This window comes from Cibotium barometz, chromosome 55, assembly GCF_041138505.1.
Source record: "Cibotium barometz isolate CiBa-2024 chromosome 55, ASM4113850v1, whole genome shotgun sequence".
Taxonomy (NCBI): domain Eukaryota; kingdom Viridiplantae; phylum Streptophyta; class Polypodiopsida; order Cyatheales; family Cibotiaceae; genus Cibotium; species Cibotium barometz.
In genome coordinates this window covers 19513485-19585573 of record NC_141100.1, presented here as the reverse complement: position 1 = coordinate 19585573, position 72089 = coordinate 19513485, and the positions used below count along the sequence as shown (strand labels likewise).

Here is a 72089-nt window from a genome sequence, read left to right as displayed (position 1 = left end):
AGCAAACAAAGCATGTGTTTCCACGTAACAGATATGTGAGCAGAAATGCACTGGATGTTGTGCATTCAGATGTATGGGGTCCTACGAAGACCATATCTATGGGAGGCTGCAGGTATTATGTGACTTTCATTGATGACCACACAAGGAAAGTGTGGGTATATTTCATGAAGGAGAAGAGTGAGGTGTTCACTCACTTTCAGAATTTCAGAGTTTTGGTCGAAAAGCAAACAGGGAAATATGTCAAGTGCCTAAGGTCAGATGGAGGGGGAGAATACTTCTCCAATGAGTTCTCTGAATTTTTGAAATGTGTGTTTATTGGATATTCCCTTGAGCAAAAGGGATACAGGTGTTATAACCCTGCTACACATGAGTTGAGGGTAAGCAGGGATGTTGTCTTTGATGAGATGAGCAGCTGGTATGCTGCTGAGAAAGAAGCTATTGGGGCTGATGTGAGTGGAAGTGTGGTTGCACAGAATGCAGGTCAACAATCACAGTCTTCGAGTGGACCAGGAGAGTCCTTATCTAGTGGATCTATTGATAGACCATGGAGTGGCAGGCTACGTCATAATACCAGCCCTGCAAATGTGATTAGTACATCACGTAAAGGAAAAGAGAAAGTGGTTGAGCCCCTTGGTATGCCTGACATTTTTGCAGGGCATTCTCATGTTGATGGAGAGTCTAGTGGCTCAGATATGAGCCTTGATGAGGAGCTTGGGATCCCAGCTATGAGAACACCTGGTGTAAAGAAGGCTATGGAAGCCATGAATAAAAAGCTGCGAAGATCAGGGAGAGTGAAGAACCCTGTGCAGAGATTTACATATGATGGTTATGTGGCACATCACTATGCATATATGGCAAAGGTTGTGCAGGTTGTAGAGCCCACATGCATTGATGAGGCTATTGGAAATGTGTGTTGGGAGAAAGCTATGGATGAGGAGATGGATGCACTATATGGAAATGAAACTTGGGACTTAGTGCAATTGCCTGAAGGCAAGAAAGCCATTGGATGCAAGTGGGTGTACAAAGTTAAACATAACAGTGATGGAAGCATAAACAGGTACAAGGCTAGATTGGTAGCCAAAGGATATGCGCAGACATATGGGATTGATTATGAGGAAACTTTCAGCCCAGTTGCCAAGATGGCAACGGTGAGAGTTGTGATAGCAGTGGCTGCGTCAAAGCAATGGTCTTTACATCAGATGGATGTAAAGAATGCATTCTTGCATGGGGATTTGCAAGAAGAGGTGTATATGTTGCAGCCACCTGGTTATGAGGATGTGGGTCACCCCGAGCATGTTTGCAGGTTGAAGAAAGCCTTGTATGGCTTAAAGTAAGCACCAAGAGCATGGTCTGACAAGATTTCTGAATATCTTGTCACTATTGGCTTTCATGTAGCCAATGCAGATTTCTCATTGTATGTGAGACATGGTGATAGAGGAGTTGTGCTTGTTGTCATCTATGTAGATGACTTGATCATTACGGGGGACCATGTTGCAGAGATCTTTGATAGACAAAAGTTTGAGATGAAGGATCTGGGGGAGCTCAGATATTTCTTAGGCATTGAGGTGATTAGGTCACCACATGGTATTGGATTACTGCAGAGACAGTATGGCTTGGACATGTTGTCCAAGTATGGTATGATAGGCTGCAAGCCTATTTCTGTGCCATTGGATCAGAATGGCAAGTTGAGTGCAGATTCAGGAGAGATCTTGGAGGATCCTACTATGTACAGGAGCATAGTAGGAAGTTTGATCTACATGACGATCACCAGACCAGATTTGAATGAGTCAGTTTATGCAGGTTCCACGGAAACCGCATTTGGATGCAGTGAGACACATACTGAGGTATGTGAAGTCTACTTTGCATTGTGGACTATTCTATGAGACTGGGACAGAGATATGTGTACATGGGTACACAGATGCTGATTGGGCTGGTAGTATCTCAGATAGAAGATCTACCAGTAGATTCATGTTTTCTTTGGGGAGTGCTGCTGTGACTTGGAGCAGCAAGAAGCAGCCTACGGTTGCTCTATCGAGTACAGAGGCCGAGTACAGAGGAGCTGCTATGGCAGCATGTGAGGTAGCTTGGTTGAGAAAGCTACTTGCAGGTTTGGGTCTATTAGTGGTGGATAGACAAGTTGTCATTTTTTGTGACAACATTAGTAGTATACAGTTGGCCAGGAACCCAGTCTTTCATGCTCGTACGAAGCACATAGAGGTCCACTACCACTTCGTCAGAGAGAAGGTCTTGGCAGGAGACCTTGACCTTGTTTATGTCAGCACAGAGGATCAGGTAGCTGACATCTTCACCAAAGCATTGGGTACAGAGAGGCTCCGCAGATTTAGGGCTTCGCTTGGTGTACATGAGATGGAGTTGAGCTCGAGGGGGAGTGTTGAGATATCGAGCTCGTCTAGTGAGGCGGTGGCCACTGATGACCCGCCTGGGGGATAGGCCCCACACTTACACCACTGGCATGGTTGGTGAGATCATGGGAGATATGTGGCCAGTGGGATGACAGGCTGTGTGACAGCCAACGCCAGCTCATTTAGTCGGGTTCACACTATAGAGAACCCGTGCATGTATTTGTATGCTTTAGTTTTTTAGTAGGCCTGGACTGAGGTAGAGAGTTCTGGAGCTAAGATGGAGCAACACATGATTATGGAGCGGATCGCATAGTATAGGGCAGAGTAGTTGATGCTACATGTTGGGGAGTTCCGTAGATCTTCGGATGTAACAGTGCTTTACTTGGCCTCTATATCCATGGCCTGTTATACAGAGGTTTTTCGACGACCTCTCCCTCAAGATGCACCAACATTCCTCGACAACGCCTGATGCGCTCTATGCCTTGGGGACATTGATAGTACTAGTGGATATGCTCTGGGATGTGGACTTTTTTCCATTTGTCCTACATCACCCAGGAGCTACTACGCTTCTCAGCATGTCCCTCTTGCTGAGCACGCATCGACCTAGCAACATAGAGTTCTCGGCATTGATGATCTTCACCCAGGCTTCACTCAAGTAGGTGCTAGGACTGGCAACCCCCTTGATTTTACCTCAACTACTACTGACGTAGGACTCGACGCTGCGGATGATAGAGATCAGGAGCCTGAGGTGCCTCCAGAGATTGAGTGGAGTGCACACAAGTTTGATGCATACCAGAGAGTCCTTCAGGAGATCCAGCTCACAACACACGACCGTGTGGGTGGTGCTGGTCCTAGTGGCACCTCGAGTGATGGTGCTGGCAGTAGTGCTGCTTCACATGCGCAACGTGTCCTTACAGTAGAGGAGCTTACATGTGTAGAGTGGCAGGCACATACCATTGCCAATTATAGATTTTGGGTTTACAAATAGAGATGTCTTACAGTAGCACGATGTAGAGACAGGGAGAGGACTATAGCAGCCTATGGGACTCATGTGCTCCTGAGTACACCAGCACCAGCTTATGATCCTGTCTTTGAGGCAGACCTCCCCGTAGATATTTGATGACCCCCACAACTAGCACAGCCTCCTCGACGTGCACAGCCTCCTCGACGTACACGTAGACCACGAGTCAAAGATGACAATATTGATTGGGTTCTCGTTGATAGTGACTAAACTCAAACTAGTTGGGTTAGCTTACTTACATTGTACTTAGATTTATTGGCAGTGACTAACCTCAGACTAGCTGGGGTACCTCATTTTCATTATGCCTTGATCTATTAAGTTAGTGGCTAAACTTAGAGAAGCTAGGTTAGCTCACATTTTGATGTACTTAGTTGATTTTTATATCATTATGAGTTTTTTCATTATTGAGGATCATTGCGTTTTAGTTGATGTTCATGGTTTTTGGATTTTTTTAACACTTTGGCTATCATATTGTTTGTTGAAAATCCCCATGCCTTCGTAGGGTGACAAACTTTATCAGCATGTGGGGAGGACCCACCCCCACATGATCACAAATTTTGCTCCCCATTGGACCATCTTGGATTAGCAATTAGTGCCTAGTGTGGATTTTGCAAGTCTCTTGGTGCTTGAGAGGCCATGGAAAATCCCTCTCTTCTCCATGCCATCATACACAAACATGCTTTGATGGTGACCAAAATTTTTGAGCATGTGGGGGGGACTTGCCCTCACATGCTCACAAAGTTTGGTCCCCATCGAAGCATGTTTGGATTAGCAATTAGCGCCCACTGCAGATTTCTCAAGTCTCTGAGTGCTTGAGAGGCCATGGAAAATCTCTATGCCATCGTACCCAAACATGCTTCGATGGTGACCAAACTTTGTGCACGTGTGGGGGGAACCCGCCCCCACATGCTCGCAAAGTTTGGTCCCCATCGGAGCATGTTTGGATTAGCAATTAGTGCCCCCAGTGTAGATTTCTCAAGTCTCTTGGTGCTTGAGAGGCCCGCTGTTCTCCATGGCATCGTACCCAAACATGCTCCGATTGTGGCCAAACTTTGCGAGCATGTGGGGGGGGACCCCACATGCTCGCAATTGGGTGCTAATTGCTAATCCAAACATGCTCGCAATTGGGCGCTAATTGCTAATCCAAACATGCTCCATGACCAAACTTTGCGCTTATGTGGGGGTGGGTCCCCCCCACAAGAGACTTGAAAAATCCGCACTGGACGCTAATTGCTAATCCAAATATGCTCCGTGACCAAACTTTGTGTGCATGTGGGGGCGGGTACCCCGCACATGCTCGCAAAGTTGAGCATGTTTGGGTATGATGGCATGGAGAAGACAATAAATCTAAGTACAATGTAAGTGAGCTAACCCAGCTAGTCTGAGTTTATTCAGTATCAACGAGAACCCAATCAATATTATCATCTCTGGTCGACGTGCATGTCAAGGCTGCTGTGCACGTCGAGGAGGCTATGCCGATTGCGAGGGTCATCAAATATCTGCAATAGGTCTACCTCAAAGGTAGGAGCATAAGCTGGTGCTAGTGTACTCGAGACCTCATGAGTCCCATAAGCTGCTACAGCCATCTCCCTCTCTCTACATTGTGCTACTGCAAGACGTCTCTATGTGTAAACCCAAACTCTATAGTTAGCAATGGTACGTGCCTGCCACTCTACACATGTAAGCTCCTCTATTGTAAGGACATGTCGCGCATGTGAAGCAGCACTTTTGCTGCCACTAGGACTAGCACCACCCACACGCTCGTGTGCTGTGAGCTGGATCTCCTAAAGGACTCTCTGGTATGCATCAAACTCACATGCACTCCACTCAATCTTTGGAAGCACCTCAAGCTCTTGATCTCTATCATCCACGCCATCGAGTCCTAGGTTAGTAGTAGCTGAGGTAAAATCAAGGGGCCTATCAGTCCCAGCATCTACTCGAGTGAAGCCTAGGTGAAGATCGTCAATGCGAAGAACTCTATATATTACTAGGTCGATGTAAGATCCCCATCCCCACCGCACAACGGATTCTGGGTGCTAGCAGCGGAAGTAGCACTCTTGCACGGGGCAGGGTCCTACACTCGGGGCCTCGCCCCACGGATATCCGAACAGGTGACTAATTCCTCGGTTCTTCCAAAACCGAACTTAGAAAAACTTCCCTTGCCTGGAAAGCACAGGCGATTCCTCCAGAATAAAATTTTACTCTAACGTAGTCAGGGTCATTTACTAACCAAACTGATCCAACCGAACCTAAAGTCACTTGGTCAGATCAAGGAAGAAACTTGCACTTGGATCATAGAGATCAACGCTTTTTTCCCCATCAAGAGGCACAGCCGTTGATTCCTTTTTTCATAGAACAATTACTATCCGGGATTGACTTCATCTAGTGTACTACAATAGAATTTGAGTCTCATTTTACGGATCCATCAGTCCAGCCTAACCCCATCCAGTCCCATGGTTTAGCCAACCGCCTAACCACTGTGGTGATGGGATGTCCAATTTAGAATTTGGTTAGGTTTTGTCCCGGGTACCAGGGAAAAGAGTTCCCAGGCCCCCTAGCCGAATTTTCAAGCAAATTTAACTCCAGTCACACCACTTACACACCCAATATGAAATTGCCTTTTTCCCAGATTCAACTGTATTTAAATCAGTCATTTAATGAAATCATAGTGTTATTGATCATAAACTTCCAAGTATCTAGTTGAATCTTAATTTCCAATCATTCCTTCATCGGAGTATCTATGGCATCATTGGCAACTAGAACGCTCACCACCTGTTCACTCAGGGGCCTTTTCGATAGTTCCTAGCTCATAGCACCCGGCAAATATTCACTTATGAAAATCAAGATGGAATCCTCGTTGAAGATCAGCAAGATCAACCAACAGATCCATATAAGAGAGCTATGGACTCATCAGTTGAGGACCAGCAAGGTCAATCAACCAGATCCATACTCGGTTTTAGAAAACAACTCTTACTCCTTGTTCCAATATCTTTCACGACACACGTGTGGGTATCTTTGGCGACCCAGAGCCTGAGCACCGTATGGTCAGCACCCTCTAGGATCCTTCGCAGGTCACCTAGCGCTTCACTCATAGGCCGCTTCCTTGGTCCCTCATCCACCATACCGGAAGCTCACCATTTAAATCAAACCAAGGCTGGTCAAGACCTCGGCCGACCTTGCTACGCGAGACGTCCTCCGTTGACTCTCCGTCAGCTGTTGCAACTTTATCAGGTAGGTCTCCACGACCATATTCTCAAAACAGTCAAAATGCTTCCCCAGCATTCTTGACATAAAACAATCATTTACAAACAGTTCACAATTACAGTTTCTATAATGAACTCTCGTCTTTCTACATTGTTCCACATCAATCCATATTACTTAACCCAATTACAAATCATATGCGTATCCATTCTTAACCAGATACAACAATTTCCATCCCATCACATCAGATTCACTCACTTCACATAACATCCATTCTTATCTTTCTTAAATTACCTTACATCTCATCACATCCATTTCTCATTACATCTCATTCATTCACATCTTATATTATTCATTCACATTCTGATTCACATGACATCTCATCTCATCCATTCGCTCATATCGACGTCATATCTATTCACATACATATTCACATTCATTAATCCACATACACATCCACATTGATATCCACATCCATACATCCACACCCACATCCGCATCCATACATCCACATCCATACATCTTTATTATACATTCACATCCGCGTTCACATTCATACATCCACATCCATACATCCATATCCACATCCATATTCACATTCACACATCCACATCCACATTCACATTCAAATACATCCACATTCACATTCACATACATCCACATTCCATTTCTATATCCACATCCACATCCACATCTACATCCATATCCACATCCATATCCTTATCCACATTCCACATTCATACATCCACATCCACATTCCATATCTACATCCATACATCCAGTTCCACATCCACATTCATACATCCACATATCCACATTCACATTCAAACATCCATATCCACATCCACATCCATACATCCATATCCACATTCATACATCGATTTCCACATCCACATCCACACCCATACATCCATCTACATCCATCTACATCCATCTACATCAATCTACATCATTCACACATCAAACCACATCATCCATTCATCCATCTTCATTAATCCACATCATTCACACATCAAACCACATCATCCTTACATCCACATTCACATTCATACATCCATATCCACATCCACATCCATACATCCATATCCACATTCCACATTCATACATCCATATCGCATACACATACATCTTTCCTTTCACATACATCCTTTACATACATACATCTACATCCATTCTTTAACATACATACATCTACATCCATTCTTTAACATACATATATCTACATCCATTCTTTCACATACATACATCTCCATCCATTCTTTGTTCATTTTCATCTATCTGATTCATTTCACATCCTCATATCTATTTATAGAATACAAGAGAATTCTTATTTTTGATATAAGATTTCTTTACGCATCTATTTATGCATAAATTCCATTTTAAGGAGAATAACACTTTCGAAATAAAAATCAATCTTTTATGCATCTTCCTATGCATAAATTCCATTTTAAGGAGAATAACACTTTCGAAATAAAAATCAATCTACCTCAGTCCATGTTCCTATTAATACGAAAATTCTTGTTGTCTCTTTATTTATGATTCAATCCGAATTTTGATTCAATTGATTCCGGGGTTCTCTAAATAGGTCGGCTCCCCACAGAATCAAGGGATAAAGATACTCATATAGAACGCATTATCAGTTGACAATTCATTCAGAATATCTCATTCATATCTTTAACACAATAATGGTCCATCAGGCTGATTTTTTCTATCTAAACAATCCTCCATGGGGATTTCAATTTTTTAGATTTTTAATTTATCAACCCTTAACTTGATCCACTGATCAAAAGTTAACTATAGTAATCTGCCAACACAATCCACTAATCTCATAGTGATTTGCTGAAGTTATTAACGTCTTTCTAGTTATGAACATCATCATAGGGACTCGCCCCATTCATCCTCATTGCGGTTTCGCTCAGCTTATTACATTTCAACCAAATTTCAGGGATCATCATTTTTCAATCAGAATCCAAATCAACTCATCAGTTCTCAACCAGAATTTAAAAATCATATCAATCACATTCGAATTCATCAACTGGATAGCATTAATGCTTATAACTTCAAGTCTTTGATTTACTCGTATATACTGCCAGTAAAGAGCTACAGTTATACCCTCAGTATATACGGGTAGTCAAGGTTCTTGGAACTATAAGGTAAATACCATCATGTCTAGGCGTCAAGCAAGTCAGGGATTCCATACAATTGCGGTACTTCCATCTGAAGACCCAATTACCAATTTACTAATTTTAGTTTGAATATCAAACAAATTGTGTGAATTTTATCACACAATTACAACCTTTTAGTGCTTCTTGATAAATTTTTGACATATTTGGTTTCTCAGTTGATCCTCATCATTAACCAAATTGCTCTGATACCAACTGTAAGATCCCCGTCCCCACCGCGCAACGAATTCTGGGTGCTAGCAGCGGAAGTAGCACATCTTGCACGGGGCAGGGTCCTACACTCGGGGCCTCGCCCACCCACGGATATCCAAACACGTGACTAATTCCTCGGTTCTTCCAAAACCGAACATAGAAAAACTTCCCTTGCCCGGAAAGCACAGGCGATTCCTCCAGGATAAAATTTTACTCTAACGTAGTCAGGGTCATTACTGACCAAACTGATCCAACCGAATCTAAAGTCACTTGGTCAGATCAAGGAAGAAACTTGCACTTGGATCATAGAGATCAACGCTTTTTCCCCATCGAGAGGCACAGCCGTTGATTCCTTTTTCCAAACAACTATTACTATCCAGGATTTATTTCATCTAGTGTACTACAATAGAATTTGAGTCTCATTTTACGGATCCATCAGTCCAGCCTAACCCCATCCAGTCATCCCATGGGTTAGCCAACCGCCCAACCACTGTGGTGATGGGATCCAATTTAGAATTTGGTTAGGTTTTGTCCCGGGTACCAGGGAAAAGAGTTCCCAGGCCCCCTAGCCGAATTTTCAAAAGCAAATTTAACTCCAGTCACACCACTTACACACCCAATATGAAATTGCCTTTTTCCCAGATTCAACTGTATTTAAATCAGTCATTTAATGAAATCATAGTGTTATTGATCATAAACTTCCAAGTATCCGGTTGAATCTTAATTTCCAATCATTCCTTCATCGGAGTATCTATGGCATCATTGGCAACTAGAACGCTCACCACCTGTTCACTCAGGGGCCTTTTCGATAGTTCCTAGCTCATAGTACCCGGCAAATATTCACTTATGAAAATCAAGATGGAATCCTCGTTGAAGATCAGCAAGATCAACCAACAGATCCATATAAGAGAGCTATGGACTCATCAGTTGAGGACCAGCAAGGTCAATCAACCAGATCCATACTCGGTTTCAGAAAACAACTCTTACTCCTTGTTCCAATATCTTTCACGACGCACGTGTGGGTATCTTTGGCGACCCAGAGCCCGAGCACCGTATGGTCAGCACCCTCTAGGATCCTTTGTAGGTCACCTAGCGCTTCACTCATAGGCTGCTTCCTTGGTCCCTCATAGGCCGCTTCCTTGGTCCCTCATCCACTGTACCGGAAGCTCACCATTTAAATCAAACCAAGGCTGGTCAAGACCTCGGCGCAACTTTATCAGGTAGGTCTCCACGACCATATTCTCAAAACAGTCAAAATGCTTCCCCAGCATTCTTGACATAAAACAATCATTTACAAACAGTTCACAATTACAGTTTCTATAATGAACTCTCGTCTTTCTACATTGTTCCACATCAATCCATATTACTTAACCCAATTACAAATCATATGCGTATCCATTCTTAACCAGATACAACAATTTCCATCCCATCACATCAGATTCACTCACTTCACATAACATCCATTCTTATCTTTCTTAAATTACCTTACATCTCATCACATCCATTTCTCATTACATCTCATTCATTCACATCTTATATTATTCATTCACATTCTGATTCACATGACATCTCATCTCATCTATTCGCTCATATCGACGTCATATCTATTCACATACATATTCGCATTCATTAATCCACATACACATCCACATCGATATCCACACCCACATCCACATCCATACATCCACATCCATACATCTATATCATACATTCACATCCGCACATTCATACATCCACATCCATACATCCATATCCACATCCATATTCACATTCACACATCCACATCCACATTCACATTCAAATACATCCACATTCACATTCACATATATCCACATTCCATTTCTATATCCACATCCACATCCACATCTACATCCACATCCATATCCACATCCATATCCTTATCCACATTCCACATTCATACATCCACATCCACATTCCATATCTACATCTATACATCCATTTCCACATCCACATTCATACATCCACACATCCACATTCACATTCAAACATCCATATCCACATCCACATCCATACATCCACACATCCACATTCACATTCAAACATCCATATCCACATCCACATCCATACATCCATATCCACATTCATACATCCATTTCCACATCCACATCCACACCCATACATCCATCTACATTAATCTACATCATTCACATATCAAACCACATCATCCATTCATCCATCTTCATTAATCCACATCATTCACACATCAAACCACATCATCCATACATCCACATTCACATTCATACATCCATATCCACATCCATACATCCATATCCACATTCACATTCATACATCCACATCCACATCCATACATCCATATCCACATTCATACATCCATATCCATACTTATCACATACACATACATCTTTCCTTTCACATACATACATCTACATCCATTCTTTCACATACATATATCTACATCCATTCTTTCACATACATACATCTCCATCCATTCTTCGTTCATTTTCATCTATCTGATTCATTTCACATCCTCATATCTATTTATAGAATACAAGAGAATTCTTATTTTTGATATAAGATTTCTTTACGCATCTATTTATGCATAAATTCCATTTTAAGGAGAATAACACTTTTGAAATAAAAATCAATCTTTTATGCATCTTCCTATGCATAAATTTATTTTAAATTAGAATGGCACTTTTGAATTAAAATTCAATCTTTTTTGCATCTTCTCATGCATAAAATCAAAATTGATGAAAATAACTCTTTTGAACTAAAAATAGATTTCTTTATGCATCTTTCTATGCATAAAATCAAAATTGAGGAGAATAACACTTTTGGGTTAAAAAAAATTCTTTATGCATCTTTCCATTCATAAATCCAATTTAGTAGGAATTACACTTTTAGAATAAAAGAATTTCTCTTATGCATCTAATTTAAGCATAAAATCATTTATGATAAAAATCACACTTTTAATATTAAAAAATATCTTTTATGCATATGTTTATGCATACAAATCATTTATGATGAAAATCACTCTTTTAATATGAAGAATTTCTTTTATGCATCTAATTTATGCATAAAATCATTTATGATAAAAATCACACTTTTAATATTAAAAAAATTATCTTTTATGCATATGTTTATGCATACAAATCATTTATGATGAAAATCACTCTTTTAATATAAAAGAATTTCTTTTATACATCTAATTTATGCATAAAATCATTTATGATGAAAATCACACTTTTAATATTAAAAAATTTATCTTTATGCATACAAATTATTTATGATGAAAATCACTCTTTTAATATAAAAGAATTTCTTTTATGCATCTAATTTATGCATAAAATCATTTATGATGAAAAAAATAGTTTTAATATAAAAAATTTATCTTTTATGCATATGTTTATGCATAAAATCATTTATGACACTTTTATAATCAGAATAAAAATTTCAATATACTTCCTTCTATGCATAGAACTTAATTCTAAAGAAAGTAACACTTTTTTAATAAAATATTTTTAGTATGTATTTTCTTATACCTAGGATGAAATACATGCTGAGAGGCTGGGGAAGGAATCTTATAGTCGATGTGTGCTCGGCAAGAGGGACATGCCAAGAAGCGTACTAGCTCCTGGGTGCTCTTGGTAATGTAGGACAGATGGAAAAAATGTCCACATCCTAGAGTATATCCACCAATACTGTCAATGTCTTCAAGGCATAGAGTGCAACAAGCATTGCTGCGAAGGAATGGTGGTGCATCCTGAGGGAGAGGTCATCGAAAAACCTATGTAACAAGCCGTGGATATAGAGGCAAGTAAGGCACTGTCACGTCTGAAGATCTACGGAACTCTCGAACCTGCAGCATCAACTACTCTGTCCTATGATGTGCAATCCGCTCCATAATCAAGCCGTGGATATAGAGGCAAGTAAGGCACTGTCACATCTGAAGATCTATGGAACTCTCAAACATGCAGTATCAAATGCTCTGCCCTATGATGTGTAATCCACTCCATAATCATGTGCTGCTTTGCCTCAACTCTAGAACTCTCTACCTCAATCCAAGCCTACTCAAAAAGTAAAGCATACAAATAATTGATTAGTCTCTCTCATTAAGTATTACTTAAAGAAATTTATAACTTTAGACCTTACTTATAACTCTTTTACGTACAAGAGAAACCTACCTGCTGGATGTCAGACTTTCTCGCATGGTGTGCCTCCGTAGTGGCTGCCTCTACCATCTGCACTACTACTCTAAGGTGGTTGATCTCCGCTCTCTCCTCTATCAACTCCTGAGTGAGTCTCTCACTAGTAGGTGTGGGACCCTACGTGACACAATCAACCATGCCGCTCATTTTAAAAATATATAAAAGTACATATAAACATGTAAACAAATGACTATGAAAAACCTTAAGAAGTAATAAATATGTGTAAATACCTCGACATTTGTCGGTATCGATCGTGAAAACAAGCACACCATGTGCTGGGATGCTCTCCGTGGTACTTTGTATGCCAATACCCACCTGGGTGCAAAGTGCCTCGACCTCGATAAAGGCACAAACGTAGGATCTGTAACAACTACACGAAGGGCTGCTAGAGGCCACCTACCCTAGTCCTAAAAATGACCTCGACCAGCAGCACCACCGGGCCGATGGCTAGTATAATCAACCTACTCCCCTAAGACAAACTCCGCATATGCAACATACTCATCTTCACAGTTTGGCTCCCTTTTTCATCCAGTTTGCACACCAGGAGAGAGGAGAGATGAAATATCTTAATTTTTTTGAATTAAAAATATCAAGAAATGATGATACTCTCTCCTTACTGAGGTGTCAAAAATTCATCATTTTACTAAAATATCCTATTTTTTACTAATAAACCTTAATTTTTAACTAATAAACCCTGTACTTAGTCAACTCTTCATCTTATGTGAGCATTTACTCATTTTTGGGGTATTTTCTTTTATTCTTTGCATTTTTCTCATCCCAACACTTGGATTAATCCTATTGGTCCTTTGGAACCTTATTTGGACCTTAATCATCCAAAAATTTCTGAAAATGTGGACTCTTAGGCTAAAATGGGGACTCTTAGGCTAAAGTCTCTTATACACATATTTAATTAATTACTAATGCACATTGGAAAATTCATTTTGAAATTTTGTTTCAGGGAAATTCATCTTAGATATTAGGGAAATTTTTGTATCCAAAGATATCTCAATTTTGAATTACCTCTCTGTAGACATTTTCTTTCTCTAGGCCAAAACAAGGTAAAACAAGATCTTTTTCCATTTCTGAGGGGGGGGTGATTACACTGAGGGGGGGACGATTACAAGAGACTAAAGGGAAGGTTCTTACACCTTTACATCACAAAAGCTGGAGGGAGGAATCAGTGGAAACTCACAACTATGAGTAGATAATCTCAAGTTTTTCACATTGAAAAAATGTATTCCAAAAGAAATGAAAATCATACCCAGCCTTCCCAAAACAAATCATTTGAACCACAAGATAACATCAAAAGAAGAAAACTCAAAATTTTAGTTAACATGAAAAACCAGTTAAAGTTCACGATGACTATGAGTATCTGGGGTTTTCACATCCAAACAAAGTGGCTCAAAGGTATTGTAAATCATATAAAGTCCTCATAATGATCAATTACTTTAGAAAATCAACTCAAAGTCATGCAGTTCAATGTTTTTTTGACATGAAAAGATGGTATATGTTCACGACCATGAATATCTCAAGTTTTTCACACTTAAAAAAGTGCTTTAATTTTATCAGCAACTAAGGTGAAGCTTCCATAGGGCTTGAAAAAAGCCTACATCTGGGTTTTTTATTAATAAGAAAACTATTTGAGAGGACTCCTATTAGCCATGTTTCACTCATATCTCCAAGTGTCACATTGAAAAGAATTTCACAAGTTACATGGCTACAATACTTGGATGCAAGGTCAAGTATTGTTATCAATAGCCAATCATATCAATAATGGGTAAACTCATTAGCTTACCATTCTTCTTTCCATTGGCTAACTATTAGAGTAGTTACTCAATGAGTAAAAAATGAATACTCACCCATTGGTGGGAATGCAAACTTATAAGTGTCACATTGAAGATAAATTCACAAGTTACATGGCTGCAATACTTGGATACAAGGTCAAGTATTGTAATCTCAATAACCAATCATATCAATAATGGGTAAGCTCGTCAGCTTACCATTCTTCTTTCATTTAACTAAATATTAGAGTAGTTACTCAATGAGTAAAAAAGAATACTCACCCATCTATGGAAAATACTCACCCATCTATGGAAAATACTCACCCATCTATTAGAGTAGTTACTCATCAATGAGTAAAAAAGAATACTCACCCATCTATGGAAAATACAAATTTGTATGTACCATAGCCTCATCTCATCGACATTCTTCCAAGTACATCTCTAGATGGGGGGGCCATGGTGTGTGAAAGCCTCGTCAATGGTATGACCCATTGCTTGGATTTCCCTTAGGTTGTCCTCAGTGATACCCATTCAAAACCATACCAACAATGAACCGCTTAATCAATAATCTCTTCACCATATAATTCCACTTCTTTTAAGAAGGTGAAATAATAAATCTTTGAGAACCTTCTTTAGAGGACATTGAAGCTACACACCTTGAGGAGTAAAAGAAGAAGCAAGAGAAGATTAGTGCCTCCATTGGTGTGTCTATGACGGAGTGGATTTTGTGGCAAAGATAATCACATTGAGGGGAGAAGTGTTTCTTTAAGAAAAAAAGCTCAAAAGTCGTACCTTGCAACTCAAGAAGGCATTAAGAAGAGGTCTCTAAGGAGGCTAACTATATTGAAGCTGATTGGGGTTTCTGAGTAGCCTAAGGTTTTATGCCCCTACCATGTTAAAAACTCACCTTTCTAAACATAACTATCTAACTCTAAAGCTTTGTAAACATCAAGATTATTCACATGACTTTTTGGCTTTGTCATCATAACTAGTAAGACCTACGGGCATGGCATTGTGTAAACATAACTAGCAAATCTAATGAGTCCTATAAGTGTCATCATAGCTAGGAATGTAGCATTGTCACAAATAATTAGTTGGGGGGGATTTGTTGGAATATGCACCCTATATTCATGCCCATATTTGGCGCACACAATACCTTGTCTTTAGTCTTGTAAAAAGGGCCTCATTTCTAGCTAGAAGAAGGTGCCTATTTCCCATGCATCTAGGAGACCACTAATGTTGACTTTGGTGAGAGATTCTGGGAGAGCATCTAGAGAGAATGTAGGAGATGATTGAGAAGGGCCTTCATATCATCCATGACTCATTCTCCATGCCTTGTACTCAAGCTATTTAAGAGACACGTCTTCATGAATGATGCATGCCTGATTACCCCTCCCTTGATGTTGTGATTATTCTAATCATTATGCTAAATATGTGTTTAGCATAGTGCTCTCATAATCTCCCTTAATTATGTTCAACCATGAGCTTTCTTGTGGTTTATGAGCCTCCATGATTAATCAACACCATAGAGTGATAATCACCCCGATGATGGCAAGAGCATCAACCGCTCTTCTTCGAAACGATAGCTCGAAAGTTGCCTCCCTCATGAAGACAACAAGTGATCTCCTATTCAAACCAGCTCTTCCTAGAGGAAGAAACCCATTGACTATAAAAACCTTCCAAAGAAACTAAAGTATCCAAGCCTGGTGTTGGAGAAAGAGTGAATGAAACAAGCCCAAGATCTTGTAAGGAAGGTGCATACTAAACTACAGCCAGTACATAAGCAAGTGGTTAAGGACAAATAACTGACCATACTAAACTAGAGCCAGTACTTGAGCAAGTGCTTGAGTATAAAAACCACTGACCCTACTTAAGTAAATCCCTGTCCCCTTTCCAAAACCAATCATAGAGCCAATGAGGGAACCTCAATGCCTGGCACCTGCCAAAAAAGAGCTAGTTCCAAAGCCTCTATGTTTGCAGCAATGAATCCAACCAGATTTTTCATTGCTAGATGTAGTAAAGGAGGACTCAAGTGGGAGGTGAAAGTTGGCCTTCCATGGGTCATCATAGTCACCATAATATTTTCTCCGATGTGATAGGTGACGACTTCATTTCAATCCCATCAATGAGGCACCACCTCCTAGGGGAGGATCAAATAAGTGCACATCCCCTACACATTGGCAGGCCTAAGCCCAAAAGCTAAGTGAGCATAAATTCTACAAGAGAGACATAGTAGGTCTCATAGCCTTCTTATCCTCGGAAATTGTCCCAATAAGTTCTCTTTTACAAGGAAATTCTCTAACTTTAGAGAGACATATTCGATACTCAATGAATAAGAATATAAGTGCCCACATAACAAAACCTAACCCTGAAAAGGAGGAGGATGAGTCCTGCCCCATAAGGAGCATCCTCCTTCCATATCCAAGATAAAAGGATAACGAAAAGTGCCCATGAACAAGTTGGGAAACCACTTTGAAAGTGATGAAATGAATGATTTACATATCATTTATAAAAGAAGAACGACAGTCTCCACAATCTTGGATGGTGGTGCTGGTGTTATCATAAGCACCAAGGATTGTTGGGAGGCCTAGGGACACCCAACAATCATAGGCACATGCCCAATGGTCAAGCTTGCTAACAAAAACATAGCTACAACCCTTAGGCATCTTGTAAGACCTTTGGGCTAAGCTTCCATCACACATTCATGGTGATGGATTTTCAAAGAAGGGGGTCATACACCATGATCCTCGGAAGGCCTTACATGAGAGACGCAAGGATGTTTCATGATTAGGAAAGCAATCACATTTATATACATAAAGGTAACCAATCCTTGACAATAAACTTAAAAACTGGGAAGAATCATCCCATGGGCCGACATTTTAGCCAATGATGAGTCTGACACACGACTACTTAGACCGCCTGAGTCGATATTTACAAAGCATGCAACAATGGAGAAGCTCACACCACATCGTTCGATATCTCTAGAGCTTGCAAACAAGATGTTAGATGGTGAAGGTGAGGGCCAACAATATGAGCCCCTCCCAGAGCCTGCTAACTCCGAGGCTTGGATTCATGTTTTGGCACTCTTTCACAAAAGCTTGCGACAAGTTTGCACGATTGGATGCTGTAGAAATCACATTCGCCTATTTGTGCTCGATGTATTTGAAACAAAACCAAGGGTGGAACCCGCTCGCCCCCCCTAGAAAGACCACCTAGCTGTGTGGCCGGCCTAGTTGACATTAGAGCTAGCCACAATGTTTTGTCTTGGTAGATGTGGACCTCATTAGGCCACCCACCCCTTAGATCATCCACAGTAACCATTATCGCAGTAGTAAATAGTTCCCAATCTATGACTTTAAAGCGGAGTTCCTTATTGGATGTAAACTTGGATTGTGTAAGTTTAATGTGACCCCTGTAGGTACAATAAGAAAGAGCATCATCCTCGGAAGGGGATGGATCATGGTGAAGGATTCCATTGTCAACTCTAGTGAAGAAGAATCGCATCACTCGAGCTCCCCTTCAAAATCGTCAATGTATCCTTGGTGTGGATGAGAGCACCCTTAACTTTTCAACATCTCAAGCCTGGTCATCCTCTTATGAGCCACTACCTCACATAATCTCTAACACAACACAACACTCACCTTCCCATGTCGATGACTATCCCCTCAAACAAGGAGAACCAAAACCTCACGGGTAGCAACACAAAGACAAAGACCACCCCCCAAACATCAACCTCAATAGGCTCTAAGGGAGGTTAGCAAAGAAGAAGTGGGTGCCCAAGAGTACCCTAGCTAGCCAAAGAAATTACAATGCCCATTCAAGGACCTATTAGCAGCCACCATTTAGCCCAAAACCTAATCGTGAGCAAAGAGATATGCTGAGCGGGAGCCCCATGCAATAGTATTTCATCCAAACCTCGAGTCTTGTTGGATCCCTATCAAACTACTAGAAGCCCATGGCTTCTATTAAGAGAACCTATCCATATGGGTCCTTAAAAACCTCACCACCACACAACCTCAGAAGCTAAAAAGATCTAGACGATGGCCTCAGTACCTAGTATCACTTCAGAAGTTGACACTTCATTGGATCCTAATAAAATTGCTAGAAATACAAGGATTCTACAAAAGGAACCCTCACATCTAGGTGCCGAGATCAAAGAAACCCATGCCTCAGACCCCACAAATGCACCCTTGAACATCGATCCAACTGGGTGTGGAGACCCAATTCCATGCCTTTGTTGATGCTGACTCTAAAGCTTAATCACCCCATAAATGGAGGGAAGTGGCTTCCACCTCGACTCATGTGTGCCGACACCACCTTCAAAAAATTCAGAAGAGCATGTGGACTCCAAGTAACAAGAGGAAACACCTTGCCCATGTGCAGTGGCCCTACCCATCCCTATTCCAATCAAAGAAGAGCCACCCATGGTGCTAAACCCAAAGAGAACTATGTATACACTTATGTGGCACCATCAACAAGAAAATGTGGGCTTAAAAAGATCACCATGACTCCATTGTATGTGCCATGCTGCAACAATAACTCGAAAGCTGGAACTGGAAAGAAATGGCTCGATTAAGCGCAATAGCAAAGTTGGTGCAATGGCATCCAAGTTTTTTTGTGGATGGGCAAATGATGCTTCGCCCTCGCTCATTGAGCGCACGCAAAGCGTGTGCATAGTAAGCCCAGTCCATGTGTACTTCTATAATGGATCCCTCCCAACAGTCACTATCTTCACCACGCGCCGAGAATGCAAAGAAAAACACTCATATACAAAAAAAAAACCAAAAATGTATCAAGAATCATCAAAAACAACTAAAAACACGCATGCACACTCCCACTGCACAAGCACATGTGCACACATATTCACACATTTGCAACACTTGCATCCCCATGTGCACCCACCCTTCGTACCTTGTGCGCACATGCACATGCACATGCACATACACACACCTTGCAATTACATGTGCACCACACCCTGCACGTGCATGCTCATTCCCTCATGCACACACACATGCACCCTCCACACATTCCCATTTGCACACATTTTCACAATGCTATTCACACATCTGCACCTTTGCACCTACACAACATGCACGCCACACATTCCCTTGCACATGCATACATAGTAGTGTGAATGCACATGTGCACATACCAATGCACCACACATATTTACACCCACATGAGTACCCAACCATGCAACCTACACACACAGATTCACCCACTCGTACACACACCCACAGTCACTCACACGTGTATACGCATGCATGTACACATATCTTTGCCTATTTACACCTCAGCAAATCAGGTAACACCTGATTTCAATATGTACATGCATGTGCATATGCGCACCTATGCAAACACACCTCGCTCAATCACATATATACTTCTTACACTCATGCACATGCATTCATTCATCCATGTGCATGCACACACCTTGCACCCGCACATGCGAGTACACTTGTATCACACATGTTCCCACCTTTGCACACACTCATATTCTCACTTGCACATGCACACACCCCACACACTCGCACGTGCACCCCACACAAATCTCCTTGTGCACCTTGCACTCGTGTGTACAACCACCCCCAAGCACATTTTATTTTTATTTCTTCTTTTTATTGTTTTATGCTTCTTTTTATCTTTCTTCTCTTGTACTTTTTTATCTTTATTTTTATTTTATTTTATTTTCTTATTTTTTGAATTTTTTTTTCTTATTTTTATTTAACTTTTCTTCTTTTTTCTTTTCTTTCTTCTTTTTTATGCTTCTTTTCTTTCACCCTTTTTTTTCTTTAATCCTCCCTCCTTTCTTTTTATTATTATTGTATTTTTTTAGTTTTTATTCTCCTTCCCCAATTCTCTTCCTTACACACACACACACACACACACACACATACATGAACGCAATGCCTACATCCACGTCTTACTGAAATGATAAACTAGTAAGTACAAAGGTAACCACTTCACCCTCCTTTTACTGCTTATTTTGGCTCCCCCACTAGAATGCCCCACCACGAAGGGTAAAGGTGGTTCAACTGGGTTTATTTGTCGGGTACCCTCCGGAAAGTCCAAAAGCCTCTTCCCAGACAGTCTAAAACCCATTTTGACCACACACACCTTAGGTCACTACACATACGCATGGCACTAACAAGGCACTTCCCACATAATAATCATACACTAAGGACTTAATCCATTACGTTCAAGGAATCTTTGTACACACGTCATGAACGGATGAGCGCCACATCCCTTTGCTACTTGCACTTAGGCCCAAACAGTCCTTTTTGCCTTTTGCATCCAAAACCCATCCACGTAGCCATGTCTTCCACCAATCACACCCAATGCTCTCACCTCGCACCTTATTAATGCATGCTGGCATCGGATCCCATTCTTGCATGCAGCATCCATGCCCTATGCCAGCACTTTGCATGCTTGCTTCCAATCCCATTGGCTCATCATGTCTTCTTCATTGAGTGCCATTCTTGCTCGATCCAGCCCCCTTCCCATTCATGACTCATAACTCCGATGTCTATACACTCACAGGGGCTACTAGCCTTCCATCCACTTCCATATGCTTGGACTTCATGAAGATTCCCACCATCTTGCCCAATCAAATGGGGGCCCCAATCATGGTCCATGTAGCCGTCGGATCCATGCACCCAATTGGAGCTCTTCACACACACCGATGATTCAATCAACCATGCTTGGCATCTCCCTCCAAAAGGCACAAAACTAGCCTACATATATGCTAATCAAGTAAGGTGAAGATGCCCAAATAATTAAATCAAGTAAGATCAGGATGCCCAAGGTCAACAGTATACAAGATTCCAACATTTCACCCTCAACCCGAACACTCATTAATGCTTTTCTTCTTTTTGCCTACATTGTCATACTTCAACCAAACAAGCCAAATAGCCATTGAAGTTTCAAAAAGCGGCTCAACAAGCACCCAAATCCCTTCAGCCAGGTCTACTGATAAGCCACCCATAGTTCATGGTTTATTACCAATGTGCTCATCGTTAGACTAGCTATCTTAAATTCTTCCATTCTCATGGACAATCTAACCTCATTTACACCCATCTTATCGGCTAGCCTTGTTACACATCCACCACCGATTTCCTATCTCAAACCATGTGCAAGAGTCAAAGAAAGCAAACAAATACGTGTCAAAAAAAGCAGAGTGTTGAGTTTCTACACGAGAACACATTTTGCCCAATGCCCATGCACATCTCGTGAGCTGCTGCAGTATATGGGCTCTGGGTGTAATAGACACATATGCACAATTCTTTCATGAACCTGTATTCAACCTCTTCATTGACAACCGACCAGGTATATTTTTGCATGGGAAACTACAGGTATATTTTTGGATGGGAAACTATCCAAAAATCACAGTCACAAGTCTAGCCCATGATACGACCGATCGCATGGACCTTTCTCAAATCAACAAAACTCTTCCATGGCCTCGTCCCCCTCGACCACACCACCCAGTGATCTATACTGCCTCTATCTCTATCCCAAGTCGACAACGACAAGTCTCTCGAGCCACAAAAACCACCCAACTCCATTTGCAGCTATAGGCACAACCATGCACAAAGTCCACAACCATGCCTCAAACAAAGTAAAAATCTTAACTCCCTTTGAAAAGGCATATCAAAGTAAATGGCGAAGAAAGCAACAAAGAGAGTCAAAGAAAGCAATTGATTGGAGAATTCTTCGTGTTAAAGAAGCGCACACATACGGGCACACCTTCCACCCATTACCCATGCACATCACTTGCATGTTTCACTATGGGCAAACCTTCCACCCATTACCCATGCACATCACCTACATGTTTCACTATGGACATCACAATGTTTTTCTTCTCACATCTCACGACACACATAAACACATGGTGTTGCTACAAGTAATCTCGTCCATGCCAGCCCTCCAAATATATGTTTGGATGGGGGGACCACAGTAGACGTAAGCTTGGTCCATGGTAAGACCCATCGCCGAGAGAATCCTCAACCTTGTAGGTACCTCCCAACAAACTTCAATGCATGCAACTGATTCAACACCAATAACATCCTACCCTAGCCAATGTACTCACCCACGACGAAGCCCAATCTCTAAGCATCCCACTGTGAGATTCATGCATAATATTGTGTCATGCCAAGGTATCACAGACCATCATTACCCATGCAAATCATTCCATGGTGGTCCTTTTACTCATTTCACCTATTACAAGGTGGAGACCTCTTCTACCACAACAACCACCTCATGTTGAAGGGTCCACACCACTTCTACAACCAACGAAGTCCTAGCATGAAGAACCTCTACATCTCACCTATCACTTTCCATGCTATCTCGACAAGCTATGTGCCATCGAGGCTAGCCAAAGCTTCCTGTAAATTTTCCCTACATTCGACTGGGATTGGTCCTAAACTTTACAAGTTAACCTTGGCCTCCAACTTCATGGCATATCCAAGATGATCCACACCTTCCATCCTCATTGCAACTGCACCACCAACTTACACCACTTCCATCCTCATTGCAACTGCACCACCAACTTACACCACTTCCACAATCAACAGAGGCCTAGCATAAAGAACCTCTACATCTCATCTATTACTTTCCATGTTGCCTCGGCAAGCTATCTGTCATGTTGCCTCGGCAAGCTATCTGTCATTAAGACTAGCCAAATCTTCCTACCGATTTGCCTTGCATTCGGTTGCGAATCGATTCCAAATTATACAACTTAACCTCAACCGCCAACTTCATAACATATCCTGGACTATCCACATCTTCCACCCCAATAGCAACTACACCACCAACTTGGGTGAATAGAGGATGAGGTCACCATTAAGAATGGGGATATGTTAACCACTCCATTGCTTAACGTGATATCACACCCACTCGACCTAGCGTAAGGTGCTTCACCATCTTATCCACGTGAACGAACACTTAACTTTTATAAGACGATATTGGAACGTATAAAGCAGCCTTACCATGCACTTAATGTTAAATAGGGAAAGTCTATGGACTCTGTATATAGTTGCTTAAGACTAGCAATAGAGACTGGACCATTTTTTAGTTTGGCACCACCTAGTGTAAGAACTAGTCATTTGTATATGAGTCATTCTTGACAATAAGAAAATTACAATCTTTACAGTTTTCTTGTGAGCTCTCCTTCTTCCCTCTTCTTGCTTGTTTGTATACTATTGAATCTTGCTTGCTTGATGCATACTAGATAGGTTTGATTGTAAGTTTTCTTCTTGCATTAGAGCTTCCCCTTCACTCCCCACCTATTGTGAGAGAGAATCACCACGAAGACGGATCTCTTCTTGCCTCTACCTAGGCATTGAGAGATCTCCCTTCACCCCTTTGGCAAAGAGCATTCCAGTGTGACAACTGAATGAGGACTTGACGGATGAGCTAGCACACGCACAATGGGAAGTTGCATTTATGGCTCAAAGGCGAGATCCAAAACGACACATGTTTGGCAAAGCTAAGGTAATCTCTTGAATTGAACAATAATGCCTCTCCATCTTCTTTAGGGCATGCCACTATAGAAAACCTTATCACCCACACATTCAGTGTGCAGGAGAGTGATGACATTTGTCTATCTCCAAATAAGCTTGTATAATAGATTTCAAATCTAGATTTAGTCTTTGTTTACATGCTAATTTCATTGGTATGTCTTGTGCTTAGACATAACAATTATAGACCAACCAGACACAGATCTTATAGCAATGTGAACTCATTATCAAGATGTATAGTTGGGATTGTGGTTCATTAGTGGAAGAGTTCATGTGTGGAACTTTACCTTGGAAGAAAGACCTCCCAAGGGACCCAACCTGTGGTTAGTCCACTGGTCAGCCATACCAATGATAGACATGAGGACCAAGGAGGTGTTGTATGGAACGCACATGACTTGAGGGTGTGGGCTTACCAGGTTGTGTTGGTCTTTAGCTCGAGGGTGACTTACCATTACATATGGTTTGGAGGCTTACTGTTAGGTGGTGAGTGCTAGATGAACCCTTCTATGTTCTGGCACACACATGTAAGTGGATTCTTACTATGCGGTGCTTCATCCATCCATTGGAAGGTGGCCGTTATATCCTTCTTGGCAACTTCTAATCATTTAGAAGAAGTCTCAAATCCTTTTTGAGATTTGCATTTTTAGCCTTTACAAAGTCGCCCTACAGCCTTGCATTAGCCTCTTTCAAGAACTCCGATTCCAAAGTCAAGGCCTCACATGTTGAAGAAATTTCACATCTTCCTTTGCACTCTACAAAACTCTTGAAGCCCCCCAAACTTAGAGCTACGCGGGATTCCAATGCCGATGTGACTTTACGTGATGCTGCAATATCTTTTACTTCCTTTTGAAATGCATTTTCAAGACATTCTCTTCCTTCCTCAGAAGATATTCCTAATCGTCACTTCATTCTCCCACATCAATGGGGCCAATACATGTTTCAGAGCTGAACTCTTTTAGTTTTCCATATTGACCATGGCTCATGTTACCGTGTGGGTTGAAGGAGAGATCGCTATATGCATCACTTTGCATAGTGAGCACAGTTTTACAATCGAATGATGGGCTTGGGCAAAGAGCACGCTAGGTGGCTTTGAACGCACATTAGTAAGGCGAAGACATCAATGGTAAGGCAAGAGCAACACATTGCAATGCGAACTTGGTGGGCTGGAGCACACCACGTTAATTGGGCAAGCCAATGCAACCAGCTCGGGGGGGGAACTCTGGGTAGCTATGGGTGTACCACGAGGACCATGCATAGCTATATATGGTCACCAACATGAAGCGCAATAAGGAAGTGCACAGAACAAGACATTCAAGCAAAACAAAACGAGAGAGAGAGAGAGAGAGAGAGAGAGAGAGAGAAAAGAAGGGCCTTGTGGTTATAAACTATGCGCACGACCCTGTTTTAACTTCATGCAACCCTTGTAGTGTTATGAACTATACACAACCCTCTTTCATTTTTTTTTTCATGAGACCCTTAGCTTGATACATTAATACATTGGCAATTAAATCATCCATAGTAACGATGCACTCGATTGGTCAACAGCCCTCAGAATACACACCTTGACTTTCTCAAGCAAACACATCATAATCCATCCGTGGGACGCTAGATATAAAAGCTGTACACGCAGAACGCGATATATATATATATATATATATGTGTGTGTGTGTGTGTGTATGTGTGTGTGTGTGTGTGTGTGTGTGTGTATACATATATATGTATATATATACATATATATGTATACATGCGTATATATACATATATATATACACATATATATGTATATATATATATATATGTATATATGTACATATGTATATATATACATTATATGTGTATACATATGTATACACATACATATGTATATATATACATATATATGTGTACACACACACACACACACACACACACACACACACACATATATATATATATATATATATATATATATAGAGAGAGAGAGAGAGAGAGAGAGAGGTGGGGGGTTTTAGGTTTGCAGTAGTTGTTGTTGTTGTTGTCGCAATCTTGCTTATGTCCACACATCCTTACGGTTGCTTTCAGATTTCTGCACCTCATAGTTGTCTAATCCCTACATTAGCTCTTTTAGTTTTTTCCATATTGACCTTGTCACATGTTATTGTGGATTGAAGGGGGGTATCTTTATGTATCACTTGCCATAGACAGACCTATGTGGAGCATAGTGTTACAAACGTAGTGGTACAATGGTACCGTCCAGGGGATTTGGTACAATCAAATGGTAAAATCAAGGGGCCTTCATACTGGTGGGCATAGAGCTGAGACACACAGCATTGCACACTAGGTGGCTTTGAACGCACAGCACAAGGGGGCAACTCTGGGTAGTTATGGGTGTAGGGAGGCCTTACAGAGGTGAGCATGGTCACCAACAATAAGTGAGTGCAAGGGGAGAGAACAAGACATTCGAGCAAAAAAAAAGAGAGAGAGAGAGAGAGAGAGAGAGAGTGACAAAAAGGGTCTTCTTGTGGTTATAAGCGCACACAACCCTCTAAACTTTTTTTCCCATGAGACCCTTACCTTGATACATTAATACGTTCGCAATTAAGCCATCCATAGTAACAATGCACTCGATTGGTCAAGGGCACAGTGCCCCCAGAATACACACCTTTACCTTCTCAAGCACACACATCATAATCCTTGGGATGCTATATCTAAGATCTGTACATGCAGAACGAGAGAGTTGCCAAGGCAAATATAGGGGGGAAAGGGGTTCAGGTTTACAGCTTTTTCTGTTGTTGCATTCCTGTTCACACATCCTTACGTTCGCTTTCACCATCCTCTCTCCATGTGACTTATATCAATACCGTTTATCCACCTTACTCATATCAATACCGTTTGTTCACCTCACCTCTCCTGCTTAGCATCATGTAGCTTTCTTGTTGTATTGCGAGGAGGTTTATAAACCCCACCATTCACGAGTTTGGTGTGACATCATAGCCACTAACATCAAGAACTGTATTCCATGGTATTAACATAACTGCAGCTGAAGTGAAACTAAAATCATGTGTTATTTCAATATCATGGAAGGCTAAGAAAGGGAATCGTTGTGCAAGGATTCAGACATTGATATATCAAGCGTGGGGTTTATAGTATGGCACAATTGTCTTACTTCTGACTGTATAAAGTGTGTAGACTGTATAGCAATGGGACAATTGTGTTACTTCTGATTGTATGAAGTGTGTAGAACGTATAGCAATGGGACAATTGTATGGCACGATTGTCTTACTTCTGATTGTATAAAGTGTGTAGACTGTATAGCGATGGGACAATTGTGTTACTTATGATTGTATAAAGTGTGTAGAATGTATAGCAATGGGACAATTGTCTTCCTCCACGATCCCATCCACAAGTCCTAGGAGACGGCCATACTTGTGCATTGGACAGCCCCCCTCTTGAATGCTTCCTAAGACTTACATGCATTCTTTTGATAATTAAATTTTGAAGCTAACTGCCATCTATACACACCTATAAGTCATTTTAAAAACCTCCAGAAGTCAAAAATGCATAAACCCTACAGTTTAAAAAATGCCTTCTTACAGTCCATAAAGCTCTCTACACCAGCTCCAAGGGATTAAAAAATAGCAATGTCATATACATTTAGAGTAATCTTTAGTGTGCGTGTCTGTGTGTGTGTGTCTGTGTGTGTGTGTGTGTGTGTGTGTGTGTGAGAGAGAGAGAGAGAGAGAGAGAGAGAGAGAGAGAGAGAGAACCTACTGATTTTCAAAGAAAAGTACAACTGAGTCTAAAAAATAAAGAATTAATAAAACGCTTTCTCCCCAGAAACAGACCATACAATATTATCACACCATCCACGAGGCTCTTAATGAAAAATAAATAAAAATAAAAAAACTAACTCAACAATATCAACAAATTTATAGCACAGAGCTACCTCAAGAGGGTTTCCATGTGGATTTACCCAAAGGCTATGCTCAAGTATGGATATGGACAACAAGCCAAGCTTACATGCCCATCAGAAAAACCAACCCAAAGCATATCACCTGGGATGTACTGTTTGCTGCTGGAAAAGACCAAGACGAGAAGGTGATGAAATACTGCCAGGTGGTGATGGCTCAGGCGTCTCTGACACCTCGTATTGAGTTGGTAGCAAGTTTAGAAAGCTTCCTTGAACTGGGTGGTTTCCGCCCGGGGTTGTATCTGCAAAGAGCCAATGCGATTATTGACAAAGATTGAAAGCCTCCTGTCTTGGCCAACCACCCTCCAAGAAGGTAATAAATGCTAGGATATTAGGCTCTTACGAAATAGTGTCTTGATAGAGGGCCGTTTTGGCTTTTCTTTCTTCCGTAGCTCAGCTTGTGAATTCAAAAGCAAACACAAATTAGCTTAAAAGCTTCATCTCATTACAGCAGGTGCACTAACACACAACAAAACAGCCTGCTATTACAAACACCACTTACCAAAACCAGGAACTTGGGCATCCTGGACAATCTCAAGGTTCTTATAGGTGTAGCCAACAAAGTTCACATCCTTGGATGAAAGCATCTTTTAAGAAAACAAAAATTGGACTTAAGAAACCCACAGACAAAATAGAAAAGCAAAGCTAAATGATACATAAAGGAAACAGGTTCCACATACACAACCACCACTGAGAGCTATGGATATACAAACGCCACAACCTTGAGGAAGAGGCAACATGCGATAGGATATACACAGTGAGTGCAAAACGTCACAACCTTGAGGAAGAGACATGTCATAATATCCAAGGCATTGCACATGTAGCCAGAACTGTCGTGTTTAATTGTGCTTTTGAGTATCTCTCTGGTCGTGTCAACATGTATCTATTTCAGAATACCACAACTAATACAAAATTGTTGACGGCCAATGTAGATACACACTCACTCTCAGTTCATTTGACAGCCTACATGCAGCATCTTTACTTTCTATGCACATCAACATCAGATGCATACTGAAATCCAAGTTTACAACCCCAAAACAAGACAGCCAAAGTACCTTCCTCCAAGGACCAGCTTTTGAAGGTGGCTGTAATTGGGTTCCAGCCTGCATTGAAACCAAAAGTCAGAAGACATGTATCAGAAACACATTCTACAGCAACAACAACGTGATTAATATTTCAATAACAACGAGATCAGCACTGCTTTCTATTGAAATATACAATTGGACTATGTCAACCAGTAGTGCCCAGATTTACTGACTATCCTTCTTGCCATAAGAAAGACCCACTGTCACTCATGCTATGGTTGATCTACCATCCCAACTCCTCCAAAGAGTACAGATTATATCCCCACTGACGCTGATTATATCCCCATGTGTAGTTGCTCTCTCATGACCCTTTTCCCATAGGTTATCTGCTTCCCTTTTGGCCGCCGCCTCAGATGAGCTTCCACTGCTCATTTCTCTCTGGGTTTTGATGTGTATTTTGTGAGTATGATCTAATGGGACACTACAAGGTAACAAGTGAAAAGATGATCTAATGGAACTGAAAGGCAAAAAGTGTGTAGAATACCTCTTCAAACTTCTCGAAATTCTGAGTGTCTAACTCATCAGTCACCTCAGGCTTAAAGGCTGCCTCTATTTCATAAAGCTGCTCCCAAGAAACACTTTTGAACCAAGGGTGTGCCTGCACAGGGTGGAAGCACATACATGTTAAGAACCTGACTTCTTGCATCTGCTATGGCCATATACCCATCAAGAATATGGGCTTCACCTTGATTTCATCTGCACCTTTGGTACCCAACCTATGCTCAACATCGCAGAGAAGCCTGCTTATCATATCTTTAGCTTCCGCAGATAGCTTAACCTCCTCTGGAAACTTCAAGTGACTCCTCCAATTGACAATCTGCGCACAACTCCCGACACAACAAACAGATGAAAACTGGATTGCTGGTGGGTGAAGGAGACCCTAACAATTGTCTGCAAAAGATTTCACCTTTCTACATGTAGACATTGGTTCGTCAGAATAGAAAGGCGGATAACCTATAAGCATTTCATACATAATAGCTCCAAGGGACCACCTAAGAACATGTCAAAGATCTGTGTCAAAACATCTGGAACGACGCCAGAGTACGCACATGATAAAATTGCGCTTCGATTAAAAGGCAATTCTGTGTTTGAGCATAGCTGTTAAGGGTTTACCAGTCACATTCCATACCATAGCCTTTCTTAAGTAAAACCTCGGGAGCAATATAATCCGGTGTGCCAACTGTTGAATAGGCCTGCAAAACCAATATAAATTATCCTCTCGGTGCAAGAAAATTATTTAATACACAAGCACATGGTTGCGCACGCATGCATGTACCAACCTGAACCAAAATTAGGTGATTCTGCATTCAAACTTCATTTTAGCACCTCCATTCTCCTTCCCATAGTGCATACACCCGACAGACCTCACCTCTACTAGCAAACTACGAGTAGAGAATTAATTTCCGTCATGCGAACAATAAGAGCATTGGGCACCTCAAAAGGTGGTGGAAATGAAAGCCAAATGAACGTGGGTAGCTAGCCTGATTATGCTGACACCGCCCAAATTGAGTTGCAAGACCAGTTCTTTCTTCTCCCTTTCACCCAATCTACTCTTTCTAGAAGGCTGTACATACAGTTGCAGGTCATGAGGACTTTCATGCCAAGTTCACCAAAAACTAAGCCAGATTACAGCTACAGCTCCTTACAGATGCATTAGAGCCAACCTAGCTCCAAGGGCGAGAATCCTCCACTATCATGATTTCTAGCAATCTACAGCCACTTCCTGGGCTTGAAGAATGGCAGTATTGTAGGATTATATATATGCGGTAGTGACCGTATGCAAGGGCTTACCACACTTTTTCCCTCTACACATTATAGAGGTTTTTCCCCTGGCGATTTGGTGTGTCCGGACACCTATACTTTTACATTTCAGGCCTGTACTTGCGGTACTAGTGGTTCTACACATCTTATCACTTCATTCTAGTATATCCACAGTCCCAAGCTCTCTATTGCTCCCTACTCTATACTCTTGCTGTTTTTTGTGTATCTTTGCTGAACATTAGGGTTTGCCAAATCCCAACAGTGGTATCAAAGCTCTAGGTCGATTCTTCCTCGAGTGTTAGCACCCCATACCCGACCATACATCCTTGTGCCACCTTGTACCTATCCGTACACCTACACGAGCCGGCACCCGACAGAACATCATCACGTTGTCGCAAACCTATTCGTATATCCTCGCACAACGCCCGTAGTTGCCATACTTGCAGTCCATACTACTCATACCGTCAGTACTTTCTTGCATCTGTACCTGAAACACTGCAAATCTCAAAATTTGGGGCTTTCTGCAATTACAGCACAAATTGGGGCATTCAACCTTCGAGGTAACATAATTTCTCGTCAATTCTGCTTTCAGCTATCAATTTCTCTCCCTACAGGACTTTTCTGCATATGATTGCTACAAGGCAGTTTTCAGTGTGTTGCATTTCCCAAAAAAAGCATTTCAAAAATTGTGTGCATTGCTACCCGTGCATTTATAGTTAGAAATGGCACAAAATGCTAGATATGTATTTTGGTGTATTCGCATAGGAAGACAAGCTTGACGGGAGTAATTTCTCCCTATGGAGCTTTATGATCAAAAACTTTCTTGTGGCAAGGGCCTATGGGGTTTTGTGAGCGGGGATGATACCCGTCCTGCGGACATTGTGCCTGGCACGCCTCAAAGAGGTGATGGGCGAGGTGGTCAGCAGACCCAAGCCCAACCTGCAGCACCTGTCGTGCCCTCACCAGTGTTTGCTGAAAATTTAAATCAGCCTATGGTTGAATTTGGTAGATAGTTGTACGGGGGTCAACAAGACATGTTTGAAGGACTACTTCCATTTGCAATTGATGGTACAGCAATACAACCCGTAGTAGTGAACATGTGTTGCAGCCATATAGACATTATGTGGATGCTGAAGTTCAGCAAGATGAACAGCCTGTTATGCATGATGATACAGAAGAGGTTGTGAGGGGAGCAGACAGCTCTACAAGAGGCCAGATCAGTCCCTAGCTGGCTGGTCCGAACTTTGCAAGTTGGCAAACCTTCATCTCCTCTTAGTAGGAGGACACGAGCTGGTTCTAGGAATGAACCACATCATGCGGGTGTTGCTTGGTTGAGTAGCTTGTGTGATGTTGATGAGCCAGGCTCATTTGAAGAAGCTCAAGAACATGAGCATTGGATGGAAGCTATGCAGGATGAGATGAATGCCATACATAAAAATGGCACTTGGGATTTGGTGGATTTACCTCCTGGCAAGAAGGCAATTGGCACTAAGTAGGTGTACAAAGTGAAGAGGAAAGCTGATGGTATTGTTGAAAGGTACAAGGCAAGGCTTGTGGCCAAAGGATATGCACAACAAAAGGGCATAGAATATGATGAAACTCTTGCACCTACTTATGCAACCATTAGATGTGTGATTGCATTGGCTGCCCATCATGGTTGGAAAGTACATCAGTTGGATATTGAGATGGCCTTCCTTAATGGGGATTTGCAAGAAGAAGTGTACGTATCTCAGCCAATCGGATTTGAGGCGAAAGGTCAAGAAAGAAAAGTACGTAGCTTGAAAAAGGCATTGTATGGCCTTAAACAAGCTCCCCGAGCTTGGTATGAGAAGATAATGCTTATTTGACCAGCCAAGGCTATCAAAACAGTTGGACTGAAAGTACTCTCTAAATCAAGGTAGACGAAGAGGATTTGGTTGTGGTCATCCTATGTGGATAACATGATAGTCATTGGGACAAATGAGGATAAAAAAGCAACATTCAAGGTTGATTTGGAGACCTCATTTGAGACGTCAAATCCCAATCTATTGCACTTTTATTTGGGCATACAGTTTATGCAGAGACAGATGAGAGCATTGTGCTACTACAATCCTAGTACATAGAGGGGCTGTTGGAAAGGTTTAAATTTCAGGATTGCAAGCCTATTTCTACTCTGGGAGAACCCAGACTTCCGATGAGCATGTACGGCAATAACTCCGTAAAGTCATCCAGTAATACGATGTAGAGTCGGTCCGCGATGATGACTTTGAGCAAGTGGAGCCACCAGGATGGCTAGGATTTTACCCACCACCAGTAGTAAGGCTAGAAGATAAACCGGAGCGCATTATCCAGGATCCTTAGAGGGAGAATAGTGTCCAGCCCAAGCTTGATGGGTGCTTCGTGCCTTGGCCAACTAATGACCGTGGGGTTGTCAAGTGGTGTTAGGAGGCTTTGGCTAAGTGGGATTCAAGTTTGAATTTGCACACACATTGGTGGGTCCAAGAGTGGCTCAATAGTCTGGACTTCAGAGACCCCAAGTCATGACGCTTGTTTTCAAGTACTTTTTTGTAAAATCCCTAATTAGTAATTTTTAAATTTATCGAGATCTTTGCCAAACCGTGATGGAATATGATTTGCTCAATGCTCTTACTTTTCCACAGGAGTGAATAGTTCTTTTTTAAAATGGTGAAAAGATCATACCAAGCTTTACCATGAACCGGCGAGGGAATAGTTCTTTTTTGAAACGGTGAAGAGATCATACCAAGCTTTACCATGAACCCTTAGTGTTAACTGAGTGGCAAGTGACAGGCAATCTTGTTAGGTTTGACTTAACCCAAGACAAGATGCCAAATTAGGCAGTCTTGTGGTGATAATCATAATCTAGGATGCCTAAGCCAAGGTTTTTTGGATGGCTTATAAACAGACAATGGAGCTAACTACAAGAGCCACGAACAGATTGGGAGGTGAACATGGTGGTATCTTTCATACTTGACTTTGCATGGATTCGATTCACCCTCAAATTGACCTAAGGTTTGACCTTGGTGTTCAAAGGGGAATTCAATTGCTTCAAGGCTAGGTAACGTGACCATTCCACCTATGATCATGCTTAACGAAGCTTTTATGTGGGATGTGCTCTAGTGGTGTCAAATCCCCACCGGATCTCCTCGTGGAACGCTTCTGGTACGAGACTCAAATCCTGCAAACAAACAAACAACAATGGAGTGCACGCCTGACTCACCTCCCAACCATGACAGCCGTGGGCAAGCCCACAATCTTAGCTGTCCCCACTGAGCCACGAGCTGAGCTAACTAGGTTGACGTACCAACAAATCTGCTCCTCGCGACGTCCCATACCGCCACGAAGCTACCCTCGCGGGCCTCGAGATTGCTGCCGGCCTCGGCTACGTAAAGCAAGCGCACGTCTGCACTAGATCCAGGCTCCAGACCATAGAGCTCTCACAAATCTCGCGAGACTCTATATGACTAATGACTAACCTTGGCCACCCTTTTATAGGCTCTTGGCCGGTCATCGGAGGTCCACACTTGGGCGCCCGCCCATCCATACTTGGGTGCCCGCCCGTTAGTCTATCCCTAACTTAGCTCGCCAATCAGCCTGCCTAGCTCCAAGCTTCCCCAAACCTCGAAGCTAGTCTTGTGTGCGTGTAGCACACGGTAGATACACACTATGCACATGACATACTCCCCTTCCTCTCAGAGCTCACTCTTGAGCTCACTAAAAAGCCAGGGTAATCTCTCTGAAGAGTAGTCAATGTCTCCCATGTAGCGTCCTCCTCAACACGATCCTTCCACTTGATCTTGTATTCCGTGATAAGCGTATTACGCAATCTTCTTTCACAAAATCCAAGAATCTTTTCAGGTTCGTGCGGAACAAATGTCATGTCCTCGACATCTATAATTTCTTGAGGAGTAACTAACTGGTCTGTTCCACCCAATACTTCCTTAAGTCTACTGACATGAAATACAGGATGAACTTTCACATGAGAAGGCAAATCCAATTCATATGCAACTGAACCAATCCTTCGTGTAATACAAAATGGTCCACAATATCTAGGGAATAATTTAAGAGCTCAACCTGTCCGTAGTAAAGTCTCGGAATCTTTCGGAACTCGCAAATACACCATCGTTCCTTCAAAGAACTCTTTGGGTGAACAATGTCTATTAGAATAAAATCTATCTCGGTCTTGAGCACTTCTAAAAAATTCTTTCGCAACTTGTAACATTTCTTGCATATCTTGCAAAAAGGGGTCAGCCAAGACTGTGGGCTTGCCCACGGCTGTCATGGTTGGGAGGTGAGTCAGGCTTGCACCCCCTTGTTGTTTGTTTGTTCGTTTGTTTGCAGGATTCGAGTCTCGAACCAAGATCGATCACGAGGGTATCCGTGGGGATTTGACAATAATCCATATACCTCCTTGTGGGTACTTCCCCAAAAACCATGGGTCTTCATGCAATAGAGCTGGTACAGCCGGTACAACTCTCCATTCAGCCAGCTTAGCAAGTACATGGGCTGGTACAGCAGATATAGCTCTCCATTCAGCTGGTACAGCCCTCCATTCAGCCAGTACAACAAGTACATGGACTGGTACAGTAGGTACAAGGCTGGTTCAGCAGATATAGCTCTCCATTCGGCTGGTACAGCCCTCCATTCAGCCAGTACAGCAAGTACATGGACTGGTACAGTAGGTACAAGGCTGGCACATCATGTACAAGGATTGATACAAGTACAATGGCTGGTACAACAGGTACACTGGTTGGTACAACAAGGGCTGATACAACAGGTACATTGGTTGGTGCAACAAGTGGCAGCCGGTACATTGGCTGGTACAATAGGTACAACGATTGGTACAGCCCGTACAAGGACTGGTGCAGCCGGTACAATTGGTATAGGGACTGGTACAACAAGTACAATGGCTTTTGTAGAGGGGAATGAAATAGAGAAGACTCTCCATAGAGAGCAACCATCATACTAGAGGCTGGTCTGCAACAAGAGAGAGCCTCCTCCAAATGAAGAGAGAGGGCTCGAATTTATAGATTTAGGCCTCCCATGCAAAAGAAGGCTATAATGACAAGTAGAGAGCCACACAATAGCTGAAGTGACATGTAAGGCCACTTGTCTCGCTTTGATCCCCTTTGTTGCCACATGTCCCAATCTAAGAGATGGGTCCTCCCATAATCTTTACCTTTAAAAATATCCCAACTAGTAGCCCATTTGTCATAGATAATTTGGCAACTCTTCAAATTTGCTTGACTCCAAACGTAATGACGCGAACAAAATTTCCATCCACTCTACCACTTGCACTCCGTGTTGGTACTTTGACCACACACCTTGGAGGAGAGGTGGGCTCAAGTGTGTAACATAAGATATTAGATAAGAATCACTCACACGCATAGATATCATGGTGCTCCATAAACGTTTCTGCTACAAATAGTTTTTAGGCATTTCGACCATCAATAGTTTTACAAGTATTATGGCCACTGATAGAAAACCTCAATCCATGAGATAACCATGAGTTCCATAAGTCTAATGCATCCAAATAAAGTAAGCTAAAAACATAATCCATCCCAATGAAGAGAGCCATAAACAATGTTTCCCTGAAACCATCTCAAGGCAAACAAATAAACAATGTTTCCCTAAAACCATCTCAAGGCAAACAACAACACCCTATTCTCCTTGTATAAGGATACAAGGAGAATAGTGAACATCAAAAGCACTTCACAATAAGTAGCAAAAACACCAATTTTGCAAACTCAAAGTATACTTAGCTTTTCTTTTCCAAGTTTGATCCTATGACGTGAGGATTATGCACCCACCCTGCCAACCAAAGATATTTCCCCATATCCGTTGCCTTTCTACCTCCAGAAGTTTAGGGACTTGCGGATTAACAAATGCAAAACTTTGGACGAGGCCATTCATTCAGCTCGTATCTATGATGATACAATGGTCTCTTCCAAGTCTAAACCCGTTACCGAGCAGGAGAACAAGCATAAAAGAAAGTTCTCCGCACCAATGGCTAACACGACTGAAGGAAAGTATTCAGACTAACCTTCGAAGAATTCAAGTTCGATACCAGCGAAGAAGAAACGACTCCTTAAGGCTTTGAAGCTCAAGAAGGAGAGACGTTGTTTCATCTGCGAAGAAAAAGGACACATGCGTAACGAGTGCCCAAAGCAAAAGGGTGCAAAGACCAACGCAGGACCCAAACCAAAGGCAGCTAACTAGTTGTCTTTGACAGATACGTTAGTTACTGTACTTTCTCGCCCTAGTACATGTTCTGATTGTCTGTTCAACTCTAAAGTTTTTGGCTTGCATGCTCTTCTCCGAGTTTATGCAGAAGTAAATGGCCATAGAATCCACATTTTTCTAGACCCTGACAGCTCACACAACTTTGTTAACTACAAACTTGTGCAGAAATTGAGTCTTGATACGTCACCCAGCGATCATACCTATGAGATATGCCTACGGCAAGTATGGGATCGAAAGGTAGAGATGCTACCAATCCGGATTCAGGACTACAAAGATACTCTGGAATGCTATATTATGCACCTAGAACATGTAGACTTGTTGTTAGGGATTGAGTGGTTTAAGACTCTTCAAGTCCAGATAGATTGGTCTTGTCATATTTTTTCTTTTCAACATAGGAACACCCAGTATAGTATTTTAGGTGACTGTATACATCCCTCTCAAGGACCTCTTGTAAATACAGTTGATTTTGGAAATATAATGGAACAGCAAGTACAATGGCTGGTACAGCAGATACAAATGCAGGTACAGCATGTGCAATGGCTCGTACAACAGGTACAGTGGCTGATACAGCAAGTATAGTGGCTGGAACAGCAGGTACAGCAAGTACAAATGCTAGTACAGCAAGTACAATGGCTGGTACAGCATGTACAGCAAGTACAAGGACTGGTACAACAAGTATAGTGGCTAGAAATCATAATAAAATGACTAAATACCCTTGCCTTCAGTATTTCTTCGCAATGGAAGCCTCCAAAACAGTCCCCAACAGCCGGTATTCTGCATGGACAGCCTTGAAGAGAGAAAGAAAGAAAGAAAGAAAAGAAAACTATATTAACGTCCTTTAGAGGCCACATCTGACCTATAGGACTAATCATTAGGGTAGCCTGTAAAGGTGGTAGAGGCTAGTGTGCGAAAAGAGAGAGAAAGAGAGTGGCCATCATTAGGGTAGCCTGTAAAGGTGGTAGAGGGTAGTGTGTGGAAAGAGAGCCTCCATTAATGAAGAGAGGGCTCCAATTTATAGATTTGGGGCTCCCATGAGTGAAAAAGGAAAGAGAAGACTATGATGACAAGTGGAGAGCCATACAAAAGCTGAAGTGACAAGTGTGAGGCCACTGTCTCACTTTGATCCACTTTCTAACAAGTGTCAAGCCACTTGTCTCACTTTGGTCCTCTTTCTTGCCACATGTCCCAATCTAAGAGATGGATCCTGATTCCTTCCATAAACTTTATCTCTAAAAATATCCCAACTGGTAGACATTCTGCCATAGGCACTTTGCCAACTCTTGGTATTTGCTCAATTCTAGATGTAATGATGCGAACAGAATTTCCATCGGAGTCGGGCCAAAAATAGCAACTCTCCTAAATTTTAGGAGTGTGGTCCTTTGTATTCCAGGCTAATCCCCCATTCCCAAAGCTTGTACTTCCCAAATATTTAGACATCCTGGAATCTACCAGACCCCTTTCATACTAGGAAATCTCCAGGTTGGTGACGCATAGATCTAGCACCGGCCAAGGTGGCCAGGGAGAGATTTTGGCGGTTATGGATTTGGGAGTGCCAGCCTCTCACGCGGTTGCAGTGGGACCCTGGAGAGTGGACTTGGCATGATCCCACAGATTGGGTGGAGACTCTGGATGGCCCCTTTCTTTGCATATACAGCACGGCTCGACCGCAGGATCTAGATGCCAGAGATAGATGGCACACTGGCAGCAACCCCACACTGGCAATCTCAAGGCCTATCATAGCGTTTCCATTCAGATTTTTGGTAGAGGCTTTGGGACAGCTTTCGGCCGAGGAAGATCGCTCTCTTCCTTTGGAAGACGGCACACGGGAGTCTGGCGGTTGGTACTTGGCTGGCAGTCGGAGGTCAATCAACAACTTGCCCGAAGCGCGGCCACCCCCATGAGTCTCAGCAACATTGCCTTTGGGATTGCCCGAAGGCTCAGCAAATTTGGCAGCGGATTCTCCGCATCTTCGCTATGGGCAGGGCATCAACCCGGATCATCACTTGGGGTACTGTCGCTTGGGCCACCGAGACTAGAGTGGTCAAGACTTACAAGGAGGATGGGGAAGGCCTTGCCCTTCAGGTCTCCCACTATCACAGCCCCACCTGCAGATGTCTGGCGACCAGGCTCATGCCAGTGATGGGAGATTTGAAGTAGCATAGCAGCCTGGCACATCTGGCGTGCTAAATGTAGCGAGGCCATCAAGGGTACCCACACTCCGCCGGCTAAGACCATCAGGAGCATATGGCTTGACAACATTCACACCCTCCGCGATCAGTGGGGGAAGCTGCACGGAGGTTCTAACCGCATGCGGAAGCAGCAGGAAGCCTTCTTGAGACTTTGGAGGCCTGGCCCTTTTCTCACAGCAGATAGGGGCAATGACCCCCATCTGGCATTACAGACCACCTGTGTGGTTGTCCCCCCCGCCCTCCCCCCCCCCCCCCGCCCCTCGCCCCCCGCCCCTCCGCGTATGAGATAACCTTCTCTTTATAGAGCGGCTAGCCGGAGGAGAAGCATCTCTTCCCCTTATAATCACTTGTTTCCTGCCCTTATATAAGGCGAGTTTGTATTTAGCCCTTCGAGGCTGTTTTTTCTTTAACTAATTGAAGGATCTCTTTCCCGGGGAAAAAAAAAAAGGAATGCGAGCAACCATCATAGTAGAGATTCGTCTAAGCAAGAGAGCCTCCTCCAAATGAAGAGAGGGCTCAATTTATAGATTTGGGCCTCCCATGAGCTAAAATAGCAAGAGAAGGCTATAATGACAAGTGGAGAGCCACACAATAGCTGAAGTGACAAGTGTGAGGCCACTTGTCTCGCTTTGATCCACTTTCTTGCCACATGTCCCAATCTAAGTGTAACGCGCGGAAGCTCTGGGTAGTCTTCTTTCAGCCCTAAACACTCTTGAAGACCTCCTGATGCAAAAACGCACCATGATGCAAAAACGCAGGTAGAGAGAGAGTAGAGAGAGAGAATGAGAAGTGCTGGAATTTCAGTATATACTATGTACAAAAAGGTACAGATCTTTGCAGCCATGGGCTGCCTTCATAAAAAGGTTCCTAACCCTAAATTCTGTCCCCTATGGGACCTCTAAGTGACCCACACCCCTAGTGGGTGGAATGATCAATGCTATGAGCACTTGATGCCTTTTATAGGCTTCTTGGACAAGGTAGGAGCTGGCCGACTGCTGGTCGGCCAGTTCTAAAAGCATTAAATGCTTATTAAATCAGCCGACTTCATGCGCCTTCATGCGCCTTGCTTCCTGGTTCAGCCGACAGCTTCTGTCCTCAGCCGACAGCTTCTGTCCTCAGCCGACTGCTCCCTGGTGCTTCTCCAAGTCCAACCTGTCCACTACTGCATCTTGTGCTCCACAGTCTGACTCTATCTGGTTCCTAGTCTTTATCTGCTTGCCTCTTCTGGATCTAGCCCTAAAAATGTCCATGGCATCTGTGATGCACATGACACTAAGAGATGGTTCTTCTCATAATCTTTACCTTCAAAAATATCCCAAATAGTAGCCCATTTGTCATAGGTAATTTGGCAATTCTTGATATTCCAAACAGAATGACACAAACAAAATTTCCATCGGAGTTGTCCAAAAATACTAACCCTCCTAGATTTTAGGAGTCGAATCCTTTGTATTCCAAGATAATCCCCTATTCTCAAAGCTTGTAATATCCAAATATTTAGACATCCTGGATGTTGGAAACATGGATCCTCCCACTTCCCGGGAGGTCACCCATCCCAATTGTGTTCCTGCGCAAGCGCGCTTAACTAAGGTGGTCTAGCCATCCAGACCCCAAAACCTTAAGGTGTTAGGTGACCTCCGGTAATCCAATTTGTAGAAAGCTCAACTTGCCAAGATTCAAACCCAGTCTCACCACGTGAGCTAGTTCTCTCTAGAAGTGTGAATTGTATCTCCAACACTAGAGTCCACCAAACCCCTTCCATACCGGGAAATGTCCAGGCTAGTGACAGTAATTGTGAGTAGTGGTGCTGGTCTATGAGGTACAACAAGATAAGGAACTTTCTTAGTTGTCTAAACATGGCTTGTTACCCGAAAGGTGATTCCTCACATGCTCTCTCGATGGCCAAATAAAATTGATACATCAAAATTATACATGAGAGAAATGAGAAGTTTGGCTTCTCAATCTTAGACTAAATGTCTAGACTAGTTGACCGTTGGACCATTTGATACTCCAAGGTGGACGCAATTCCAAGGGATTATTTTGATTCCAAGACTTTGGAGTCATATGGATTTTCCACTTGTTTGAAGACATGTAACCCATGTTAAGAGGTGGCATATGTTGTAACCATTGTCCTTCGAGATCTCTGTTAATGGGATTGCGTGGACCTTTGGTTCACCCCAATTTGGTGGGGTAAAAGTGGATGTTAGCCATATGTTGTCTTCATGTTATTCGAGGACATGGGACGTACACAAAAGTTGATTGGGAGTTTTATGCTTGGCCTAAAGTAGACGTGAGTATCTACTAGTTATGTGTGAAAACACAATCTCCGTTCAATCTTAGATGAGGATTGGACAGGGGAGATTTTGTAGTGGAAGTACATGGCAAAAGGACTAGGTTGTGCATTGAGTGGACTAGTGTTTGCCGACAACTAATGCAAGATGCCATTTGGTATGACATTTGAGTTGTGCTATGGGTCTATGCTAGGGTTATTATGGTAGAGCTTGTTGCACTTTGTGACTAGGTGTCCTATTAAGATTTAGCTCTCGAACAAGAGTTAGATTGACGATACACAATCAGATCTTTGTAGCACGATCTACAAGAGGAGTCTTACATAGGTAATCTAGCAACTCTTGGTATTTGCTCAATTTGAGACGTAATGACGCAAACAAATTTTCCATCGGAGTTGTCCAAAAATACTAACCCTCCTAGATTTTACAAGTCGGATCCTTTGTATTCCAGGATAATCCCCTATTCTCAAAGCTCGCTCTCTCGATGGCCAAATAAAATTGATGCATTGAAATTGTACATGAGAGAGATGAGAAGTTTCGCTTCTCGATCTTAGACTAAATGTCTAGACTAGTTGACCGTTGGACTGTTTGATACTCCAAGATCTAATAGCCTATGGCTAATACTAGCTAAAAGCTTATAAATAAAATATAAATTTGGTATGTCAGTTGAGTTGTGCTATGGGTCTGTGTTAGGGTTGTTATGGTAGAGCTTGTTGCACTTTGTGGCTAGATGTCCTATTAAGATTAGCTCTCGACGAGAGTTAGATCGATAGTAAGCAATTGGATCTTTGTAGCACGATCTACAAGAGGAGTCTTACACTGGCCTAAGTAGAGGGTAGTAGACTTGAATAGATGCTATGGATGGATGCCCGGATCCGAGCATTGGTGCTAGCAAAAAGAGGTCTACACTAGCTAAGAGTTTATAGCTAATAGCCTAGGGCTAGTACTAGCTAAAAACTTATAAATAAAGTAGGAAAGCTTATAAATAAAGCAAGAGCCAATAATAGTTGGGTTATTACTATGTAAATGACCTTGGGGTAACTTATTAGACAAGAGGTCAAGTAATCACGCAGTAGCCTCGGGCTACCAAGGAAGTATGCAGATCTCATGGCCATGGAGTTGCAAGGTGGGTGGTTCGGCCTAGGTGTCGCTAGGTTGGGGCCATCGGTGCCAAGTAGGCTAGCAGCGACAATTTGACCTCAATCTCAGGGGTGGTTCGAGGCACTGAACTTGGGTGGTGAGTTGCTAGCCACAATCCATCGCGGTCAAGGTTTTGGTTCTACGTCAAGCATGTTTTATGGAGACCTTACACCATCCAATTCACATCATTCAGACATGTAGAAGATTTATTCTTGCTAAAAACATTAAGAGTAATGGACAGGGTAAACACAAATGGTGGAGATGAAAACAGGGCAGCAAGTTTGCAGGCCTTAAGGCAACCACCAGCATGTTCGGCCATGCAGGCAGGGAGCCATTCAACAAGTGGGTTGCACCGTTGCACCCTACCCACCAACAAACAAACAGGCCAACCACTGATTGACCTATGAAAAGGACCGTTTTCTCCTCACTCTCCACCTTCTGTGCACCTAGTTAAGGGAGCCTTCTGATAAGCATCAAAGTTCAAACCAATGAAACTACAACAGAACGAGACAAATTGAGGCCAGAAGCTTGCAATACAAAAGGTTGACAAACAAAAAGCATGCAACTGGTAGAAAGAGAAACGAATGAAGGAAGCACTAAAAGGATAGAAGAATGGCAAGCAGTAATACACATGCATGTGAAACTGTTGCAGGTATGGGGTAAGAGGAAGGAAGCAAAATGTATACCAGCATGCGCCTATTCCTTTGCCAATGTAGTAGTTGTTCTTGCTGTGTGCGCTTTGGTGCAGACAAAATTTTCTTCCCATCTGCATTCGAGGTGTCCCTGGCCCTCTCTTCAATGACTGGATCATTCTCTTGCAACATGGGCAGCTTACTGCAGTCCAATGGCTTGCACAGCCCGAAGTCTGAAAGCTTCGTATGTCCATGCTTATCGAGCAACAAATTATCAGGTTTAATATCCCTGTGCAAAAATTATAGCTCTTTAGAATGCGAATATGAATATATCTAAATCAAAAACAAAACTTTCTTGTTCGTGACCAAGCCCACCTCTTCTCTTCATGTTTGAGCTGTAAGATGTGGGTAGGATGCACTATCCACTTGGGTTTTATTTGAAATCATGAAGTGTTAGCAAGACTTTATACCAAAACAAAGACAAGGTATGGCATGTGAAGCAAAATCCCTACCTGTGAATGTAGTTGTGCTTGTGTATAGATTCTATCGCAAGAACTGCCTGTCCAACATAAAATCGAGCCTCATCTTCAGTGAGAGTATCTTTACGCATCAGCAAGGTCATCATGTCTCCTCCTGGCAGGTATTCCATGATAAGATACAAGTACTCCTCGTCTTGAAATGAACAGTACAGCTTAACAATGCAGTTGCTGTCCACCTCAGCCAGTAAATTTCTTTCTGCCTTGACATGCTCCACCTGCCCACAACCCAAATACACCATGTTCAAGTTGCATAGCCCTGTCATGGCAATATAACATCTTAAATTGGTGGAGAGGTCAACATGAAAAGGTAAAAAGAGAGGTCCCAATCTATAAGCCTTCTATCACTTGATTTATCTGGTCAATAATACCTGCCCTCTTCTGAGCATTTCAGATTTCTTGAGTTTCTTCATTGCATAAATATGCCCCGTTGCCTTCTCTCTGCATAGCCTTACCTGCGTACCACCACTACAAATGTTAATAAAGCTGTAAAGGAGAGTCATAAATAAATTATCTCATGCCCAAGTTGAACACTAGTTGCTTGAGAGTGATAGTGTAAGAAAACAGCAATAATGATGACATGATTGTTAGAAATCATGGTGGATTAAAGACTAAACAAAACTCCATAATGTGAGTGTGGAAAACAGTGCAATAGACTCAAGTTCAGTTAGGTTACAAGATGGAAACTTGTACTCATAAAAAGACTTGAGATGTTGTGCTTGTATTTCATTCCATTGAAGTGACCCTTTATATAGGTCCAAGTACCATATGGGCTTTGCCTTTGCATGTGGGATAACTCCTAGCCTTCACCACATTCATCCACATCCCTTTGACCTTGTCTATGATATGACATAGATCACTTTTTCTAACACCCTTCCTTGATCATGGCATATCATAATGCCCTTCCTTGCTTCTAACATTACATGAAAGAAAAAGCTTAACTCATAAGGAGTATAGCTCTACAGTACATAAAAGAAATTAGCATCGCTCATAGGGAGCATAGCTTCTACATTGCGAAAAGAAAATGACATGACATGAAAAACATTCCTACATGAAAACATTCCTCTCCCATACCCCATCATCATCATAGCATCATCATCATCATATCCATGAACATTGTGCCTCATGTGCACCATCATGTGTCTCTCCAATACTCCATATCCATGAACATTGTGCCTCATGTGCACCATCATGTGTTGAGCATGGAAACCCAACTCCCATCAATCCCCCCCTTGTGGGCTACATGGCCAACGTAGGAGAACTGTGAGCATACATCATATCACATGACCTACATCATCGGTGGTCAGAGGTGAACATACATCTTGAGTAAAGGAGTGCATCATCATGGCTTTAGAAAGCCCATTCATCATCAGGTACCTCTTCATCATTATAAGAGGTGGATATATGATTACATTGTTCGGTGGTAGTAGTGTCCATACATAAACATTTGGGTAAGAGAGGGCATAATTCATTCGTCATTATGACATGTGAGCCATGACATAATAATCAACATAGACAGCATCTTGTTCATCTTCATTGACATCTTCGTCTTTGTCTTCATCCATTTTTGCGTCTTCATCTGCATCTTTATTTTTGCATAGCATCTTCTTCGTCCTGACATTGCACATAGATTGGTCGTGCGTGCATTCCCATCCTTGAGGCAAGAAACCCAAAACACAATCTTTGATGATGCCTGAGTTGATGTTGGTGATAATCCAAATGTTGATGAAGCCCGTGTTGATGTCCATGCTAAAGAAACCCAAAGTGAAAATATCCACCACAATGGACACATCAAATAACTTTTATCATCCCCCATGTGAACAGACTCTTATGGAGGTCGATTTTACATCATGGCAAAGGATTTTGCAATATTTTAACCAAATCAGAAAAATAGTGCACCGTTTGCACGTCGCCCTTGTCTGCCAGTTCTCAGCGCACCGAACGGATCTCCACCTTCGTCGCGCCGAGCTGCTTTTCTACTCGTCTCGTCACCGAGCCATCTCGCCAAGCTTCACGATCGCCCACAGTTGCCTGCTCAATTCCTACTGCTGTAGGTTGCTACTACTGACATCTTAATCGAGCTGTTTTGTTGGAGCGCGCTACAAACCATCGTTCACTGCCGCACCGACTATTGTGGTTGATCTACGCTGCTTCTGCTCATAGTCGACTGATACGCCTTAAGAGTCGCAAGCTACTGTGTGTGCCGGCTCGAGACTTCTACTGCTCTGCTGGACTTGGAGATGTTGCTGCACGGGGTCTTGATGCAATTGCTGCTTACTTTGTTTATCGCCTTTGTGCTACCATGTGTGCTGCCTATGAGCCACCCTTCTATTTCTCTCTCTCCATTTTGACAAGACTACTGATCAGAATCCTTCTTCTCTCTTTGTTTTGCTTTTGGAAGTCCTATTACCCTTGGGATGTTGGAGCATTGAGCTAGTGAATGAGAGAAAATAATCTAAGCCGCCCTTGAAAAAATCTCACAAACCCACCATTACCTAATGCCTAACTTGGCTATCTCACTAATACAAGAGGGAAAAAAATGGAAACCCTAAAAGGAGACTAATGCAATCTTGTTCTCAAGCAAACTAAAGAAGTTAAGAGATGCCCTAATCACTTGGTAAGTCTAACACTAATCACACCTCCTAATGACTAAGAACCTCCTAATCCTAGATCCACCACTAATCTAAACACTAAACCTAAGCTCTGATACCATGTTAGAAATCATGGTGGATTAAAGACTAAACAAAACTCCATAATGTGAGTGTGGAAAACAGTGCAATAGACTCAAGTTCAGTTAGGTTACAAGATGGAAACTTGTACTCATAAAAAGACTTGAGATGTTGTGCTTGTATTTCATTCCATTGAAGTGACCCTTTATATAGGTCCAAGTACCATATGGGCTTTGCCTTTGCATGTGGGATAACTCCTAGCCTTCACCACATTCATCCACATCCCTTTGACCTTGTCTATGATATGACATAGATCACTTTTTCTAACAATGATGCAAGTCCAAAAAGCCAAGTAGAAACTTTTGGTCACTCCTGTCCGAGAAGTTGTGTAACAGTCAATAGTTTGCAGCCGACAATAACAGTTGGTATCAGAGTTATATATACCTAGATGAATCCAGGAACATGCCCAAATTCACCTTATAAGAAAGTGCTTATAACCTCATGTTAGTCATCCACAAGACAATAAACCATCAACAGTCAATAGTTTGCAGCCGACAATAATAGTTGGTATCAGAGTTATATATACCTAGATGAATCCAGGAACATGCCCAAATTCACCTTATAAAAAAGTGCAATTTATAACCTCAGGTTGGTCATCCACAAGACAATAAACCATCAACTCCATCATGCATAGTATGGACTAGATACTACGACATCCCCACTAACGTCATCGCTTCCCAATAGTGGGTGTAGAACTTGGTATCAATATATGCTCCCACACACACACACACACATAAGAGCATACATTCATACAAAGGTCTGTGTACTGTCAGAGCTCGGGAGATACAAGGCAGACTCAGCCATAATGAAGCCTAGCACTAAGGATCGTAACAAATAGAAAGAATTGGCATATGCACCACTAAAGATAGAAAGAATAAACACAATATCAACTAGCTGCAACTTGGACCAAAACTTCACAATGTGCAACGAAGGCAAAAGCAAGATTTGTGCGGCTTAATTGTGGTTTCAATTATGTCGCCCAAATCATGTATTTTTCTCAGCGCCATTGTAAGATCCACCAAAATCTCCCTAAATACAAACAACAAGGTTAGTACCAAATAGAAGGGGTGCATGCTCGCTCACCTCCCAACCATAGTTGCTATGAAACGCGTTTCAAACTTTAGCAGACCCGTTTGGAACGTTTCAAACGTCTGGGAGTTTGAAACGCGTTTCAAACTTGGCTTTTTATTTTTTAATGTTATTTAAGACGGGTCATATCAGTCGATTCAGTCGCTTTCCAGAGAGCCAAAAAAACACGCCGTGCATAGTACAGAGGAGAAAGTTGATTGTCCTTCCCCACGCTTGCCTTCGTTCGTGTGATTTCTCCGCCACCCGCCCCCTCGGGGCCTGTGCACCGTGCTAGCAAGGTTGGTACTTGTCTGTTTTCATATTTTTGCTTGATTTTTGCACCAATTTCAAAACTTGAAATTTGGGCAACATCCTTCCAGGCTTCCAAAATGCCTCGTGCTAGAGATTCAATGTGGACTCATGTCATTCCCATGGGCAAGTATGGGGGTTCAGGCACTGAAAAATGGAAGTGCAAGTATTGTGATAAGGTCTCAGGTGGATCTGCAAACAGGATAAAGGCTCATTTTTCAGGTCTAAAAGGCAAAGGCATTGGTGCTTGTGATAAAGTGCCCCAGGATATCAAAGCCTCTCTTCTACAATGGAGGAGGGAGCAAGAAGCAGCCATGAAAGGATTTGGAAGCAGCCATGATGACATGCAGGAAGAGGAGAAGGATGTCACCAAAAGAGCTAGAGTGGGTGATGAACAAGAGATGCAGAGTCGCTGTAGGTTCTACCTCTGCTCCTTGTGCCCACAAGTCTTCCTTGCCCATTAGGCCTTCTTTGAAGAGTGCAAGCATTAAAGCTCGTTTTCAGAAAGCAGCAGTTGCTGAGGCCACCCGTGAATTGACAAGGTTGTTTATTCAGTGTGCTTTGTCATTTCACATTGTGTGCACCCCAAGACGGAAGAAGACCATGAGAGCCATTAGCCGCATTGGGTATGAGTGGGAGGGTCCCAAATATGACTCCTTACGCAAGAAGCACTTGAGAGATGAGAAAGATCTTGTACAGCTTGAGATGGAGCCTTTGAAGGCAACATGGCATAAATATGGATGCACCATATTATGTGATGGTTGGACAGATATGCGGAAAAGGAATGTTTATAACATTTTGGTGTCCTCCTGCAAGGGCGTAATGTTTATGCATGCCATTGATGCTTCAGTTCCAGGGACGGTGGTGACAGGAGCCTTTATATGGCAACACATACGCCAGACAACGTTAGAGATTGGTGCTCAGCATGTGGTGCAGGTGATTACTGACAATGGCTCTAATTGTGTGTCCATGGGCAGAATGTTAGGGATGAGTTCCCAGAGATAGTGTGGACTCCTTGTGCAGCACATAGTCTTGACCTCATGATAGAGGATGTTGCTAAAATCCCTTGGATTTCTGAGATCTTTGCTATAGCTCGGAGCATGGTGAGGTTTGTTACCAAGAGGCTAAAAGTCCTCTACATGTACCGTGCCCATAGTGATCTAGAGTTGCTCAAGCCCTCAAAGACCAGGTTTGCGTACATGTTCATTGTGATTGAGAGGCTAGTGAGAGTCCAGCAAGGGCTACTCCGCACAGTTGTGTCACGAGAGTGGATGGCATGGGAGGATCGAGAGCAGCCCAAGGCAGTGGCATTTGTGCGTGCTGTGATGCAAGAGAGTTGGTGGGATGATGTCAAAGCACTTGTGAAGGCCACTCAGCCTCTTTACAGTGTCCTTCGCATCACAGACATGGAGGGCAGCACTCTTGGTCTCCTTTACGAGTTCATGGACCGTATTGGAGAAGCCCTGAATCGGTGCACCGTTCTATCGGCAGAGAGGTATGTGATATGCAATATGCATGTCTTTCCAGTTTTGTACTTGTCGGGTTTATTTGGCTTTGGTTGTTGGTGAATCGTTATTCGTGACTTGGTCTATGAATAGGGTCCAGGACATCAGGGAGGTTTGGAACCGTAGATGGAATTGGTTTCATAGACCAATCCATTCGGTTGCCCATATACTGCATCCTCTATGGCGTAATGAGGAGCAGTTCAACAACGAGGAGTTGGAAGAAGGGTGGCAACAGTACATCCAGAGGTGGACAGGAGGTGATATTAATCTCTTGAGAAAATTGGAGGATGAGCTCTTGGTATATCGCAATGGGAGCCGTGTGTTTGGAAGACCCACCGCACTACTAAGAGAGACACAGCTACAGCCAGTCTCATGGTGGGAGAAATATGGGATTCGTACTCCATTACTGGTAAGTGTTTAGTATTCAAATGTTACATCAATAATAGCCATGAATCATGATGCAATGGGAGGTTAGTGCTTTATCATGACTACTTACAAAGTTTTATGTCCTTTCTATGACAGAAACGCCTTGCATTGCGAGTCCTCTCACAAGATTGCAGCTCTGGGCCTTGTGAGAGGAACTGGAGCACATGGGCTCTCTTCCACACAAAGAAGAGGAACAAATTGAGCAATGCTCAATTAGAACAGTTGGTTTATTGTCATTGCAACCTCTGTCTAATTGAGCAACAAGGCAATCCAATCGAGCCGCACCAAGTGAATGTCGACAAGATTGACATAGAGTTGGTGAAGGATGTACCGGATATTCCTCAGGAGGAGCGTGACATCTATGCTATGCTTTACGAGGAGTTGATGGCACCAGCTCGTATCACACGAGTGCATGCATCTAGAGATGGAGCTTCTACGAGTGCTACGGCTACAGAACCTGAGATTTATGGAGCTGAGGCAGAGTCTTCTTCCGGCACAGAGTCAGAGACATCAGAGGATGGAGATGACCATGAGGAGGAGGAGTCATCTCCGTCTGAGGAGGATGACTCCTGAGTCCTGACTCCTGATTCTATTTTCTACTTTATTTTGTACTATGTATTGTGTGTCACATGTGACACGGATTGTGTTTGACTATTTACCATTGACTCTTGAGCTTACTTATGAATCATGATGAGCATTTACCATTGAGACTCTGTGTCATGTGATTTGTCTATTTAGTATTATCTATGATTGTTGATTCATGAATCATGATTGAAACCTGCAGGCTGCAGCCTGCAACCTTTGAAGTTAAAGTTTGGCATTTGAACTTTGTAGTTTGCACATATTCAGCATACACCATGGCTCATTTCTTTCTTGCATTGTTTTTATCTAGGATTGAAGTTTGAAACTTTGAGTTTGAAGTTTGAACATGGATGACTGCCTTGGCATATTTGGCATTTGCTATCCCATGGGCCATGGGCCCATTATGCATAGATGATAGTACATACTTATTACTAAATCCTGATACATCATACAAGCATGCATATATTCAACATGTTATCATTTTATCAATGCTATCAATGATCCCATATATTCTGGCATATAAATATCATATATGGTATTGATTTTTCACATGCCAAGATGGGAAAGTTTGAAACGCGTTTCAAACTTCTGCGAAAGGTTTGAAACGTTTCAAACGCGTTTTTGAAACGCGTTTTTTGAAACGTGTCGCTACTATGCTCCCAACAATAGATTCCATCCGAATCACCCCCAAGCCGGAGCTAAGGTTCCGCTCTTCACACGCCAAGCCACTCACCATGGCAAGACCACCTATGAATCACCAAGTCCATGGCAGGAGCACAACTACTCTGATCTAGGCTCAGACCAATAGTCAAGACACATAATAATAAACCCATATAGCCAATAACCATAGATTTACTAATCATCCACCTTAGCCACCCATACCAACCCGCTTTCCCTAATCCAAGGGCTCCCCTAACCCTACCAAATTAGGCCACTAATCTCGATATGGGTGCCATGTGTCATCAATTGAGTGTGCGCGTGTGCATGTGATTTCTATGGGTCAAAAGATAAGGCTTGAAGCCTACAAAAGCATGTACTTGGTGAAGGTTTTACATATCGATCAAATCATTTTGAGTCACTCACACTTCTCTCTCACTAGCCATTTCCAGGATCATTGACTTCTCGGACAACCAATGCTACCCAGGGCTCTTCTTGCTCGAGCTCCGCAAACACAACCACCCCAACCCCTCCCTCGCCAACCAACCATAGCCAACTTCTTCCGGATGCAAGAGGAGAAGGACACCTATACAATGGATCTTGTGGACCCACCTCGCCCTAGAGGAGTTTTCTCCGAACAGGCCTCCACATTTCAGCATGCCCGGAGTCTTCGGTCCCCTAGACGTCGGCCACAATCCCCTCATCAACTCCAGATGCAAGACATGCTCCATCGCCATCGAGCTACGTTTCCACGTGACGTAGCTCAGGGAGACCTCTCAGCCATACTCATCAGCCCCATGCTTGATATTTTGGAGAGTGGTATAACCTAGGAGGTTGTTGATTCCTAGTTGAACCATTGGGTTCACTTTAAGTTCCATCCTTCAACGCATACCCAAAAGATTTAGATGGTACAAGGTCTCCTCGAATGGAAAGCCTTCACTAGTGGAGAGAACTGAAGAACAAGCCCACTACTTGGGCAGATTTCAAGAAACATTTCAAAATGAGTTTCTCCACGCGGAGGATGAGTTTGATGTGATGTCCAAGTTTGCAGACTTGGATATGACAAACATGTATTTTGGCATGTACACAGATTTAGAGAGTTGCAATCTCGAGCGGGGAACATGGATAAGGAAATTTTTATATAGCGTGTTATCTTAGTAGCATAGGACACTAGGATCTACAGCATGTAGAGTTTCTAGGTGTATCTATATTTTCTAACCTTGCTATATCCTATCCTTATGCAGGATAGTTACCCTACGGTAGACAAAGTTTACCATGACTTCACAAGAAAATCGGAAGGGTGATCTAGATGGGGTTGCTAGGATTGGAGGGGTGAATCTTTCACCCGGTTTAGTGCTCACTTCTATGATTCCTTGAGAGAGCTATGTAAAAACTCTGTTGATTTAAACCGAGACTAAGGGATCTTCCACCTATTAGGGTGGAAGGTAGTCAGTGCTTCTACAAGAAGTCATCGGAAGTTTCAAAGGACTTGTTCTTTTTTCTAATCGTCCTTGGTCTCATGGGCAGTCGGAGAGGGTGAAATCAAGTTTTGGGATTATCCTTTGGGAATATGGCTCCAGGTGATCGTTTTATTAGGAAAGGTACATTCCTATGGTCGAGTTTGCCTATGATAAGTTGTTATCCCCTAGCAAATGTTGTAGCTAGCAAACAGCTGTCTCAACGATTTCAAGTGTCCAATTCCATGAGGAGTTGGAGGATTGAAGAATGGTTTATGTTCTTCAAGGACCTCAACGATTTCAAGTGTCCAATTCCATGAGGAGTTGGAGGAGTTGGAGGATTGAAGAATGGTTTATGTTCTTCAAGGACCTCAGAAAGTTCTGTTTTTATGTCTTGTTCCCACAGTCATATGCTAGAGGACATCTTCAATGCTCGTTCTAATGCATGGCTATGTCGATTTGATAGACACATATAAACCTAATTTCGGAGACAGTTGATGTAGGTATAGCTAGATTCTCCTTCATTTATTTCCAAGAGTGGAAATGTCCTAAGTAGGGAGGAATGTTATGTACCTAGCACTAACCCTTGGGGTTAGGGACTAATCCAACAAGGTTAGGGGAGCCCTTGAATTAGGAAAAGCAAGGTGGATTCACATGGCTAAGGTCCAAATTTAATAAATTCAAGGTTATTGGCTATTTATGACTAGACTGTTATTTATAGCAACAATAAGCACTATATAAGTGAGTCTTGGGTTATTATTGTGTCATGTGCAAGACATGTGCATGCTCATTTCCAGGGCTATTTCCTTCAAGGGCAACAAATAAAGAACCAGTTTTAGAACCAGATTCAAGACCTTGTGCTGCTAGTGTGGGCAGGAAAGACTTGTGGATGGACCAAGTGGCTGTCGGCCACCACATAAGGGGAACATGTTTTTGTCAGCTGCAGCAAAGAATGAGAGTAAAAGAGAATTGACCGGTTGCTTGTGGCTACACTAGAGTATGTACTCTAGAGCAGTGCAGGTCACTTACCACATTATCCTACATACGAGAATGACTACTTAGATGCTTCAATGGTTACATAACATGAAGTAGAACTCGAAACAGTAGATTCAAGATTGTATTCATATTTAAGACAAAGTACAGAACATAAGTAGACAACACAGTTGCTCCGTAAATTACGGATAGAACTGACTGTATTGAATGACACAATGTACTCAAGCTACCCTACGACGACAGGACACCCCCTATTTATAGTCTTTACAGATGTCATCTGTCACTGAACTTCCATAATTTTTTGGGTTCTAGACCCTTCTACCCTAGAGAGCTGTGTTTACACTTGGAAGCCTGGGTTATCTTATTGGCTGCTTCTTTCCCTGATGGCATCGAATGGCGGTAATGCGATCATTGCTTCCACCATTTCCATGCAGTACTTCGGAGTGTCTACCCACCCCGTTGGTGGAGTAACTTCGAACTCTTCTTAGCATAGTTGTAACTTTGACATTCCCCCACTAAAACTGTCCATACGCACTATAGCCTTATCAGCTCCTTCATCGGTTTTATCCTTGCCCTTCTTAAGTTGGTGTTACATCCTTGACTTGGGACTATCCCAAGTCTACCTTTACTTTTACAGCCCTACCCGGAACTTCTGCCAAAAGGCCGCTATCTGGTTGTCAAGCCAAGCTATAACAGCATATCAGCCAAGGCTACCATCTACTCATCCATGAGCATAGCTGAAAACAGAAACAGGTAAAGGGAACCCAAAAGATAACTTTTTACAAACCTGAATGTGCTTCCCGGACTGTACCAGCTTACCGCTATACAAATGGAATGCAAAAAAAAGTATAAATTTGTACAACCCTGGGCTTTGATACCAAATGTTAGCCTAGTCTTTGAGTGCAGGTGTTAACAAAGATGATTAACAGAACAGTAGACTTAACAAAACATAAGCACACACCAAGAACGGACAACTACTACTATATTTCTATTACAAAACATAGCAAACGCTCTGTATACAAAGCCTATCAAATGACTCGAGACTGAAAACTGTAGAGAAAACCTAACCTCTACTTGAGAACAAATCTTTGTGACTCAAGTTGCCAGAGAACCTCTATCTACAAGCAAATGCTGGCTAAAGATGGAAGAGGAAGCTTGCTGCTGACGTTTGCGACTGAAATCAGCACCTCCTAGCTGCTCTGGCACTAATAGAAGGTTGGCTTGTGTGAAGGAAAGCTCCTATCGCAAGAAAGAAGAACGAGGGAACAAGTGGGATTTGGTGGACAAACTTATTTGCAATCAGTTTCATCCTTTTTTCCTATTTTTCACCTATTAAAACACCCTTAGGCTCACTTTTAGGATGGTGAAAGCACTTTTCTAGCACCTTTGTGGCCCATTTGCACCACTTTTCACTGCTTGACCTACCCAACCTTCCTGCCATATTCACATTTGGGGGTCCGCCCTCCAGCCAGTCCACACATGGGTGCCGATGGTTGTGTGGGCACCTGTATAGACCTGGGCTGATGTACACACTGTGAGGCAAATCCAGCTAGTATGAATCTGCCAGCAGCCATATGGGACTGGGTTCTGGTATTGAACAATACATTACAGACTGCACCTTCATCAATTGTTGCCAATGATAAAAGCTTTCAGGCACGTGTTTGCAAAAACCTGTGATGAAAGGAGTGCTGCATGGAGAGAACATGGGCTCCAGTACAGGTGGGCTGTGTTGCGCACAGGCTTCAACAGGGGACAATGTTTCCAATCATGGTCAGGGAAAGAACCCGACTTCAGGACCAATTCTTAGGATTCTATAATAATGGTTTGTATACCCGATTTGTTCAGCTTGGCAATCTATTACACCAGTGCTTTCTAATGTCAATGGCATGTTGCTTATCTAAATGGTTTGCAGAAAAGGGCAGAAAATGGCACCTCTCCAAATGCTCCCCTCCCAATTATGGTCAGAAGATCAAAATCATCAACACCCATCTTTCGTCTCTGTATACGCATGTATTCTGTCTCTTTCCTCTCTAGATCCTTACGTAGGTTGTTTTGTTCCTCCTCGGTAACATCAGCACTTGCAAGCTTCTGCTCCAGTATAATCCGCCTGCAAAGCCAACAATCGTGCCGATGTCAAAATAAAAACCATGCTAAGTTGTTATGGTGACTTTGCATTCCCTAAATCAATCGCATATGAATGGTATCAAACCGATGGAGCTGAATTGCAGCAGGGAACAAATAAGCAGATCCATGATAATCATATGCATAGTATCAGACCGATCAAGCTGAATTGGCAGGGACCATGAAAAGACAATAAGCAGATCCATGATAACCACATAAACCAATTGATATGCATGGTATCGGACCGATAGAGCTAAATTGCAGCAGGGAACATGAAAAGGCAATAAGCAGATCCATGATAATCACGAGTAAGAAAGGATCAAGTTCTTACATTGTCACGATTAAGATAGCACTGAGGTTACTTTTTGTTTAGAGTTCCTAGGTCCCTAAAACATGCAAAAGATTTTAAATTGTCGTGGTTAAGAAAGCATTGAGGTTACATTGTATTTAGCAAAAGCAAGGGTCTCATTATTATCACGATTAACATAGGATTAAAGTGTGTATAGCAAAGGAAGGTACCTTTCTCGCCGCTCCTGCAAGATTTTCATCTGGGACTTGTAGTGATTCTCGATGTACTGCTTGGCTGCAGCGACCTTCTGCCTGGTGATGTTGGAAGGCAGCTCTTCAGCCACAGGCTTAGCTCCATCCCTGTCACTGTCAGAGCCATGCGATCCCTTTTTCATCCCTAGACAAGCCATCGCCCTCTGCTGAAACCCCTGAAACCAGCTCCTCGAGTCCTCCATCCCGCTATCCCAACCGTCCGATTCACGCTGTGCTGAATCTCTCACCGTTCGATTGAAGCTGCAGACGACAGGCGCGGCGGGAAAAGGCCTGATATGCGGTAGAAGTGCAGCGAGCGCGATCGATCGCGGGCAATGTGTAGGACTGCAAACATGGCGAAAAATCTCAGAAGGCCGAGGCAGAGAGAAGAACTAGGGTTTCAAGAGAAGAGCAGATATGGAAGCTAGGGCAAGTTCAGGGATAAGGAGGTTAGGGTAAACTTCACAGGTAACGGAAATGGAGGTAAGGGCAGGCAAGTACGGGATATGTGGATAAGGAAATGAGGGGGAGCTCGCAGGCATGGAAATTAGGGTTACACAGAGGAGATTAGAGTTACTTAGAAGCAGAGGTGTGGTGAAGAGGAGAAAGAGGTGTTGTGAAGAGGAGAAAGCAGGCGGACTGCAGAAGAGCAAGAGTAGGCCTGGTAGGCTCTGAAAGCTTCTCCTAACCTTTGATTTATCCTAAAGTCCCAAGATTTCATTTTCTTTCCCCCAGCCGGCTTAATTAATTAAATTAATGGTGTAGGGTTAACTCTTCCAACTAACATTTTGTTTTGATAATTAGATTAAGGTCCCTTTCCCATCGAAGGCCCGCCTCGACAAGTACTTAAACTTTGCCCTCACTCAAATGGCACCTACATTCTACCTAACTAGTTGCTTCTCACATATATAATTCCCAGCTTGATATTTTTCAAATTCCTAGAGTAATAGGCACCTCCCCTTCTCGAACCTCCGAACTCCCTGAACCTCCAAATTTTTGCCACATGGCAATTTCGTGAAACTCTTCCTTTATATAATATATATAGAGATAGAGAAGAGATGGAACTATGTCACGTGATTAGGTTGAGGCTCTTGTCTACAACTAACCTTTTCAAATAAGGTTAAAGTAACGCCTTATGAACCATATGCACTAAGCCATGTTTGATAGTAGCTTAAGGTTCTTTAAACAACTAACAACTTGGTAAAATGCCTGGTGGATGAATATATCCTTAGCCCAAACCATTTCTCCCACACTCCAATGCAAGAATGCAATGTTCACATAATTTATTGAAAATAAGGTTGGAACTTGTGGTGAATGAGAGGTGTATGTGTGAAGGCGTATAAACAATGGCATACTTTTGATGTAAAGGCTAGTGGACAAAAATTGGGGATGCTCATTTATGTTTGCTCTGCACTACATAGGTGTGTGGATGGAAAAAAAATATCAAACCAATGTATGAAGCACTAATTGGCATTTTTAAAACTCTTTATGTCATGAAGGTTTGGTGTCCATGATATTCGAGTGGTCATGAAGGTTCGGTGTCCATGATATTCGAGTCTCCATACCCATATGGCTTTGATTATTGAAGGGCATGTGATCTACAAGCTGATATTTTAAGATGTGATCTACTTTCACATTACCTAAAGTGGTAATGTGAAAGTAGATCACATCTTAAAATAGATCACATCTTAAAATGTCAGCTTGTAGATCACATTTGTAGATCACATGCCCACCACTACAAGCCAAGGGATCATGAACTAAAGACTACATTGTTTAGGTATAAATTCTCTCACATAATCATATGTGGCATGTTGTGTGATGGGTTAGCTCTTCGCATGTATAGAATGGCATATTGAAGAATTTGAACAATGTCCAAAAAAGCACTAGTAATTAATTACATGCCAAAGAGGACTATAAAATGGGGCTATGGTAAAGTGTTGAAGCATTACTCCGTTGAGCAACTTTTGGCATGAGAAAGCGCACTCATAGGTGCACACTCCTTTGAGCACTACTTCTTTGACAAACTTTTGGCATGAGAAAGCGCACTCATAATAGGTGCACACTCTTAGTTTTTTATTTCATCATTCAATTTGGAAGGATAAGAATATTTCTCTCTTTGATCTTTGCCCTATCTTGTCCTTTGTTTTGTTCATTTGAAAAATCCTGAAACCATCATATAGCCCTTGTTTCTTTTTTATAGACATTTTGGGTCACCTTCCATTCCTTTACGTCGCTACGAATTCATTAATCATCCTACACTATGAAGTAATTTTACAACAACACATCCTTGTAGAATTGTTAATGTATCCCTACCTCCTTCTTACATTATTCACCTTCCTAGCATTTCAACCATCATTATCATCTAATAATCCTCTAAAAAGTCACCAACATCTACCTTAGGTAATGCTTCTAAGTAAATCTTTCTAGACGTAAAAAAGCATGTATACAAGGCTCAGCAAAGCATGACTCTACATAGGCATACACATGTACACACAATCATATCTTTAGGTGTGTATACAAAAGTGAAAAAGTGTTTAATGTAAGTAACAGGTTTGCATTTTCAAAGGGTTTCATATTTAAGTAGCACAATTATTTTTTATACACCATCACCAAAACATCAAATGTGTTTTTGTGATTATGGTAGCATCATCCATCGCATTATTATGTACATACCTACAAGATGTTGGTTCCAAATGCTTTCAAGCTTCGTTGCTTCTTAAAAACTTCCATAACTTTGCAGCACCCATGATATGATATTGTATTTTGTCTAGATTTAAGAACATACAATCTGATTCAAAATATGAGATGATCCTTTCTGATGTGTTTAATGACTTTGGATTGAAATTTTTTATTGAGTCTAAGGTATGCTATAAACTTTATCCCTTTTATTAGGGTTAAAGAGTATCCTGTAACATCCTCCACGCTCATGTAGATGTTTTTGTTGCTTGACTTTTTTAAAGAGATGCAACATTCAACATGAGCTAAGTTCTTTCACATAACATTTTCACAAATTATAAATTCTTCTTATTTATGCTTGTAAATTTTCAACCTAATCGTTTATGTGTGTATGCAAACCATTACATACTTATCTGGGATATGGTTTTGATACATACTTATCTGGGATATGGTTTTGATATAATCAATTTTGGTTTTGTCATTTTCTTTCTTTTTTATACTTAAGTGGACCCAACTCTTTAATCACTCATGTCTTGTTGCTGTGCACTTTTTGCAAGTCACCCTCTACCCTACATTTGTAGCCTTCACAAAAAAAGCCATCACATACAAATATAAAATGAAGTTTAAGGAGGTGTGAATGCTTATAAAAATGTAGATACCACCATAATTCCATATGAAAAAAACTCTTTACAAATGTACATAGCATAATTTCACTTGAAAAGCACTCTTTGCACATGTGCATGTACATCTATGCCCAAAAAGATATATCTTTTATGTACCTTTGTGTCAACTTTTGTGTACCTTTGTGTCAACTTTACACATTACTTGGTACGCTCCATGTGTGTAGTTTCCATGTTATACATGAAGCATGACTCATTATGAGGATGGCACACTTGCGAAGTTAACATAGAGCATAGCTATACTTATCCAATACACAAAAGTTTATAGAAAGAATATTTATTCCTATTTTTATATCCTTTAATTTTCCCTTGAAAAAAAAAGGTGTGAACACTTCTACTTATTACTTACCCATGAAAGTTTGTCAATGTTATTAAAATATTGTTTATCAAATTTTATCATGAAAGAGTCTTGGAGATGGCTATCGTGATCTAGTAAGAAACAATACATCTCATAACATATCTTTTTTGGATTTTCATTAAGTTTAATGAGGACGAGTCTCATAACATGTGAAAAGCAAACCACGCACCATTTATTTGAGAAAATTAATGATTTATCACTCAAGTGTTGTGTTAAATAAGAAGTTGTATGGGCATGATATTCCAAACAAAGGATGGATATTAATTAACAAGTACATGATGTGCTAAAATGGAAACATGACTGGCAAAGTGCTCATAGTAGAGCCACAACCATACATTTCAAAAATAATAATGTGATAGATATATCACAACGTACATGTGTTCAGTAAGAAGTCACATATCTAAAAAAATGTTAAAAACAACTAGTTTTTACATTCCTAACAATCTTTTTGTTATGGCTCACCCTAACTCCCCTTGAAACACATCCAACAAAAGATTACCTGGTGAACCGCAACTGTCATGAGGATCTTTCTAGTGGGCCGAGCCCGTAACCCTTGAGGTCTCCAAGCTCTACAACTCCTTGAGAAGCAATTCCACTACGCCTTCCGCGAGCGTTGTCACACCACCGCGTTGCACTACGGGTACTCGTCCCTCCTCTCACCTCACATCACTCACACACATCACTAGCATGCATTAGAGATAGAGATTAGCAAGAGCAAGACTCTATTGCACAATGTGAGAGTCCCTTGTATTATGAGAGAAATTCACTTATATACATGGCCATAAGTGTTCACACTCACTTAAATTATGGCCGGCCAGGCACTTTAAGCTCATAAGAGGCCTAATACTATTACAATGGCTACTCTCATAATATATCCATGAAGTAAATCACTTGGGACTTCATCCTAACTTGCTACCACATGCTCTTGAAGAGGGAATCACAATAAGTATTCTGTCAAACCATTACGGGCACCCGTCCAAGTTGTAGATTTGGATGCCATTACTTCATATCTTGAATGTATGACCTTTTGGTGTATCTACCTTGACTCCTTGATATAAGATAATGGTAGTAGCTCTTGTTAACCCTAGGAATGGGTTAATATTCCCCCCTTCCTGATGGCGATCTCGTCCTCGTGAATGATCACGTGGAAGACCTTTATGTGGGGAGAATTGATAAGCTTTGTTGATGGCTTTTAATATTGAGAGATGTTTAATGGTCATTATTCCTCTAGAAGGAATGAGAAGGGCTAGTTAGTAAATGAAAAGGTTAGTGGATTTTTGGGAATTCCTAAAACGGGTGGGTCGGTGGAGTTTTTTGTTGTGAATGATTGTATTTTTATATTTGTGTGAGCATTTTTTTAAAGGGTTTTTTGCTCACTTTGATTTTGAAAATCATAAGCAAGGCTACATGTGATTTGTGTTAGTGGGAAAGCTAAGATATGTTAATAAGGGGAGAGAAGAGAGGGAAGGATTCGGAGGAACGTAGACATAATAATCAATTCCTCATTTGATTAATTGAAGCGACATTAATCATTTGAAGAAATTGGCCTTTGATAATGTCCCTTTATGTGGTTGGATTCTTGTTAAATGTTGTGGAGTAGGACTTGTTCCTACATACTTCTTCCAATGTGCTTTTTATGCTTTTATGTATATTTAAGTGCTCTAATGAAGCAGATATATATGAAGTGTAAGAATTGAGTCAAATAGACTCTTATTAAGTTGCTGCTTTTTGTTGAAGTAGCCACTCATTGGCAAAACTTAAAAGAATTATGTCAACTTGTGAGGCTAAGATATCTTTGCTAAGGATTAGAGACCCATGCATTGTGAAGACTTATGTTTGGAGAGGTTTGTAATTTGAAGGAAAGTTCTAGGTGATGGGTTGTACCATTGACCAGGCTTTTGCCCACCATGGCCCTCCCATCCAGAGATGTACCTGGAAAGTTGTCGATGATCAGGCCTTGGTGCAAATGTCCTCCAATACATGAGCATGGATGTGTACTCATGGAGCAGCTGCTACATTAACTAGGCCAAAAGAATAGTAAGCTATAAGCTTAACAAAAATGGAATGGCTATTTAAGATCCTTGGGAGTTGTTCGTGATATTCTACCACTTTTAGGTAGGTCATATGTGTGACTCCCTTGTGTTTTTTTTTTGTTACCACCTGCAACAGGTTCTTGTGGCTACTCTCCTTTTTGAGAGAATAGGTTCTTATGTCTGCCGCGTAGTGTTAATCCCATTTTGGATTAACAAATATGCTCCTCCATTTGAGGACATTAATAAGTGTCATGTAAAGGCACTATAAAAGTTGTACATTATGAGATATTGGCCACCCAAGGCCTTAGTTAGTTTTGGGCGCCCAAGTGTGAATAAGGACCAATTGTATATATGGTATTTTCTCATAATGAATGGATATAATCCCCCTTTGTGCTATGGGAGTTATTGCTTTTGTCTTGAGAGAGAGCATTCTAGCACTTGTGCCTTATCTATACTTGTATGTTGCATGCTTGTATATTAAGGAGTGAGAGAGAGTGATTGCCTTGTGTAGTGGTGTGAGCGACTCTATGGTGATAGCGTGAAGGTGGAGCTTGGAGGATTGGAGCTTCTCAAGTGAGCTTGGAGACCTCAAGGGACACAAGTTCGAAGCATTGATAAGTTCCCTTAATGACAGTTGTGTTCTATTGCTCTTCCCAAAGGTGAATGCATTGAGTTCCCTCTTGGAGGTGTGGTAGCCCATAACATTTTTTATGCCATTGCTGGGGAAACACCTTTGTTTCTTCCATCCTCTTTGAGTTTCAGGTCCCATTACATAAGATGCATCATTGCCTTTGCACTCTGGTAGTGCATTGTGTATAGAATGAATGGATAACATTTGAGTGGAAGTGAAAAATTGGTTGTTTTTGTTGTGTATAGAATGGATAACATTTGAGTGGAAGTGAAAAATTGGTTGTTTTTGTTGTGTAGTTGTGTGGTGGAGTGGCCTTTTGATGTTTGTATCACCACAATCATTAACATGAACGAGCAGGGTGATGTTATGTTTTTCTTTCCTTGCAAAAATTTACAAATATCTTAAAAATAAGGAGCCATTGATTGTGTCTTGAACTCGTATTACATTCTTTATGCATGGCACAATAATTTTGGAAGCATGTGGATGGGTATTTTACACCCAAATTCATCTCAGTCGATGCAAGAATTTTCCACATGAAACTGCAGGAGAGATGTGAAATGGTCTCCTGCATGAAACAAGACCATTTCATGATGTGAAATGTTTTCTACAACTTCATGGCGTGAAATGCTCCCGGTATCATCGCCGCGTGATTAGCGTCGTAATTTATGGGATTACCTTGCTAAAAATAGGTAGCCTTATCCTAACACCACGGGTCTGACAAAATTAAGAACCGTGAACTAGCAGAAAAGGTTTCACGACGACGTGAATGTTTAACACTTCACGGCGTGAATTGATTCGGAGCCTTTCACGATGTGAACCATTTTCATTTCACAATGTGAACAAATTCAGTGCATTTTACGGCGTGAACCATTTTCATTTCACGATGTGAACCGATTGCATTTCACGACATGAACCGTTTTCACTTCACGACGTGAACTATTTCTGTAGTTTCATGCCTTAGTCAAATCTAACTCACGAACGGGGTATTGTGGGATTAAGGTTAAGGAAGTTCTTGAGACAAGTAAAAATTATAATAAGATAAAATGGATTTCTGAGTCTGAAGCAAAAAAATTGAACACGTGAAAATACAAAAAATTATCCATGACATGAACAGTTTACTGACATTTTACGCTGTGAACTATTCTCTAATCTCACGGCCTCAAAAAACAAGTTGACAGTATCTATAATTTAATTGGGGTAGCAAAATAGCTTATCAAATCATATTCACATGCACTTGAGGTCTGGAAAGCTCATCGAAGATGACCTCACTCTTGACGATAGTGAATCAAATCACCTAGGATCTTCATATCAAAAGAGTGTGGGTTCATCAGGCCACTCAGTAAGCACTCAATTGAGTGTCTCAAGGAATCTAACCACCATCGAGACTAGTAGTGAAGAATCCATGGAAGAAGGGTTGTGATACTCTAGGTTTGGGGAAGAGAAGAAACCACTCTCCCCTACCAGATCTAGCGGTATCATTGATAGCCTGGGGATTTTTTGGTCTCCAAACCAGCAATGATGAAGAGGTGCAATCTACGGGCACGGGTCTGTTAACCAGTGCTGGACTTGGTCCAAGGCAAGAATTGCCTATCCAACCTTCAAATTTGAGGTTGTCAAACAGTGGCACCCCCCGAATGAGAAGAGACATGGAAAGCGTAGCCAGGATAGGTCAAGTATTCTTCCCAACCTCAAACTTACTTCAATCACATGGCAAAGAGCTGGAAATAGTCATGGGTAGGAGTGAGAAAAATTCCAAACTTAGAGCCCATTAATAAAGAGCCAAGAGCAAAGTAAGGGTTTGTAACCCTAGATGAAGGGGATAATCTACCAAGAGAAGCGGGTGAAGTGGAAGACCATCTGTACACCAAGAAAGACATCAAGCAGATGATCAATCATCCCATGTTCTACAGGACATGGAGCTCTTAATTCTACAAAGGCATATGGAGGCGACTAATGATGAGCCATTTGAGAATGAAGTGGCCGGACCGTCCTATAGACTGGAAATGACTAGAAGAGCCAACATAGGAAGAGGATGAGGTCTAGTTAGGGGGGAGTAGCTCCTCAAAGAGCAAGGGCGGATCCAACCATAGATCTCAATGCAGCTACAAGGACGAATTTATTGAATATGGCTGTGGAAATGGGCCAAGGAATTCCTCAAGTATCTAGAAGCCATGTTAACCACATCGTACTTTATAATTTTGATAAAACACATATTGAGTTGTTGGAATTAGGGTTGCAGGAAAGCACACAAAGCTTGGAGAAGAAGAAGCAAGAATGCACACAACACAAAGTGTATTAGATTGTGTCAATGTACAAAAGATTAGTTAGCCCTAGAATGATGGGCGTATACACAAGCTGGGGGAAAAAACCTCCTAAAGAGGAAAAAAGTGCCCCGGCGATCCTAAGTGTGTTCACACACATCACTGCCTATATATATGGCAACAAATCCCCCCTGGGAGTGATGGTGTGAAAACGAGAGCTGGCACTCATGTATAGGGGAGTGCCATGCCCGAAGTAGATCAATCCACAAAGGGGAGCAAGCCCAAAGCTTTGCGGAAAGCTTCGAACTTCTCACGAGGAAGCGCCTTTGTGAAAAGATCGGCGAGGTTGTCCTGTGTTGGCACATAGGCCAAGCTGATCTCTCCTGCTAAGAGTCTCTCCCTGACATAGTGATAATGCACCTCAATGTGCTTTGTGCGAGCATGAAAAATTGGGTTTCTCGACTGCCAATGCGCTCTGACTGTCAGTGAAGATAGAGGTGGCAGACTCCTGTCCAACACCCAAGTCAGCCATAAGCCGTCTGAGCCACACACACTCAACCGTAGCTGTGAAAGCTGCCTTGTACTCAGCTTCACAACTCGAAGTGGCCACAGTAGGTTGCTTCTTGCTCAACCAAGATATGCATGAGCTACCGAGCATGAAACAAAAACCACTTGTGGGCACTCTTGTGTCATAGCAACCAGCCCAATCTGAGTCCGAAAAAGCATGTAAATCTGGCGGCAACGATCCCCCCTTGGGATAAAACAACCCAAGATGTATGGTGCCACTCAAGTATGGTGCCACTCAAGTAGCGAAAGATGCGTTTAACTGCCTTCCAATGCTGAGACCCTGGGCTATGCATAAACCTGCTCACCTGTGAGACTGCAAACTGAATGTCCAGCCTCGTAATGTATACATAAATGAGGCAACCAACAGCTGTCTGATAGAGTGTGACATCAAAGTGATCTCCAACATCATGAAGACTCAACTTCAAACCTGTCTCCATTGGAGTAGCAATAGGCTTGCAGTCTTCAAGGCTAAATCTCCGCAACAATGTCTCAATATACTTTGTCTGACACAAAGCAATACCTCCATCACACTGCTTAAATTGTATCCCCAAATAATGATGCAAATGTCCCAAATCTGACATCTCAAAAGAGGCATTCAAGTCAGCCTTAAAATCAGCAATATGACTCTCATTTGGTCCTGTGAGCAGCATGTCATCGACATAGAGAGCAATGATTAGATGTACATCATCCACACGTTTAACATACAAAGTGCTTTCTGTTGGACTATTCTGAAAACCATGTGCAGTCAAATATGCATGTATTTTTTCATACCAAGCTCGTGGAGCTTGCTTTAACCCATATAAAGCCTTTTTCAACCTGCACACTTTGTTTTCCTGCCCTCTTTGAACAAAACCACGAGGCTGCGATACATACACCTCTTCATGCAAATCTCCATTCAAGAATGCAGACTTTATGTCCAACTGATGTACATTCCAACCATTATGAGCTGCCAATGCACAAATGCTACGAATGGTAGTCATATGACAAGTGGGAGCAAAGGTCTCATCAAAATCAATGCCCTTTTCTTGAGCATAACCCTTTGTAACAAGCCTAGCCTTATAGCGATCAACACTGCCATCTGGCTTTCGTTTCAACTTAAAAACCCACTTACATCCAATGGCCTTTTTACCAATAGGAAAATCACACAAAGACCATGTACCATTCTTCATTATAGCATCATATTCACTTTACATTGCAGCCAACCAATTTTTTGATTTTTGTGCCTCATCAAATGAAAGAGGTTCTTCCTCTTCACACATACTAGACACAGCCAAAGCATAACAATCTGATGCATAAGAGGCATGCTGAGAACTTGAACGAGTACGACTAGGCATAGGTGCATCAATTTTACTATCACGCAAGGTTTGCACTAGCCATTTAGGCATACCTCTAGCCTGCTCATTTTCAGCCCTATCCTCATAAATTACATCATGTAAATCTGCATCAGAAAAAGGCTGATCTATGATGTCGTTTGAAATCTGCATAGGCTGAATATTTGCCTCATTAGGACTTACATTTGAATTCCCACCTGTAAATAGAGGCAACAATGTATCAAATACATCCCGTGAGCTCACACCTGTCTCTTTGGTACATGATAACAAAGGCTGCACAGCATCTTCCACAACAACAACATCTCGACTAATCAAGATACGCTTTGACTGCGGATGATACAATCTGTAACCCTTGCTCTCAGCACTGTAACCAACAAAAATGCATTTGACAGCCTTATCATCCAATTTTCTGCGTTGTTGCACAGGCACTAAAGCATAGGCCAAGCAACCAAAGACACGCAAGTGACCAATAGAAGGTTTCCTGCCATGCCAAGCTTCATATGGAGTAATAGACTGCAAGGCCTTAGCTGTTGAGTACATATGGAGCACACATGACAGCCTCAAGCCAAAACGCATGTGGCAAAGCTTGGCTCTTGACCATACATCGTGCCATCTCCATAAGTGACCTATTTTTCCTCTCAGCAACACCATTTTGCTGAGGGGTATACGGCACTGTACATTGGTGTTTTATCCCACGACTAGCCAGAAATGCATCAAAATCTTTAGACAAGTACTCCCCCCCTCGATCAGAACGGAGGGTGCCCACAGTACAACTGGATACATTTTCAACCATAAGAAAAAACTGTTTGAAGCACAAAAACACTTCGGCCTTTGCCTTCAGTGGATATACCCATGTATGCCTTGAGTAATCATCAATGAAAGTCACGAAGTACAAGTGTTTACCAAATGACGGAGTTTGCATAGGCCCACATACATCACTATGTACAAGTTGCAATTTGCGAGTGGCTCGCACAGAACCATCCTTTGGAAATGCAGAACGCTGCATTTTGCCCAAAATACAGCCTTCACAAACATGTTTCAATGGTGCCTCAAGAGGGGGCAATGAAGCAACCATATCAAATTTCTGCAAACGCAGCAAACTAGCAAAGTTCAGATGACCAAAACGAGCATGCCATAGTTTTGCATCTGAAACTACCTTTTCATCAGAAACTGCATTTGCTGAATCTTCCACACACTTGTCATAAGAATTGAGCCTATACAGCCCACAAAACAAGGTACCAGATGCAATAATCGTATCACCAGAAGTCAAATCATGAACAGTACATCTGTCATCCACAAATTTGACTACAAATCCAAGTCTAGCAAGTGCAGAGACAGACAATAGATTCTTCTTTATCCCTGGCACATACAAAGCATCTGAAAGTATGAAAGCACTGCCATTTGCAGCAGTAAGCATAATTTTACCAACGCCCTTCATCACTGGGTAAGAAGCATTATTGGCACATGTGACAGTATTCCCATTAGGGACAGCCTCAAGAGAAGTGAACATATCACGATGCGAGGTAATGTGCTTTGTAGCACCACTGTCAAAATACCAAACATGAGAGTCAACAGAAACTGCCAAACATGCATCATGTACAGATGGGTCATACTGGCAATACACGCTAAACGCCCATTCTGTATCCTGCACAACATTTGCAGAATCTACATTTGTAGAAGCATCCGCTATTGTGGCTGCATTTGACTCTTTCTTCTTTGCCTCTTTAGCCTTTAGCTTAGGGCAATTCTTAATGACATAACCATTTGCCTTACAATAGTTGCACCTGGTCTTTTTCTTGCCTTTATCAAGAGCCTTCTCAAACTTATTGTTGCTACCTGTGGAAGGAGAAGAAGTTGCAGACCTACTAATAGGAGAAGAAACAGTGGAAGGGGCTGCCTTACCACTTCTTCTCTGCTACTGGGCAGCAGCAATAAATGCTTGATCAACTGCACGCTGCTGCTGCCTGGCCCTGTTTTGCCTGGACTGCGCTTCATGCAAGAGCTTGTTGACTAAAGTATCATACTTGATAGCATCAGGTCTGTCCTCATTAAGAAGTCTCCACGTGGAAGCAAAAGTCTGATATGTCTCAGGTAAAGCATCAAGAACAGTCTGCACAAGAGAATGATCAGGAATAATCTCACCTGCAGAAATCAACTGTTCTTTGAGATCTTTAATCTCAGCAAGAAAAACATTCATGTCATCATCTTCTTGCATAATCTTCAATTCTAGCTCTTTACGCAGGTAAGCGATTTTTGCCTCGTTACGACTTGCATACAAACCAGCTAGAATATCCCAAGCCTGTTTTACTGTTTTAGCTGAACGAATATGTGGGGTGATGTTACGTTTGACAGAAAGTGCAATCAAGGCATGAGCTTGCGCATCTTTACCATCCCAACGAGCTTGTTCAGCAGTGGGTAAAACAGCAGCAACAGTAGAGCGGCTAGAACCTGCAACATCCTCAATAGATCCTACATCCACAGAACCTGGACGTACATCCGTACCCTGCACAATGTTCCACACTCCTTTTGTAACCAAAACATGCTGCATCATGTATGCCCAAAGTGGGTAGTTGCTGTCTCCATCCAGTTTGTCTTCAGAGCAGACAACATGCGAAATACATCATTGCTGTTACCAGCCATGGCCACTGACTGAAACTGATGCAAAAGCTACCTGTAATGAAGCAAAGACTGAACAGAAGACAACTTGTGCTATGTAGCACGGTCCACAATAGAACACGTATGCCTGTTTTGCAGAAAACTGCACTGTCGAAATTTCTGCAGAAAATGACGAAAACACCTGTGCAGAACTTGAAATGCAAAAACGGAGCCCGAAACGACCTCGGATGCAAATTCTGAGAACGCAAAGCCCTACGAGCAGATTTGCAAAGTATAGGGACCTGCAAGCACTCATGAAAACTCACCTCAATCGGAGAACGTGAGTCGGAGGGTGCTGGCGGTGTAGCCCTGGGAGCCGATGCCTGCTCTGATATCAATTGTTGGAATTAGGGTTGCAGGAAAGCACACAAAGCTTGGAGAAGAAGAAGCAAGAATGCACACAACACAAAGTGTATTAGATTGTGTCAATGTACAAAAGATTAGTTAGCCCTAGAATGATGGGCATATATACAAGCCGGGGGAAAAAACCTCCTAAAGAGGAAAAAAGTGCCCCGGCGGTCCTAACCACCACGACCAACTCAAGAGGTTAGTCACACTGTACCACAAGATACAATTGAGCAATTTACTAATGATTCTATTCTTGAGTCCTTGTCTGCTCTGTAGAGTATGAAGGTTTCATAAGAACCACGAATCCACTACTCAAACCAAAGCTATCATAAGATCCAGGAATCCGCTACTAAAACCAAAGCTCATGTTCAAGGTGTTAATATAAATAACACCCTTTGAACCTACTCGGCGGATTCTACCCAAAGCTTACTCAGATGTCACACCAATGAAGCAGCCATATGTACCATACCCTCTCCGAGCACCGAGACCAGAATTAGAAGAGCTACTGCCTTTGGCTGAAGAGGGCATGTTATGGTCCAACGTGGCACGACACACAAAGCTGGCAAATCCACATTTTAGAGATCTTCTGGAAATAAGGATTGTTACATTTATGATCAATTACTGCTTCCAAAGGTGGAGGAAGGCTAATCCAATCCACACAAGAGGGGGTTATACAACGATTATCACAGATGATGCCAACCCCAAACTGGAGGATTTTGGTGTATAGCCGGATTGGAGGGAAGTGTACCTTATAATCCTAGAATATAGCCGTCAATATATGTGTGCACCACTGACACAAATAGTAGATCCTTTGTATAGCCGGATTGGAGGGAAGTGTACCTTATAATCCTAGAATATAGCCGTCAATATATGTGTGCACCACCGACACAAATAGTAGATCCTTTGTACATGCCACTGAAGAGAAGGTGGACACCATTAGAGTTTCAAGAGGCAAAGCAAAGGGATTCACATGTCTGCTACAACTTCCCCATATTTATGCCAGCAACATTTACAAATATAGGAGAGCAAAGAAAGCAAATGCTAAATTGGATACATGCATGGTGCCGTATCCCGGACCCAGCAATTGTAGCCAGTGTTCGATTATTGAAACTACTTGTGGTCCTGATAGATCAACCCAAAGAAAGATATGATAGATATGGTGCTAATCAGCTGCTGCAGTTCGACATGAATCAAGGACCAAGTGACATAGGCATGATGTTATATTATCATCTCCTAAGTTGTCTACCATCATATATGCATGTCACATTCGAGGACACGATCGACACTGGGTTCTGGAGATCACACTCTGCATTCAAACGAACTATGAAAAAGCTTCAACCATGCCTAGAACTACTATCATCTCATGAGTATGGCGACCAGGTTTTTCGACCTCGATAACAGGTTCTGAGGAGAGAACCTACATCAGGTAGGGGAGATGTTAATCCCATTTTGGATTAACAAATATGCTCCTCCATTTGAGGACATTAATAAGTGTCATCATGCAAAGGCACTATGAAAGTGTCATGCAAAGGCACTATAAAAGTTGTACATTATGAGATATTAGCCACTCAAGGCCTTAGTTAAGTAAGTTTTGAGCGCCCAAGTGTAAATAAGGGCCAATTGTATATAAGGCATTTTCTCATACAATCCTCCTTTGTGCTATGAGAGTTTTTGAGCATTCTAGCACTTGTGCCTTCTCTTTACTTGTATGTTGCATGCTTGTATATTGAGGAGTGAGAGAGAGTGATTGAATTGTGTGGTGGTGTGAGCGACTCTACGGTGATAGTGGTGTGGAGGTGGAGCTTCTCAAGTGAGCTTGGAGACCTCAAGGGATAAAAGTTCGAAGCATTGGTAAGTTCCCTACTACGATAGTTGTGTTCTATTGCTCTTCCCAAAGGT

At 42.0% G+C, this 72089-nt stretch overlaps 1 protein-coding gene across 1 annotated transcript; it reads right to left on the bottom strand.

Moving 5' to 3' along the window:
• Positions 1-28219: 28219 nt before the first annotated feature.
• LOC147607484 (uncharacterized) lies at positions 28220-57346 on the bottom strand. Its single transcript, XM_086790654.1, has 13 exons — positions 56630-57346; positions 55922-56096; positions 44635-44718; positions 44240-44481; positions 43782-44016; positions 30594-30673; positions 30388-30472; positions 30166-30297; positions 29965-30078; positions 29451-29498; positions 28898-28982; positions 28739-28792; positions 28220-28637 (listed from the first exon to the last, which is right to left on the bottom strand). The coding sequence occupies exons 1-13, from the start codon at positions 56851-56853 to the stop codon at positions 28477-28479; spliced, it is 1719 nt and encodes a 572-aa protein (XP_086646780.1). The 5' UTR covers positions 56854-57346; the 3' UTR covers positions 28220-28476.
• Between the last annotated feature and the right edge of the window lie 14743 nt (positions 57347-72089).

Excerpts from the sequence above, each read along its gene's own strand:
- LOC147607484 (XM_086790654.1), bottom strand. The coding sequence starts at position 56,853 with ATGGAGGACTCGAGGAGCTGGTTTCAGGGGTTTCAGCAGAGGGCGATG. Across the intron at positions 30,298-30,387 it reads CAATGTCTACATGTAGAAAG|ATTGTCAATTGGAGGAGTCA; the intron begins GTGAAATCTTTT and ends AGTTGTGCGCAG. Across the intron at positions 29,499-29,964 it reads ATTTCGAGAAGTTTGAAGAG|GCTGGAACCCAATTACAGCC; the intron begins GTATTCTACACA and ends GTTTCAATGCAG.